General features: G+C 36.1%; 5 protein-coding genes across 5 annotated transcripts in view; 3 read left to right on the forward strand and 2 right to left on the reverse strand.

The window, feature by feature from the left end:
• Positions 1-3,756: 3,756 nt before the first annotated feature.
• On the reverse strand, positions 3,757-4,362 carry LOC104891167 (uncharacterized). Its single transcript, XM_010676825.1, has one exon. The coding sequence runs from the start codon at positions 4,360-4,362 to the stop codon at positions 3,757-3,759; it is 606 nt and encodes a 201-aa protein (XP_010675127.1).
• Positions 4,363-22,080: 17,718 nt separating this feature from the next.
• LOC104891166 (uncharacterized) lies at positions 22,081-32,489 on the forward strand. Its single transcript, XM_019248749.1, has 3 exons — positions 22,081-22,315; positions 30,435-32,296; positions 32,481-32,489. Exons 1-3 carry the CDS (start codon positions 22,081-22,083, stop codon positions 32,487-32,489), a joined length of 2,106 nt encoding a protein of 701 aa, XP_019104294.1.
• Positions 32,490-32,611: 122 nt separating this feature from the next.
• LOC109134694 (uncharacterized) lies at positions 32,612-34,414 on the forward strand. The gene is made up of 2 exons (XM_019248748.1): positions 32,612-32,711; positions 33,132-34,414. Exons 1-2 carry the CDS (start codon positions 32,612-32,614, stop codon positions 34,412-34,414), a joined length of 1,383 nt encoding a protein of 460 aa, XP_019104293.1.
• Positions 34,415-34,933: 519 nt separating this feature from the next.
• On the reverse strand, positions 34,934-38,653 carry LOC104891135 (divinyl chlorophyllide a 8-vinyl-reductase, chloroplastic). The gene has a single exon (XM_010676785.4). The coding sequence runs from the start codon at positions 38,372-38,374 to the stop codon at positions 37,112-37,114; it is 1,263 nt and encodes a 420-aa protein (XP_010675087.1). The 5' UTR covers positions 38,375-38,653; the 3' UTR covers positions 34,934-37,111.
• Positions 38,654-70,326: 31,673 nt separating this feature from the next.
• The window catches only part of LOC104891134 (phytosulfokines), a 2,027-nt gene continuing 264 nt past the window's right edge, over positions 70,327-72,089 (forward strand). The window contains exon 1 of the mRNA XM_010676784.3: positions 70,327-70,485. Within this exon, the coding sequence (XP_010675086.1) occupies positions 70,387-70,485 (99 nt within the window). The 5' untranslated portion in view covers positions 70,327-70,386. The remainder of the gene's footprint in view (positions 70,486-72,089) is intronic.

Here is a 72,089-nt window from a genome sequence, read left to right on the forward strand (position 1 = left end):
AAACCTTGTCATTATATTATGCCAGATGAACTTCTTAACCTGGCTAGCCTTTTTCTGATCTGTCGGCTCGGCCTCTATCCATTTTGTGAAATAATCAATGCCCACTATTAAGAATCTCCTCCCTCCAGTTGCTTTTGTAAACGGCCCTAAGATGTCCATTCCCCACTGTGCAAACGGGTTGGGACATAATATGGGCTGCAAGTCGGTAGCTGGTCTGTTAATGATAGGAGCGTATCTTTGGCATTTATCACATTTCTTAACATAGCTTTGAGCATCCGTTAACATAGTTGGCCAATAAAATCCAGCCCGCAAAGCCTTCAATGCTAGAGCCTTTCCGCCAATATGATTTCCGCATAAGCCCTCGTGTATTTCTTCTAGAATTTTCTTTGATTCCCATGCTGTAGCGCATTTTAGCAGAGGTAGACTGAATGACTTCTTATACAACTCATCCTGGTATATGATGTACCAGTTTGCCTGCCGTCTCAGTTTCTTTGCTGACGAGGGGTTGTTTGGAAGTACTCCTGTCAGGTTGTACGCCACCAGCTCACTAAACCATTCTCCCTGCTGGTTAACGCTGTTAACGGTCACTATCTGCTCTGAGATACTTTTTTCAATCTGCATGTCCACTGTGAGTATTCTTTCTACGCTAAATGAATTGGAGCTGGCAAGTTTGGAGAGGGCATCTGCTTTCGCGTTCTCTGCTCGCGGAATTGCTTGCACTTCGAAATGTTGAAACTGGGCTATCAGCTCTTTAGCTTTCTCCACATACTTCATCATGTTTGCCCCTCTTACTTCGAAATCCCCTTTTATCTGGCCGCTAACCAGCTGAGAATCTGTCTTCAGGAGCACGTGTTTTGCACCAGCCGCCAAACACATTCTCATCCTTGCAATCACGGCCTCGTATTCGGCTTCATTATTTGATGCCGGAAACGTGAACTTGATAGCGTACTGGAAACTGTTTCCTTCTGGACTTGTCATGACTATTCCGGCTCCTGATCCGCTATCAGCGGCAGATCCGTCTACCTCCAATAGCCAATTCTCCCTGGGTTCTACTTCCTCTTCTTCATACGAGGCCTCCACCACAAAATCCGCCAGGGCTTAAGCTTTGATGGCGGTTCTAGGCCTGTATTGTATGTCATATTCAGATAATTCCACTGCCCATTTCAACAAACGACCCGAGCTGTCCATCTTCTGAAGAGCTTTCTCTAGTGGTTGGTTTGTGAGCACTTGAATGGGATGACAATCAAAGTATGGTATGAGCTTTCTTGCTGCTATTATCACTGCCAAGGCCATTTTCTCCACCAGCTGATAGCGGCTTTCTGGTCCGTTGAGAATGTGACTGATGAAGTATATGGGCTGTTGCCTTTTCTCCTTTTCTACCAACAACACGGCCACAACCGTTTTCGGCGATGCTGAGACATATAGCTGCAGTACATCTCATGTTTCAGGCCAGGTGATAGTCGGCAGCTTTTTCAAATGCTCCTTCACGGCCGCGAAGGCCTTACTCTGCTCCTCCCCCCATTCAAACCTTTTGTTGCCCCTCAACAGGGTGAAGAAGGGCAAAGCCTTATCCGCTGATTTAGATATGAACCGAGTAAGGGCTGCCATTCTTCCAGTCAATCTCTGAATGTCTTTCACACCCTTGGGCTCAGGTAAATTCACAATTGCCTGAACCTTTTCCGGATTTGCATCTATTCCCCTTTTACTCACCAGGAAGCCTAGAAACTTGCCTGCCTTGACCCCAAATACACATTTCTTAGGGTTGAGCTTCATCTGGTACTTCCTTAGCGTCTTGAATGTTTCCGCCAAATCTTCTAGATGCTCGCGGTCAGTCCTACTCTTGAGAGTCGTCAACATAAGCCTCTATGTTCCTTCCCCTTTGATCCGCGAACACTTTGTCCACAAGCTTCTGGTATGTGGCTCCAGCATTACGAAGCCCAAACGGCATCGCCTTGTAATTATAAACCCCACAATCTGTTATAAAGGCCGTTTTCTTTCTGTCTGCCTCGAGAAGGCTTATCTAATGATAGCCTGAGAACGCGTCCATGAAACTCAGCAGAGCATGGCCGCTAGTAGAGTCTACCAGCTGGTCTATTCTAGGCAGAGGATAACAATCTTTCGGGTATGCCCTATTGAGGTCCGTGAAGTCCACGCACATCCTCCATTGACCGCTAGCCTTTTTTTACCATAACTACGTTGGCCAGCCACTCTGGGTAGTCACATGGCTCAATGAAGTCAGCTGCCAGTAGCTTGTCAACTTCTTCTTTCACGGCCCTGTTCTTCTCAGCTGAGAAATTCCTATTCTTCTGCTTTATTGGGCGCACAGTGCTATCAACGTTTAGGCGGTGGACCATCACTGCTGGGTCTATGCCTGGCATTTCATCTGCTGAGAACGCGAATATGTCCGCGTTCTCTATTAAGAGAGCAACCAGATTAATCCTGATTTCTGGGTCCATGTCGGTCCCCACTGCTACTGCTCTTGCCGGATCGTCAGCCAGCATCTCCTGCTGAGTTTCTCCATCCGGTTGAGGCCTTGGCGTATCTTCAGGCCTAGCCTCCAACTCTTCCATAGATACTTCCATCGCTTCTTCCTTATCGTGCATCTCTTCATTTACTAAGGCTCTCCTCTGAGCTCGCCTTTGTTTCCTGGTTGGCGGATTCATTTCTTCTACTGGCATTCTTTTCGCTGGTTGCTTAAGCGTTGTTAAGTAACACGATTTCGCTGCTTCCTGATTCCCTCTTAACTTCGCTGTCGCTCCCTCATTAGTGACATACATCATTGTGAAGTGGTATGTAGAGACGATTCCTTGGACGTCATGAATTAGCGGACGCCCGATGATGGCGTTGTAAGCGCCTGGAACATCAACTACCAGAAATTCTGCCATGACATCCCGGGCCTCGGCCTTATACCCGATCCTCACTAGGAGGCTCACCAAACCTTCTGGGGTCACGGACGCTCCCGTGAACCCTATTACCGGATACCTGACAAGCTTTAGATACTCCCTCCCTATCATCAATTTCTCAAATGTGGAAAGGTACAGAATGTTGGCGGAACTTCCTCCATCCACCAAAATCCTGTGAACCAAGCAATTCGACATTTTTAACGAGACCACCAGTGGGTCATCATGTGGGTACACCACATGCTCTGCATCCTCCACTGTGAAAGTCATGGCCGGCATGGCTGGCGGACGCCTCCATTTCATACTTTCATTAAAATTGACTTGGTGCCTGAACTCTTTTAGGCTGGCTTTAGCCCCATTCACACTTCCCCCGTGAATAGGTCCGCCACTGATTACGTGGATCTCACTGATCCTTGAGTGGACGTTTCGATTCACTGGCTTCACCAGATCCCCTTCCTTGGTCTGTGCCTTGTATTGACTGAAGTACCCTCTTCTTATCAGATCTTCCAAATTATCTTTCAGGTGCCGACAATCTTCGGTTAGATGGTCGTGGTCTCCATGGAAATCGCACCGTTTGCTCTTATCACGGTTCTTATGGAACATTGGCTTTGGACGTTGCCACTTGTCACTATCTTTGTTCATTAAAAAGATCTGACTTCTTGAGGTAGTGAGCTGAGTGTACGCGTCAAATCTATCCTTGCGTTCACTCCCTTCTCGACCGTTCCTCTCACGGTCTCTTCGATCGCGGTCATACCTCTCACTTTCCCTTTCTCGGTCACCTCCTCTTTTTACCATGTGTGATTCCTGCCTTTTGTCATCTCGGCCTCCGATCAGTCTCACGGCTCTTCTCCTTTTTCTATTTTTCCTCCTTCTTATCGGATTCACGGTTGCCTACAACTTTGTCAAACTCTTCCCCTCTGATATAATCATTGGCTTTGCCCAGGACGGGACCCAAAGTGCTGTAAGACTTTCGACCCAGGTAATTCCGAAATGGCGACCCCTCCTTGAGTCCAGTCATCAGAGCCAACACTGCTACATCCTGTTGTAGTAGCGGAATAGAGACTGCCTCAACATTAAAGCGGCCAATATAATCCCTTAAACTCTCATTAACCCCTTGCTTGACAGAGAGTAATTCTCCCGTAGTACTCTCGCGGCGTCTGTTACTAACAAAATGAGTGCTGAATGTGGACGACAGCTGGGAGAAGCTAGAAATGCTATCAGGTTTGAGACTCTTGAACCACGTCTGGGCTATGCCCGTCAAGGTAGAAGGGAAGACCTTACACCAGATGGCGTCCACGTCGGTGTAAAGGAACATGTGGCCTTCGTAGGCTGCCACATGATCATCCGGGTCTGAAGTGCCGTCATACTTGGAGGTCGGCATTTTGATCCTTGTCATCGGGTGATTCAGTATATCCATAGTGAAAGGGGAAAGCTTAGGCTTAATGAGTAGATGACCCCCCATCGAATAGTTACTAGCGCTTGAGGCACTGTACTCACGACGGGAGCCACCTTGGGCCTCTTCCTCCGAATGGTATAGTTCTTCAGTTTCCAATATCTCCTCCTCATAGTCTGACGATCAATCCTCTTCTCTAACTCCCGTCCACTGGGGTTCAAGGATCGCATCTTACGAAATGGGGTGCCGTCAGCGTTCCTACCGGCCACGGCCAGTGGTCGCTTACGGGCCCCGCCAGTTGGCTGATTGGGTGTACTCTGTTGGGGATTGCCAGTTAACATTTGGATTAAGGACGCTACAGTTTGTAGCTATTAAGGAGAGAATTGACTCAATTGAGCCAAGTTGAGGGGCACATTACTGTTCGGAGTTTGCCCTTTAGGGGTCTAGTAGTTGAATTGTGGGTTTCCTATCGCTCCAGTGATGACTGGCTGCGATGATGTCTGACCGGCATCTTTGTCCTTGAGACCTTGATTAGCATTGTTCACGTCACCCATGACTGCTTCCTTGGAAGGTTGGGAGGACCCCTCCTTCTAGCGCCAAATTGTTTCGGTGTAGAAACAGCTAGCGTCTTTTATAAGGCCGCTGAGTTATGAGAGGTCACGTCCTTGCTGGAAAGCTGCACAAGACGCAAACGTAAGATGCCCTCGGGGTGGTTATGAGGAAACCCCCTCCGACGCTCAAGTCAGTAATTAGGCCCACTGAGATCTAGAGAGAGAAACTAAAAAGAGAGAGATAAGCTAAGGATAAGCTTAGTTTTGCAAGAGCCATGGTAGAGGTGGGAATTAAGCAAAGCCTTCTAGAGAATGTGACATATGGCAATGAACATAGCGTAAGTGTAGTGAAAAAAATTGAGTATGAATGGAGATCGATTTTGTGCAATAAATGTAATGGGTATGATCATGACAGTGGAGATTGTAGGAAGACTGTGGGGAGGAAAATGTGGGTTCAAAAACAACAACTAGACAAGAAAGGATTTGTCATTATAACTGGAAAGCAGAAAAAAATAGTGATAGACAATAATACGATTACTACACATAACACATTCCTGGCACTACAGAGTGAAGAAAAACAAAGTGATCAGATGGAGGCAGTTTCTGCTGCTCAAGGTGAAAAGGAAGTGAGGGTGGTAATGGTGGGTGATACGGATGATGGTATGGCAACTAGGGTATTAGGTGAGGTGTTTTATTGCTGCTCACAATATTAAGATGTTCTGCCTCTTGGAAACAAGGGTTAAAACCCCTAATATTGGTAATGTCTATCTGAATGTGTGCCCTAGGTGGTGATTTTCTCATAATAACAATTGCCACAGCAATGGGAGGATCATGATTGGGTGGTGCCCAAACTCTTTTACAATGAATATTATGAAAGTACATAGTCAGTTCATACATTGTCAAGTACAACCTAGGAGTGGTGAGATCTGGAATTATACTTTGTCTATGGATTCAATGATGGTAATGATAGTGAAGAGTTATGGAGTAACTTGAAATTGATTGCCACTGGTGTCTGTAGTCCTTGGCTTTTGATGGGTGATTTCAATGCTTTGAGTAACATGGATGACATAATAGGTGCTACAGTAAGACATGGGGAGATTGCTCCTATGTTGGAATGCTTAAATCATTGTAAACTGTATGATGTGAAGACATCAAGGAGACATTTTACTTGGAATAACAAGCAAGAAGGTAACAGAAGGGTGTTCTCAAGGATTGATAGGGCTCTGGCAAATGCAGAATGGATTGATAAATATGACATGGCAGAAGTTGTATGTCTTCCAGAGGGTACATTTGATCACACTCCTCTGCTGCTCTATATATATCCTGATATAGGGCTGAAAAGACCATTTAAGTCCACAATATGTGGTGTTCTCATCCTACACTGTTGAGCACTGTGATGGCTGAATGGACAAAGGAAGTAAGGGGGTGTCCCATCTATGTAGTGTCTATGAAATTGAAAATGGTGAACCAAGCCTTAAAAGAGTTAAATAAGCATGGTTTTGGGGAGGTGGAAGCTGCTGTAATTACAGCAAAGGAGGAGCTGTCTAGAATCAGGAAGATATGCATGGGAATGTGAGTAACATAGTTTTGCTGGCTAGAGAAAAAGTGGCATAGGAAAACTACAGAAAGGCTGTTCAGAATCACCTGTCATTCCTTAGGCATAAATCAAAGCTATTATGGCATAGAGATGGTGATGAGAACACCAAAGTGTTCTACCAGGCACTTAAAGCGAGAAGACAACATAATAGAATTCATTCGATTCACACAGAGGATGGAATATGGGTCAATGAAAAACCTCTTGTGGAAAAAGCTTTCTTGGATTTTTACCATAAGCTATTTGCTTTTAAAAGGCAAAAACAGACTGTCCTACCTCGCCTACTTAGAAGAGGGAGGACCCTAAAAGATGAGAAAGCACAAAGTTTATCTAAAGTTGTTACTAGAGAGGATGTCAAGAGAACCATCTTCAGTATTCCAGATGACAAGGCTCCAGGAGCAGATGGGTTCAATATCAAATTTTACAAGCACTGCTAGGAAATTATAGGGGATGATATCACAAGGGTTTTCCTTGATTTCTTTCGAACAGGGAAACTCTTGAAAGTAATTGATGTGACAACCTTAACTCTAGTGCCAAAGGTTAATTGCCCTGAAAATGTGTCTGATTTCAGACCAATAGCATGCTGCTCTATTTTGTATAAATGCATTACAAAATTGTTGAGTGAAAGGCTAAACCAAGTGTTACCTGACATTATATCACCTAGCCAAGGTGCTTTTGTCTCAGGGAGAAGCATCCTTAATAATGTGATGATATGCTAGGATTTGGTTTGAAACTATAAAAGGAAAGGTAATGCAGCAAGCTGCCTAATGAAGCTTGATCTAAGGAAAGCTTATGATGATACTCTGAGCTGGGAGTTCCTTGAACAGATGCTGCTTGGTATTGGATGTCCTCAGAAGTTCGTGGATTTAGTGATGATCTGTGTAACAACCCCAAAATTTTCTCTTCTTCTCAATGATTCAATCATTGGATTTTTTAGTTCAAAGGGAGGGCTAAGACAGGGAGATCCGATGTCTCCCCTGTTATTTGCTTTGAGCATGGATTACTTGGAAAGGGTGTTATGTTACATTGGTGAATTAGAAGGGTTCAAATTTCATGCTAGGTGCAAGGAACTGAGATTGATGCATTTATGCTTTGCAGATGATTTACTTTTGTTTTGCATGGGTATTTTAGATCAATCTACATCATGCTTCAGAGGTTCAAAATGTTCTTAAATGCTACAGATTTGGAGGTTAACAACAGTAAATCTGAATTGTATTACTCTGGGTTGGCTGAGTACGAAATCACTAGAGTAACTGAAGTTAGTGGTTTTAATATTGGGTCATTGCCTTTCAGATACTTGGGTGTACCTATATCCGCTAGAAAACTCAAGAAGAAGGACTATCAGGCCTTGGTAAACAAGATGGTGAAGAGAGTGAGAATTTGGTGGTCAAGGCATATTTCCTTTGCTGCTAGGTGCCAGTTGATTAACAGTGTGCTTATGAGCATACATGTTTACTAGGGACAGATATTCATTCTGCCTAGTGTGTGATTGATGACATCAATACTATTTTCGGATGTTATCTATGGACTGGCACATATAATTATTCTAAATCTGGAGTTGTAGCTTGGGAGCATGTGTGTAAGTCTAGAAAGGCTGGTGGGCTGGGTTTCAGAGACTTAGAATGCTGAAATATGGCTGCTATTAGTAAACTAGCCTGGCATATTGCTAATGACAAAGAGAATTTATGGGTCAAATGGGTTAATAGTGTGTATATAAAGGAGGTTAACTGAAGTGAGTATGTAGCTCCAACACATGCTAGCTGGATCTAGAAAGTTATGTGCAAAGCAAAAAATGCTACTAATAATGAAAAACTGCAACACAACTAGTGGCTTGAAGATAATCATTTCAGTATTAAAGAGCAATATAAGAAGAATAAAAATGAAAGAAGAACTCAGGCACATTGGGTTCAACCTGTGTGGAACAGATATTATGTTCCAAAGCACAAATTCATCCTACGGATGGCTGTTCAAAATAGGCTGAAAACCAGATGCAGGCTCTTAGAGATTGGGTTGAGTAATGATGATAGTTGCTATTTATGTATGCAAAGGCCTGAAAATATTCAGCATCTCTTCTTTGAGTGTGATTTTAGCAAAAATTATATGCAGAAGATAATGATGTGGCTTGGAATCAGATGGGGTGGTGAAAATCTGAGCCAATCTTGTCGATGGATAAGAAGTAGGCTTGCTGGCAACCAGTTTAAAAAGCAGGTCGGATTAATTGCCATTGCAGCTGTTGTTTACAAGATATGGAATTGAATATGAATCAAGCTGTTTGGGATCATACAGTGAATACTATAAGTCAACTGTCAAAGAGATTAAATACATAGTGAAAAATAGAATTGTACAGCTTTTGAAATCAAAGGTGAAAGAAAGTGATAGGAGGTGGATTGAAAACTTGTAATTATTGGGGATTGTCCAGTTTCAGTTTTGGGGCTTGCTGTATATTGAGCTTCCTTTAGGTGTATGTGTTTTGGTTTTATGCAATTACTTAATTACCAAAAAAGAAAATTTACTTTTAACAATAAAGATTTATTTTTAAAATGGTTAAAGTCTTCCACTGCAAGTTATTTTGTTAGTTAGTAGTTGATTGCCAAAAATCGTCACGTGGCAATGATACTCCTAAATTAGTCAAATATTGTTTATTAGATTATTTATTTAAAAGTTAGTAATTTTAGGGTGTTACAAAGTGGTATCAGTTTTTCAGGTCTTGAAAATATAAGGTTGAACATTAAATTGATGGGTAGACATAAATGAACATATAGAGTTTCACATTTGCATTATAAACTGTTGTTGTCAAGTTTATTGCTTTCTTTCATTACGATTTGTATAGATTCATCATGCTAGTGCCACAGCTAGTGCCACAAAAAAGGTATTTTTTAATTGGAAAGATTAAGGGTGTAGATGTGTTGGAGTGACAAGCTCCGTCTAAGATTAGAAGGCTATCTCCGATGTTGTGGGTAACTTCCTTACCTCTATAAGTACATTAGCTATTCTATATCCCGAAACCAAGTACACTTAAAATTTTTGAAATTAATATTTTTAAACCACGTTGGTGCATTTAGTATAAATCTTGGACCATATTTAGTTATCCTATATTAGTATATATTGTTCATAATGATGTTATTCTTGTAAAATGAATTCTTCTTGCTTTTATATGATGGTAGCATATGGTAATTGAAGGTAAAGAAAAAGGTTGATGTTATTTCCTACGTATGGGATAAGCAAGGAAGTCATATTGCTTTAACTAGCAAATAGTAGTATTTTGTGTATTATATTTCTTTTAATGAATAATTTTGTTACAAATTATTGACCACATGAGGGACATGTATTACTCCAAAAAAATTCTTTTGGAAGGAAAAACAGTCCTCAAATTTATAGATGATATTGTTGAGGCTAGTGATATTAATGCATTTGACTGGGAGTCACGGGTCAGTGAAAACCCCTACTAAGTTCTGTTAACCTTAATTCACCTTCCTTAGTCACCCAAATACCAAACCCTATATGATAAATATGCCAGTGTAGTCTTACCAAATGGGGGATGGAATAGGGATAATCATGAGTCCTAAGGAGTATGATTAGCCACTATTCATCCTTTTGGCACTCAATTAACTAGAGTATATAGAGATAAATGGGGCCCAAATGAATGGGGATGCCATTGGGATTGACCTACCTAGCCTTGTATACACAATTTCTTCACTTGATAGCATGAGATATGAAGGTTCATCTGAGCCTCATAGCCCAGAATATACCCCTCGGGAATACCCAGGCCAATATGATTATATGGCCATTAACGAGTTGGAGAATATTACTGAGGCGGGCAACCTAGAGCTTGAAGTCTCCAGTAATAACAATATGATTATGTAATTTTTTTTTGGCCATCAAACGGCCTAGTTGTCTTAAGAATATTTTGATACACTCAAATGTTCTAGTAGTTACTATGCATAAGGCCCAATAATTCGATATTACATATGAAGTATATGATTGCTATGTTTTGAACTAGTTATGCTACATATTTATTGAACAGTTTGGTAGTTACACAACTAGTATATGAATGTTAGTTGAGATTTTACACAAACACACTTACTTCTAGCAGAATGGCAGAAAGAAGGAGAATGAGTATGAGTTCTATGGTTAGAAGACTAGCAAGGATAATTGAAAACATCACTCAAGTGATAGCTAATCAAGAAACCAAGCAGAGTGAAGCCGATAGCTTTGGTGAGGTCTTTAAGAGGGTAGCAGCAATCAAACCTCCGATTAATCATGGGAAAGATTACTCAGCTAGCTTAGAAAATTGGATCCAAGAATTTGATAAGCTTTTTGGTGCCATAGTGTGCCCTGGAAACCTTAGAGTTAATAATGTTGTTTATTATTTGAGAGATAAGGCAGACCTATGGTGGAAACAAAGAGAAGATGATCTCTTAGATGATCCGGACTTTGGGTGGAACGAATTTAAAAGATGCCTTGAGGACTATGTTTTATCCTTCGTACTTAAGGAAGCAAAAGGCTATGGAGTTCACCAATTTGAGAATGGGGACTACATCCGTTAATGAATATTATAGCAAATTTGTGGAGTTAATGAGGTTCACACTGACATTGAAAGCCCAATGGTTTAAGCAAGGATTAACCTCAACTCTACAAAGTATACTGGGAGGTGTGACTTTTAAGACACTTGATAAAATTTATGGTAGAGCTGCTAAATTATATGGGATTAAAGGAGGAGAGATTGAAGGGAATTCCTATGTAGAAAAGTGGAAGTAAAACGGAAATCAGAGTCAACAAAGTGGATATAAGAAACCTAGTATGTACTTAGAATGGGGGATCCAATACTTGGGCTCCTTAGCCCTAACTGCCGTTCCGTCATCATAAGTGACCTCGTAATCCTCCGTATTAAAATAATCGAAAGCCGCTAACTCTTCTTCAGTTAGCGGCACCAATGGCAGATGCTCCATATGAGGACGGGGTTTGGTAAAATGGCAGCGCACAGGGTAATCCTCGGGCACTTGCAACCAAAAGAAGGCATCCTGCCAACCCTTTAAACTTGACATCATAGGCTGGACGGTCATCTTCTTGTCAGCCGTCATTAATGACCACTAGCCTGACTGCCTAGCAGATCCATTTTTCTTCAACCAATGGATGTGGCTGAATAAGTTAACTGTTTGGGGGAAATCTAAAAAGCGTACAACCCAAATGTACGCAATGATGTTCCTGACCGGTAAAGGTGACAGCTGCGCCAAGCACACATTGAACGGATTCATGATCTCGGCCAAAAAAGAGTCCAAGGGTAAGTAGAGGCACCAGTTCGATGCTGGTAAATGGCCTCACTAGCATCTTTGTGAACCATGACGGTAATAATTGAGTCACTGTCGTCACCTAAATCAATAGTAGGAGGGTTAGGAGCCGCAAACCCCTACAAGCGTTCGTAAAAATCGGCCGACACCCTAACTCCGGCATCCGCCAGGCTATCCAACCAGGCATGCTCTCTAAGAGGGGCGACATCAAGGCCGAGAACGGCGTCGGCCGGCACTAGTAGAATAATTGCTATTTGTTGCGGTAGTATTGCTGCGGTTTTACCCATACGCAATAATATATCACGTAAAAAGAAAATGAAAAATTGAAAATAACCATATTGCTACGGTTTCGGCCAAAAACCGCAGCAATATAGTTTTAAGGGAAAGTTTTTTTACTAGTTGAACAAACATATTGCTGCGGTTTTTTGAGAAAATCGCAACAATATAAGCTTTTTTTAAGTATAAAACAAGTTTGTGGCTCAATTAGGGTTTAGTTCCCCCTTCTCTCCTCATAAGCCGTCCTCTCATCTCTCTCCTCACTATTCCCTTATTTCTCTTGTACGCACTCACTGGGGTTCTCTCTCCTCACTAACCTCTCTCTCTCCTCTTCGCACTACGCACTCTCCTCTCCGCACTTCGCTCTCCTCTTCGGTGCTGGTGGCTCTCCTTTGGTCGTGGTTCACCTTCTTCGTCGCTCGTCGGCCTTCGATGCTTGGCGGCCTTCGTCGCTCGCCAGCCTTCAACGCTCCCCAGCCTTCGTTGCTCGTGAATCGCACACCCCATGACGTTTCTGCTTCCACCGCCGCACAAGCTATTCGTTGCTCGCCGGCCTTCGTCGAGTGGTGCTGAAAACTCGGCTGTCGCTCGTCGCTCGTGGTCTACAAATCTCGGCCGTAGCTCGTCGCTTGTGGTCTACATATCTCGGCCATCGCTCCACCACTAAACTGCAAATGGCGAAGCCTCAGCGACAGGCGAAGCAGATTGTTTTAGTTGTTTTTTTTTCTTAAATTTAATTCTTCGATTTTAGTTTTTTTTTTTAAGATTTGATTTTCTGATTTTCTTCTTGTATTGTTATAATTTTTTTAGATTTAGTTTTTCGATTTAGATACTGTTATAATTTTCATTTCGATTTTTTTGATTTATTGTTAGTTTCATTTGTTGTGATGAATGTGTTGTTATCTTTCTCTTAAAAGATCTGATGCTCATTTGTTATGTGAATTTGGTGGATAGTGCATGGGTTATTTGCCTGGTTCTAATTTTTTAAATTTAATACCAAAAAAAAAAAAATTACCTGTACCTTGACATATTGCTGCGGTTTCTAGGCCAAAACCGCAGCAATATACTTAAGTAAACAATAAAAAAAGGAATATTGCTGCGGTTTCTAGGCCAAAACCGTAGCAATATATTCTCTTATAAACTGATAACACATAATTATATTGATGCGGTTTAGCCTAAAAACCGCAGCAATATATCTGACATATATTGCTGCGGTTTAAAACCGCAGCAATATAATTAATACCTATTGTTGCGCCCTTAATTGTTGCGCGTCCCAAACCCCAGCAATAGGGCACTTTTTAACCGCAGCAAATAGCATTTATTCTACTAGTGCGGTGGATGCCTAAGGGAACGTCTAGCAAGAAGTTGGTGCCTAAGTTCCCTAAGCGTTTGTTTGTCACCACTCTAGCTAGCGGTCAGATATATCTCATTGTCAAGTTATGCTCCTCAATAGTGGAGGGGTCGTTAAGAAATTTTAACCTTAATTCTTTTTATCTCACGGCCATAAGGGGTATGTCCGATAACAACCTAGTCCTCCCCCACAAGACTTGAACCGGAAGCGGATTTGCTATCGGCCAAAGGGGAAGCAGGATCGTTATCAGCCACAGGGGAAGAAGATCACTCTCGGTCATAAATACCTCACTAAGAGCATTCTGGCTATCACATATAGGTCCGACATGATTGAAACGCGAAAAAAACTTTAGGAAACGAGGAAATAAATTGAGGGAATACCTGGAAAAGAGGAACCGCCGGAAAAGAGAAGACGGAGCGAAAATCGCCGAAAAAGGTGAACAAAGTCCTCAAATGATAGAACCTCACCAAAAAATCGCAGCTTGAAACCAGAAAACCACCGGAAAAGTCCAAAAGTGCGTCGGAAAACACGAAACCTTAAGAACAGAGAAAACCAGAAAATGTTCGTCAAGAAATACAGAAATTTTCAGTGCTCCGGAACCGGGAAGTAAAAACTCGAAGATTGAGAAACTTTTCGAGGAAAGTTGAGCACGGGAAAGATAATTTCTCAAGCAATGCAAGTAATGGTTATGGAGGAATTTTGTCAGAAAGATGAAGGAGAGCGGGAATGTTTTGAGCGTGTCAGAGCGAAATGAAACCCTAATAAAGTAATGGGCGGGATTTTAGGAAAGGTAATCATTAACTTTTCAAAATGCTTCAACTCCCTACAGTGGCACGTGGCACCCCATAAATTACTCTCATCGAAAACTCAGACACGACAAAAGTAGCTCGTGCATACTGGCAACATCCTTAGCGGTCCAAGACCCCAAATGATGCTGGGGGGCTAGTTGTATTGGTATAACTCAAGTACGTTAGCGGACCAACATGTCCGCGAACCATAATGAGGAAGCGAACGAGCAAGTGTCACCCATAGCTCTAACAAGTCAGTTCACCTTCACGATCCGAAAATGTTGGTGGTCGCCTAATGAGACATAATGAGGGGAATCTTCCCCACATGTCAAGTGCGTCACAACCATACATGTGGTGAAGGATTGTGCACCCTGTCAGAGGAATAGTACATCTATAAATACCCTACTAGTACTATTCTGCAGGGACATTCTCTCTCATACTAAAAATAGCTTATCTCTCTCTCTAAGCTTTCTCTCTCTACAATCCTGATCGGACATTAGCTGACTTGAGTGTCGGAGGGGGTTTCCTCACAACCACCCCGAAGGTAGCTCACGTTTGTTCTTTTGCAGATCACCATTCCCGGATAACCCCCATTATTGCCGGACACCTCTTGGGTCTGCCACCGTTTCACAATCGAAATAATTTAGGGACTGCTAAAACTAGTTAGGGTTACTATGCAACATTTAGGTGGTTGCTGGACTAGTTTTATAATAGGGGAAATGCTACTTATTAAGTAAAACTAGTTATTAAGCCCGGGCTATGCCCCGGGTAAGAAAAATGTTCATTTATTAATATTGTACTTTGATATGATAACACAAATAAAACTTGGTCTAGTGGTTAAAACTTTAGTACATGAACTTGAGGTCATGGGATCAAAACCTATCCTATGCAATTTCTATTTTTTTTTTTATTGTACATGGATTACATGAACTAAATCTCCCTAGAGAGAGCGCCACGTGGCACCGTTCCTCGTTTCCGCACGCCTTTTAATATATTAGTATAGATGTTTTACTTAGGTGTCAATATCAGAAAGATCAAATGCACTATGCACATTCTTTATAGTTCTAGATATAAAGTCACAAAGATCAGTGTGATGCTTACTTAACGTAAATTATATTCATTATCCAGTTCAATTGAAACTTGGAATAACTAAATAAGTGTAAAATTCTACCCACTGGCCACTAATAATCCTATCCAGTTTCCTAACCACGCAATTCACAAATCATCAAAGTTGTTAATTATGACAAATTGACTATTTTTTCCCCTCTTTTCGTTAGATTTTGAAGATTATAATTGGAGAATCACATATTTTCAGTTGATTTGAGAGATTTGTAAGAGATTTTAGGGAGAAAAATTCAGGAAAATATGAATATATAAAGAATTGATATTTTGTCATTTGAGGAACTGAATTTTTGAGGGTGGTTACTGGGCACTGGGTTGATGTAAAAGTTTTGGGAGTGTGATGTGGGTAGAGCAATGATATTCCCATATCCGGTATGGGCCAATATCATGACATTTATGTAATTTTTATGACAAAAGTAATATTAAAAAATTATAATTTTTTTGTTTTTCATACTTTTTTTTTGGGGGCTTGTTATTTGAAATCTTATATCATATCTTAACAATATCTTATCATATCAGTTAGCTATTAAATCATATCAGGGCTACATATCAAGTAAATGGTATGGGAAAAATTGCCCCATTATCGAATATGGGAGTATACTTTCTCGATGTGGGTAGTGGGTAGAATTTTTAGAGGAAGATGTGGAGAGGGAGGTGTGTATTTGTGTTTTGTTCTTCACTTATTCATGTCAGCATGCTGCGTGTTCATTGTTCAACTTTTTTTAAAAGGGCGAAAATTTTAAAAAAAATTGGGCCCAGGGTCGGGACTGCATGACATACCTACGTCTTGATGCACGGACACTCTCTACAGATCAACGTGTCGCGTTTCCGACACTTTAAACGTTTCCGACACTTCAGGACACTTTCAGACACTCTGAATTTTCTTTTGAAGATAAATAGTGAATTGAAACGAGACCGGCGAAGTTTTTTGTTACTAGAAGAAATGCTTTCCCTCTCAACCTTACTTTTTCCTTTCAATATCTCTAAATCTCTCAAAATATAGCCTAATCTACTATCAAAACCGCAAAATATTGTGTTCTCTAACGTTTTAAACGTTTCCGACACTTCAGGACACTTTTAGACACTCTAAATTTTCTTTTGAAGATAAATAGTGAATTGAAACGAGACCGACGAAGTTTTTTGTTTCTAGAAGAAATGTTTTCCCTCTCAACCTTACGTTTTCCTTTCAACATCTCTAAATCTCTCAAAATATAGCTTAATCTACTATCAAAACCACAAAATATTGTATTCTCTAACGTTTCCCCCGCGTTTTTTCACTTTTAGAATTTGCGTTTCCCCGTGTCTACATGTCCCCGTGTCCGTGTCAGTGTCCCGTGTCCGTGCAACTCTAATTGCTCGTGTCCAGAGGCGGCTAAGGCCATGTGCGGGATGAGCAACTGCACAGGCCCCCGAAGTATAAGGGGCCCAATTTTATTAGTTGTCCGCCCAAAAAAAATCTAAATCTAATTACAAATATAAAAAGATTAATTTCTATTTGGTATTTTTCTTCTTCTCCTATTCTCCAAAAAGCCCCATTTATAATTCTTCCATCTTTCTTTTCACCAAAAAATTTAATCTTTATAATTTATTTTAGCACAGGGCCCCTAATTTTATGAGACGGCCCTGTTCATGTCAATCCCGAAGTCCGATGCGTCAGTCATCACGTCTTCAGAGTATTCTACATCTGTCCCTCCCCAACCTTGTGCGTCCATTAATGCATAGCACAACCTATGATAATTCATGCTAAAGATGGAATCTATAAATTGAAAAATATTTTAAGTCCTAGTACAGTTGTGCGTGATCCCGATCCCACTTGTTTTTCACAAGCAAATAAAGATCCCAAATGGTGTGACACCGTGGCAGATTTATTTATTGCCTAAATTGCTAATCATACAATGGAATTGGTACCATCTGATGCTAGAAGGAATTTGGTTGGATCTAGGTGGACTTATAAGATGAAATATAAATATGATGGTTCAGTTGAATGGTGTAAGGCTTGTTTGGTTGCATAAGGATTTAAAGAGCAAGCTGGAGTGTATTTTTCTGGGACATTTTGCCCTGTTAGTTGATCAAACACTGTCTGATTGTCTTATCTCTTGTTATATATTTCGAATTCGTTATTCTTCAATTAGACGAAAAAATGCATTTCTTCATGGTTATTTGATTGATGAAGTTTATATGAACAACCTATTCGTTTAATTCATCATGAGTTTCCAAATCATGTTTATCGCCTCAAGAAAGCTCTCTATTGTCTCAAACAATCAAACCCCCCCCCCCCCAAATGTTGGTTTCACCATTTTAGTAATTTTTGTTACAATAGGGCTTCTTCTTATGTCAATGTGATAACTTCATGTTCATTTTTCGCTATGGTTTATTGTTTATCTTCTTCTATATGTTGATGATATTATTGTCACTGGCAATTCTCCTCCACCATCTCAAAATTAATTTATATCTTGCATCTCAATTTGGTATGAAAAAGTTTGGGGGATCTTCACTACTTTCCAGGGGTCTAGGTAGTGCAAGCTCTTGGGGTCTACTTTTGTCTCAGCATAAGTATGTGTTTGATCTCATTTGTAATTTTTTTTTGCGCGCTGCTTGATCTATTCGCACTCCTCTCCCCTCTCGTACCACTTTATTTCACCGGTGGTAAATTGCTCGTAGATCTGACAGAGTATTTGGAGTATCGTAGAGGCTTTACAATACTTGATTATGACATGACCTAATATTACTTACGTTGTACATTTAGTATTTTAATTTATGCATGCTTCTCACATGTCTCACTTGTTGGTTGTTAAGTTTGTCAAGTAGCCAAAAAAATTATAAAAAATATTTTTTGCAAAAAGTGGTATAAAAATGTATGTTTTGACAAAGTATCCTAATTTATTTTTTAGAAGAAACTATTATTGATTAGTGCAAGGAAAATCGTAAAAGAAACAAGAGTGGAATAACTGGCCATATCTGAATTAAGTCCTTCCTATCAATTAGAGCAATAAATACGTAAATGCAAATATGCAATAACAAGTAATCACAATAACAGACTAAAAGTTTGACAGATTCAGCCTTAACAAGCTGACCAATCTCTATTACAGAAAGTTCAATGACACCATGTCACCATGATAAGTCAACATTTGAGAAACGTAACCAACAATAACTGGTTTACGCGGTCTTTTCTTTCCCTCTATAAATACACATAGCAAAGCTACATAATTAGAGCGTAAATCATACCCATTTTAGAAGTTAAATCAAACCAGAGATCTATATATTCTGTGTAAGATTAGATAGCCAAAGTTGCCAACTACACAAACTAACGTAATGGAACCTCTTACCATCTTCATCATTGTTGCATGTGCTATGTTCGGATCCGCAATAACCTTTGCAATCATTCGACGGTGTAGTTATAGCCTGCCTAATACCTCCAACGGTGTCGAATCTCACCCCTCGCCGTGGTTCACGCACAACCACCACAATCATGCCCACCACCACAACCACGCCCACGATCACGCTATGGCTCACGCAAGTGACGCAACGCACACCAGTGCTGCACATGTGTCTCATTGTTAAACGATATAGTACTTCTATGACTTGGTCTTCTTGACTTAGTCTTTTTTGGCTTAATAATTAACTAGTCAATACTTTTCTCAGTTTGAAGCTCCTGTAAATTCTATAGCTAATCTCTTCCACCTATTGCTCCATTTTCTGTATACGGTTTGTAAAGTTATTGTTTAGGAAAATTTGTCAAAAAAAACCTTTTTAAATGTTCAATTTTACGAAAAAAATAACCTTTTAAAACATTCTTTGCAAAAAAAATCACAAACTTAATTTTTTTTGCAAGATAAAACATATGGTCATTTTTCGGTGTGGTTTTTGAGATGCATAGAGGCGGTGTTGCAGTTACTGGAAATAGAGAGTTAAAGAAATATAGAATGGCTCAATGCTGGAATTGAGAAAAAACACACCAAAAAATGGGAATAGGTTTCTTCTTGTAAAGAAAAATTAAGTTTGTTGTTTTCTTTTGCAAAAAATGCTTTATAAGGTTTTAATTCGCAAAATTGAACCTTTAAAAGGTTTTTTTGACAATTTTTTATTACATTCATTTGGATATAATTATGTTGTTGTACTGCTAATTTCTAATTTTCTTTCTGCTTTTTTACTCTGCAATGCATGCACAACGTTAAATCATGATTCATGATATATGATGAGCTCAATTTACTTTATTTGAGATATTTCATTTCATACACTTGATTATCACCGGTTCTTAAACAACTACTCCCATATCATCCTCCTCTTCTTCGAAAACAACTATCCTTAACTTTCACAAGTTTTTAAATAAATATGATTCCAAAATCCATTTAAGGAGATGAGGGTCAAAGAGCATCATGGTGAAGATTAAGATTGAAGATTTATATACATCATATAATTTGTACATATTGTTGTAAGAATAGTTTCTTTGTAAATAGTTATTACATCACTCAATTAATGAAAAATATGAAGATATTTATGCATATTTTTCATAAATAATTCCACAATTCTTTTTGAATAAAATGAGTAACCAATGCCACAAATATTGCATGTTGGGCCCAATATATCACTATATATAAATTAAATGACTCAATCTCAATTAAGAGGAAAAAATGAAAATCTAACTAAGTTAAACTGTATGATGATCCATCTTACATTTTCTAAATTGTTCTCCATAATCTTCAAATGGATCAACATATAATTTGACATAATTAGAAAGGTAATTATGATCTCCTAATTGATTTTCGGTTGTTTTACGTGTCTCACTTTAAATGGTCAAATTCCGATTAGCCAAACATAATCTCCAAATTCCATCTCAAATTGATCATCTTGCTAAAAAAACTTAATAATCTTCAATTAAGATTTTTTCTCATCCATCTAAAAACCTTCAATTAGGAAGCAAATCTCTTTTTTTAAGACCTCTTTTAGAAAATCCTAAGTTTAATCACTAATCAAGATGATTATTCCAATTCGATTCAATCACTAATTAAGGTGAGTACTTTTATCATATTTAATCGCTAATTAAGGAGATTATCTCAAATCTTAATTAATCACTAATTATGGTGATTATCTTAACCTTTCATCATATTTAATTACTAGTTAGGATGAGTATCTAGATTAATCACTAATTAGGGTGATTATCTTGATCAATCACTAATTAGGATGATTATCTTAACCTTTCATCATATTTAATCACTAAATAGGGTGATTATTTTGAACCTTGGTTAAGCACTAACTAAGGTGATTACCTTAACCTTTCATCGTATTTGATCACTAATTAGGGTGATTATCTTTCTTTCATTTTTAAGTACTAATTAAGGTGATTATCTTTCCTTCTTTATTAATCACTAATTAGAGCGATTATCTTAGACCTTGGTTAATCATTAATTAGGGTGATTATTTTAAATTTTGATTAATCACTAATTTGGGTGATTATTTCAATCTTTCATCATATTTAATCACCAATTAGGGTGATTATCTTGATTAATCACTAATTAGGATGATTATCCTTATTAAACACTAATTAGGGTGATTATCTTAACCTTTCATCATATTTAATCATTAATTAAGGTGATTAGCTTAAACCTTTATTAATCACTAGCTATGGTGATTATCTTAACCTTTCATCGTATTTAATCACTAATTAGGGTGATTATCTTAAAACTTGATTACTCACTATTTAGGGTTATTATCTTAACCTTTCATCATATTAATCACTAATTAAGGTGATTATTTTAAATCTTGACTAATCACTAATAAGAGTCATTATCTTAATCCCATTTCTATCACTAATTGGAGTGATTACCTCATTTCTAACTAATTTGTCTAATTCTAAAGGTGAATTATTCATAATCTATTTTCCTTTCTTTCCTTTTTATATCTAATGGTAATTGGCCAATTAGGGTGAGACATAAGATCGAACTACGATAGTTTTAATCCATGAGTAGAATCTTACAATGATTGGTACGTATGTAGTGCAACTTTGGTGCTCAAACCTACGATGTACAAATAAATATATTGGTCCTAAATAAAAAAAAAAGGTTTATGTGTATATGTCCTAATTATGTGATTCTCTTTCTTTTTCATAGTCATGATTACTTTAAAATGGAAAATAACGCATTTACTAAGAGCTCGTTCTTTCGAATGGAAGAGGAGACGAGTTAGATACGTTAGCACCTATTAACTAAACCACGAACCCTATCTCATGGTAAGAAGACCAATTTATCAAAAAGGTCTTATCCATAGAAAATTATCATCGTTTTAAATGATATTTTTCTTGAAATTGATTTTCAAATGATTTATTAAATAAATATGTCCCTATTCAAATATTAATAAGGTGACGATTTCAAAGTTTTCTAAAACTCATATTTCAATCAGAAACTATTATGGGATTCAAACCGTTAATTAAGACAATCAAAAATCGAATACCACACATAGTAAGCACATTATGCCACTGAAACTAACTACAAAATGACATAGATATAATCGAACTAGTGACCTATTGCAAGATCAAAAATAAACCGCACGCTAAAACAACCACTTGGCCAAGCTTTCAATATTTACTTTTAATAAGCTACCTGCTTTTTTATATTCTAAAGCTTTTTAATTTATTTGGGCTCCTTAAAGGTTTGGACCTGGGTGGTTACCCTTTCCGCCACGCCTCAAAGTTGGGCCTCTAAGGCTGCAAATGAGCAAAATTAGAACTCCAAATTAGCGAATGAGCAAAAATATAAAAGCCTTAGGATATTATTTTTCAATAATTATTGTTACAAGCAAAAGCAAATTCAACCCCGAATAAATGAAGAATGATGTCCGTATTCTAGCTGCTAGTGGTAAGTGGTCGTCAATCAGTCGATGGCCTGAAAGGAAAGGAAGGCAGAGAGAGTCTTTATTGCAGGATGTAATGCTTGGAGACGGAAATATCGGTATCCAATCGAAAATGAAGAGCAGAGACGTTTTCCTTGCATTGGAAGGAAAGGACCAATTCCACAATGGCAGTGGCCAGGAATGCTGGAGATTCTTAGAAGAATCAGGTCAAATTTTTCCATAACCATTGTCAACTGATATTTTTTATGTTGAAAATTTTAATGAACACAATACTATGTTGCGTACGTAATTTCATTTAACACGTATTAGAAGTTAAAACTTCTCTCTTGTTTCAAGTTACTACTTCCTTCATTTCTAAATAAGTGCAATATTTCTCAATTTAGAAAATGTTTCAAGTTGCACGAGTTGTTGTTTATTTTATTTTTTATTTTTATTGCAAATTTTCGTTAAATTGCTGATTTTGTATTGTTGTAAAATGAGATTTTCCAACACTATAGTATTTATATATACTTCCTCTATTCTTTTTCCATTACAACAATTATCACTTTTGGTAGTTTCATCTATTGGAGTCATTTCACTTTTGGGAAAAAAAGACAACTATAGTTGATAACGTTGTCCTTACTTATATCTGGCAAAATAGACTCGTATCTATTGACCCTACCTAAACACCCAACACGAGACTCGTTTTCCACCCGAAATATAACTTAAACCCAAAAAAAGCCGACCCGAAGTAAAATAGACCCGAACATGATTCGAACTTGAATCTACTCGATCTGAAACTCACCCGATAACGATGACCCGACCTGAAAAGTTGTCATATTAGTTACTTTTTAAAGAAATTTAAGGAAAAAATTGTCATGAAATACTATATGTACGATTTAGCCACTATATATTAATTAGTCTAATATGTGTTCTATTTATTTGCGAGATTGAAAACGCGATTTAACCCGAGCCGATATGACCTGAAATCTCTTACACTTGAGATGGACTTGTACCGTAACGGACACGACTCGAACGTAACCCGAGCACAAAGTTGACCCGATTATGACTCGATCCATTGTGACTCGACCCGTGTGGCTCGTTTTCCACCTCTACCTTTACTTAATGTTAATAAAAACCCATCATTGATTACTTAAATTAGCTCATAAAGTTGCATTTACTTTATTGAGGATTTACTTATCATCTACTCTAGTTATTTCCTCTATGTTAAACTACCCATTTTATTAATTTCTTATAAATCATGCACAAACACATTGTTGTGGTAGTAAAATACAGGAAAATATTTTTCATTATTATACTTTAATTTATAGATTTGTTATCATGATTATAAATTATTTTTTTAATGTTCAATTGAATATTATAGCTAAGTCTTATTAAATAGTATCTCAATAATTGGTATGACTAACAGTACGTAACATAGTTTTAACATGTTAAAATTAAGATTATATCTAATTGAGTTAAACTTTTAGGACTATTTTCTTCTTATAAGTCAAAATACTTGCAACCTAAACATTAAACAACATTTTATTCTTATAAATCATGCACAAACACATTGTTGTGGTAGTAAAATACAGGAAAATATTTGTCATTATACTTTAATTTATAGATTTGTTATTGTGACTATAATTTTTATTATTTTTAATGTTCAATTGAATATTATTGCTAAGTCTTATTAAATAGTATCTCCATAATTGGTATGACTAACAATACGTAACATAGTTTTAACATGTTAAAATTTGGATTATTTTTTGATTGAGTTAGACTTTTAGGATTATTTTCTTCTTATAAGTCACAATACTTGCAACCTAAACATTAAACAACATTTTATTTTTATTTCTATACTTTATACTTTTTATTTTCTTTTAACTTTTCACCAACCCCTTCCAACAGCACCACCCATGTTTAAACCAGCCACTGGCCTATAGCCACCTACACACCTGACACCACTTCCACCACCGAATAATTTTTCTAATGGGGCTGGGCGGCTAGCTGTATGCAGCCTTCACTCTCCCTGTTTTCTCAATCTCTTATACTCTTACAAAAGCAAAGGTGGTGTACCACGACTAGATTGATGAAGCGCTGAAGAAGAGAACATCCACCTGTAGATTCAGAAGGATAAAAAAAGTAAGAATTTTTTGAGGTGAAGGACCAATTAAAATAGGGTTTTTGTGAGAAACATCACACTAAGGACCTGTTCTCCTCAGCTTATTTTCAGTTCAATTCAATTCAATTCAGCATAGTTCAGTTCAGTTTAGCTCCATTCTTTTATAATTATTTTGTTAAATATTATTATTATGTTGGTCTAATTTAATTTACTAATTATTCTTATTATTATTTATTTTTATATCATTATTATTAAGTATTATTATTATTATTTCTACATATTATTGTGTTTATTATAGCTTTACTCATTATTATTACTATTATTATGAGGAATATGGTTTAGGTCAAAAGCACAAATAAACCCACGTTTTTCAACCCATAAACTAATCAAATCGCGTCAAAACAGTTTATGATGCAATTTTGCGCTGTCTGATCCAATCATTATTTTTATAAGTAAATATTATTATATTATTAAATCTAATTATTAAAATAATAATATTAATTTACTTATTAGATATTATTGTTATTATATAATCATCATGAAGTATTAATATATTAATACAAATAATATAAAATAATTATTATTAATTATCATTATTATCATTAATTATTATTATTATTAATTTACGATTATTAATATTATTTATTTACAACTATCATTTAAAAATATCCAAAATACTACTATTATTATTCATTATTAATTATTCATTATTATTATTTATCATTATAATTATTATTTAATATTAATATTATTATTGTTTACATATTATTTATATATTTATTACATTCAATTTAATTCAATTCAGTTTAATTCAATTCAATAAAATTCAGTTCAGTTTAGTTTGGTTTAGTTTAGTTCAATTCAGTTCAGTTCAGATCATATCATATCAGTTCAGTTCAGTTCGACTGTTTTATGCCGAAGAGAACATGCCCCTAAATTTTATTTTCAAGGAAGGACCAATTAAAATAATTATGTTTGCAACTTAACACCACATTACGATTTCTGGCCAATTAAATTGCCAACATTCTAACGGTTATAATATATTTCCCTCCAAAATCTCGATTTTTTTTTGTTTTTCCTCCTCCCCCACACCTACGCCCTACCCACCAGAACCCCCTAGTCCCGTACTCCGAAATCCTCTCATTCTCCTTTTCACTCCTTTTCCTAACTTCATCCTTCTTCTTCACCTCGCTATCCCAAATACTACAACCCCTTTTGTGCTGGTTGCCCCCTCTCTCTCCTCGTGGGTCCTTGCTCTCGTGCTTCAACTATCATAGGGATTTCGGGAGGAGGATTCCGAGTGGGGTTTCCGGTGGGTAGGGCGTAGGGCATAGGGTGAGGGAGGAGGATTCCGGTGGGATTTTCGGTGGTTAGGGCATAGGGCGTAGGAGTGGGGGAGAAGGATTCCGGTGGGGATTCCGGTGGGTAGGGCAAAGGGGTGGGGGACGAGGATTTCGATGGGTAGGGCGTAGGTGTAGGGGAGGAGGACACACAAAAAAATCGATATTTTGGACTGAAAAATAAGTCAACATCGAAAAGTTGACAATTTGACCGGAAAATCGTATTGTTGTGTTAAGTAGCCAACGAAAGTATTTTATTTGATCCTTCCCTCCAAAAGACTTTTAAGTTGTATTTTCCCATAAAAGCCATATTTTAATTGGTCCTTCTCCACACAAAAAAAACCCAAAAAATAACCTCATCTTCATTTATGGTGTGGTCTATATTTTCTCTCTCTTCAATTTAATTTTTATTTTCTCTATCTTGGCTCGCTTCTTTATCTTCCTCTTCCTCTTCTCCAAACATACTATTTCATCTTCCTCAACCATCATTGAAAGATAGAAGTTCAGAGGTCCGAGTTTCAAACTCGATTTTCAGATATCAAACGGAGGTCCTAAAAATTGGATTGATCGGAGATGGAGGTCCTTGATTGACAAACAGGTCAGAGTCAGAGTTTTGTTATTTGCTGGGTGGGGTTTAGTGGTCTGGAGGGGGAGGAGGGAGGCATGAGAAAGTGGAAATTATTTTAGTTTTCTTTAAAATGTAAAAATCATAATTAAAATTTAAAGGTAAGGAACTTTTTTTTTTTAAAAAAAAAAAAAGCAAACCAATAATAGGATAACACCGCTTCAAAAAAATAATAATAAGATAACACATAACACATAACATATGACCTACTAAAGAGGTCCCAAACAAGTTAAACTCAATAGAAAAAGATGACCATACAAGCTTAACTCAATCAGGATTAATCCAAAAGTTTACTTATTCTGGAAAGATCATGAAAATGTTGGCTTATCGTATGCAATTTTGCCTATGCTATTTGTATAGTTATTTTTATATGTATTTAAAATAAAGAATAAATAATATGTTATTATTCATTTAAATAAATATATTTGCATAAGTTGTAAAACTATATTGTATAAGGAACTTATTTCGAAACATATTTCGAGCACTCTCCGATGGTAAAAAAAATTATAATATTGCGAATTATTTAGCAAAAGTTATATTCAATTTACATAGTTGAATAATTAGGTTGTTTCACTCATTAAAAACACCTTATATGTATTTATATCTATGTTGAACGCTATTTTTAAAAAATAAATAAATAAAGAATGACATATCATGCTTAGATATAGTATTATAAGATTGTGTTTTTAAAGTCATACTCTAATTTTTTTATCATGCAAAACACTAATATATGTATATGTAACTTTATCGCTATAGATTTTAGTTTTTGTTGTAATAACAAAGTTTTCTTAATAAATAGTGTTGCAATACTAAATTGCTTTTGGTTCAGTTGAGTAAGACTATGTTGGTGCTTGGATCCTATAGAGTTTTAAATAACTATACAATGTAAAGTTTTAGCAATATCAACTATTGAATAAAAAATCAATGGCTCATATTACCTTTCCAAAATCCCTTTTATTTTCTTATTGAAATCCACTCGATTATTTCCCCCTTTCTACCAATATGAGCCATTGATTTTAAAATGTATGTTTCATATACAACTCTATCCTATAGAGGATCCGGACTTGTAAGGATGTGGTTTTTGAAAGATAATATGTTTAGTCCTGTAATTTGGACCTATTATAAAATGCTATAGTCACTCGTAAGGAGGAGAGAGAAAAGCATGGAGGGGAGAAGAGAGAAAGCCTGGAACTTCATATAGTAATTAATGGAGGATGGTGGGAGGAAGAGAGAAAATCGAGGAGAAAGAGAGAAAAAACTAACAACGTTATAATTCTGTTAGCAGTAAGAGTATTTCGAGCACAAAGTCCAAGTTCATGGGTATTTGAGAAATTCTCCAAATATGAGAGCAATTTGAGAATCACGTCAAACCTTAGGGGTACTTGAAGAAATTTTTCATATTTCTTATCATACATTACTTTAGGATAAAGTTGAAAAATATATAAATGGATCTTGTTTTAAAGTACTTCTTAAATACTTTCCAATGTTACCAAAACTATAATTTTTCGAAGTATATATTAAAAGGTATAACTAATTTACTATAAGTCTTTCACTGTAGACGAAACTTTATTTATGATCTTATCCTAAACTCTGCATATCTATTTTTAATTTATTAATTTAAAACTTTATTTATTTTACAAAAAATTATGACATGTCAATTAATAAACGCGACAATTGGATTCCAATGATGTTGCCAAATGTCACAACCTTGTGAACTGGCTTTTGGACTATTCTAATTAGAGTAGGTTACTTTAATACGTTACTATAACTAATATTTATTCTATACATTACTTTAATGTAGAGTTGAAAAATGTTATAAATGGATTTGTTTTAAAATACTTCTTAAATACTTTTCAATGGTACCAAAATTATAATTTTTCGAAATATATATTAAAAGCTATAATTAATTTACTATACTAAAGTCTTTCATTATAGAAGAAACTCTATTTGTTCTTATCCTAAACTCTATATATCTATTTTTATTAATTTATAATCTCGTACAATGAGGACGACAAATGTCGTGACCTCGTGAGCAGACTTTTGGACTTTGCTTTATATATTAGATACTAGTATTGGGAGTCGGACAAATGCCCATTCTCTTCGTGTAGAAGATGTAGACTTTTGAAAATTTCATGTACCCATTTTGAACGTATTTTTATCCGACATACAACAACAAAAGTTATAATGTAATGACTTTGAATATTTTAATTCTATATGAGTAGTTTTTGTAGAAAAGCCCTAGTTCTTATTGAATTTCTAATTTTAATTTCAGTTTGTTACTTTAATACATTAGTATAGGTAATTCTTCCTCCGTTCTTTTTACTTGCAACACTTTCCTAAAAAGGAAATAATTAATTACTTGCAACACTTTCCTAAAAGGGAAATAATTAATTACTTACAACACTTTCTACTTTGCTTTTCCTTTCTCTCTATCTCCCTCCAATCACATGAGGCCCTCTCTTTTTTTCCTCTCTACCTCTCTCCTACCCAAATTTTGCATTGGAGTTGATGAAAAAAAAGTGTTGCAAGTAAAAAAAAAACGGAGAAAGTATTCATTTTTATACATTACTTTAATATAAACTTTTAATATAAAGTATTTTTTAAACACTATAGTCGTACAACAATTATAATTTTCCGAACTATATATTAAAAGTTATAACCGATTTTCTATAATTAAGTTTTTCATTGTGAACCCAACTCTTTTATGCTTATCATAAACTCAATACATGCATTTTTATTTTAGTAACTCTATTTAATTATATTTTCAAGAATGACATGGCAGTTAATAAGTGCGACAAACGTCGTCCAATGAGGACATCAATTGTCGCAACCTCGTGAGCTGACTTTTGGACTTTGCTTTATATATTAGTTATATAATAGTATCGGGACCCGGACAAATGCCCAATCTTTTCGTGGAGAAGATGTAAACTTTTAAAATATTCAAATACCATGTTTGAACGTATTTTTGTCCGATATAGAAGAACAAAAGTTATAATGTAATAACTTTGAATATTCTAACTCTAACCTGAATAGATTTTGTAGAAAAATCCTAGTTCTAATTGAATTTCTAACTAAAATTGTCGTTTGTTACTTTAGTACGTTAGTATAGTTAACATTTCTTTTTATACATTACTTTAATATATAATTTTAAATGTAGTATAAGTAGGCTTTATATTGAAGTACTTTTTAAAATATTTCAAGTGGTACAACAATTATAATTTTCCAAACTATATATTAAAAGGTATAATCAATTTACTATACTCAGGTTTTTCATTGTAAAACCAACTATATTTCTTCTTATTCTAAACTTAATACATGTATTTTTTGACTTTGTAACTCTACTTATTTTTTTGAAAATGACAAGGCAGGTGCGACAAATGGCATCTAATGAGGACGCCAAATGTCACGTCCTCGGGTAAATGCACGTTCTATTCGTGGAAAAGATGTAGATTTTTGAAATTTTTTATACCATGAATAACTTGAATAGGTTTGATAGGGAAGTCCTAATTCTAACTAAATCCCTAATTCTAGTTGCAGTAGGTTACTTTGATACGTTAGTATAGTAAATATTTTCTTTTCTATGTTACTTTAATATAAAATTTCATAATATAAATAGGTACCACATTAAACAAATAAAAGTTCAAAGATAAAAACTGAAAAGAAAAAAAAAACTAGAGGTACAACATAGAAAAAAAGGAAACAAAAGGGTACGTTGTAGAAAAGCCCCAAATCATTTTTTGCTGAATGTCAAGAAGCTAAATGAAGTTCCAATAAATAATATTAGGTATTTGCTATGAATGGCCTATACAAGAAGATATGTCAACAAGTTTTGATGTTGCATACCATACAAATCACTTATTCACTTAGACTATGCTCTCTTCGACTTATTATACATTGTTTAATCAAATCAGACCAAATTAGATCTTCATAACAATATGAACAACAAATCAAACTAGGCCAGGAACAGGAAACTGTCAGACCATATCAGACTAGATTTTTATTGATGCAAGTTCCAGAAATGCTTCAAGGGCAAGAACAAACTCAAGTATGGATTAAGTGGAAGTGAAGATGTCAGCTCAAGCTCTGAAGATTATGGTGTTGGTGTGGGTGTGGTGGCTGGCCCTAAACAGCCCCCAAAGGCAATATGAAAGCAGGAGCCTGGAATTGTCGGGGGCCTAAATCTACTAACTCCCCGACTATTCCTTTCATCAAATGGCTAGTCAGTAGTCAAGCTTTGAATTTTCTTTTTCTTTCAGAAACTAAGAGTAAGGTTGTTGATCTAGATAGTAAGCTGTGTAAGTTAGGTTTTAAAGGGTGGGTAGGGCAGGACTCAAATGACCTCTCGGGGGGTCTAATTTTGTGTTGGGACTGTTCTATTGAAGTGTCAGTGTTGTTTGTATCTGATAACTATGTATGTTGTGAAGTGAAAGATGAATGTAATGTAGCTTTTTATGTGGTGTGTGTCTATGGGGAGCCTGTTGTTGAGAAAGGGGCTCTGGTGTGGAATACCATTAGAGCCTTCCTTTGGTCCCACCTTGGGAAACACCTTCTCTTGGGGGATTTTAACCAACTTGAATCCAGTGACCAAAAACTAGGAGGGAACTTGCTCATCAAAGGGGCACAAGCCTTCCTAGATTGGAAAGAGAATTGTAACTTAGTAAACATTCCATGCCATGGGGTTCAATTCACATGGACCAATAATCGACAGGAAGACAAAGTCATCTTCGAAAGATTGGATAGGGCATACTGTAATGACAGTTGGAGGACTGAATTTCTGGATGCATTAACAATAAACTTTCCTATTTTCATTTCGGACCATGGACCAATTATAGTGGACTGCCACCCTTCCTTCACAAAGAAGAAAAGAGCTTATAAAATAGAAGCATGGTGCCTTGAGTTTGAGACCATTGATAAGATTGTCAATGTAGCCTGGCAATCAAAAGTGCCAGGATCAGGACTTTTTAAAATACAACGAAAACTTCAAAGGATAGCGAAAGAGTGTAGGCACTGGTGTTTGAACTACAAGGATAAATATGGAATCCAATGGGATAAGATGAATCAGGATCTCTCGATGGATCAGGCTGAGCTTCAGAACCAAAACAATTGCACAAGTGAAAGTAACAAGAGTAAAAAGATTAGAATATCGACGGATATAAAGCTGGAGTATTGGAAGCAAAGGGCACGTACTAAGTGGGATCACCTTGGTGATCAACCATCTAGCTTCTTCTTTAAAAGCATGAAAACGAGAAAGGGCGGAAATGATATAAGAGCTTTCAAAGATTCAATGGGCGTTTGGACTGCGGATGAAATTAAGATAAAGGAAGAATTTGCTTCGTTCTTTGAACATCTTTTCAACCCGGAACCCCATTTGGAGGATATGGCAACTAGTAGGGATTGGCTAGAAGGAATGCCTCGACTATCTAGTGATCAGGTAGCACATCTTGAAGAGCCATTTACCTCAGAAGAAATTAAACTCGCGCTGTTTAGTATGAAGCCGCTGAAGTCCCCTGGGCCGGATGGTTTTCCGCCTATTTTCTATCAAAAAAAGTGGGAAATAATTGGAGAGGATGTGTGTCAAGCCACCAAGAACTTTCTAGATGGTGGGCATATGCTTCGAGAGACAAATAAGACATTCATTGCCTTAATTCCGAAAGTGAGTCGACCAGAAAATGTTGGCCAATTCAGGCCTATTAGTCTGTGCAATACATCATACAAGATTATATCTAAATGCCTTGTCAGAAGAATTCAACCTCTCATGAACTCTCTCATAGGTCAATTCCAAAATGCTTTTGTTCCGGGAAGATCGATAAATGACAATTGTATCATAGCCCACGAAATGCTCTTTAAGGTGAAGAAGGCAAAGAAGGATGCAAAATACAGCATGATCCTATATCTTGATCTAAACAAGGCATATGATAGAGTAAGGTGGGATTTCATTAGAGAAGTCCTCAATGCAATAGGGTTCCCCTCAAAATGGACTCACATCATTATGGAATGCATTTCTTCGGTGTCTTACTCAGTACTGGTGAATGGAGAGGCAACAAGGTCCTTCTCACCAAAGGCGGGTTTAAGACAAGGTGATCCTCTGTCACCCTATCTTTTCATTCTGTGTATGGAGGTATTGTCCAGGAAAATTACACAACAACAGAATCAGGGTTTGATTAAGGGGCTTAAAGTGCATAGAAGAGCTCCGGAGATCTCTTACCTTCTCTTCGCAGATGATGCCCTTTTCTTCTTAAAGGGAACGCTTGAGAATGCTTGGAATGTGCAAAAAATTCTGAGCTCCTTTTGCACTATGTCAGGGGAAATGATTAACAATCAGAAGTCTTATACTGTGTTTAGTAGGAATACCCCAAAGAAATTTATAAGACTACTTAATAAGGGGTTGAAAGTGGAGAGTAAAGACAAACTGGGGAAATATCTTGGATGTCCAATGGACGTGACGGGGCATTCCCTCCAGACATTCCAAGATCTCCCACAAAAAATTTCAAACACCATCACGGCATGGAGCTTCTCTTCCTTGAATCAAGCAGGTAAGCTTATTCTCATTAATAGTATCCTTATGGCGTTTGCTTCTCACATAATCTCTGTTTACTTATTTCCTAAGAAAACTCTAGTGAGTGCCACCTCAATACTTCTAAAATACTGGTGGAAGACTAGTAAGGACAAAAAGCCAATATACTGGAAAAAGCGTAGCCTCCTCGAAAAGCACAAACTTGCGGGAGGGCTAGGTATGCGAAATCTTCTTGCAATAAACAAAGCCACTCTTTTTAGACAAGCATGGCGATTACACCATAGCCCTCATCTACTGGCAAGTCAAATTTTTCGAGCAAAATACTCGGAGAATTGGTTCTCGAAGAGCTTGGCAGGTAAAATTCCGGGTTCGTGTTCTTGGGGAGGAAGAAGCATAATGAAAAGTGTTCAGTATTTGGTTGAGGGAGTGGGAACTCTAGTTGGGAATGGTAGGAACACGAAGATAATTGGGCCTAAATGGGTAGATGGTGGTGAAATTTCTTTTGAGGATCAAGCAATCCCGTCTCAGTCCCCCAAGCTAGAATGGATAAGCGACTTAAATTATAATAATACAACTTGGAATGAAGAAGTGCTTATCCGATGGTTCGGACAACAAAAGGCTAAGTGTATTCAAGCAATTCATATCCCGTCTTTTGACTGTGATGATGAATACATCTGGCTTCACTCCAAATATGGGATTTATACTCAAAAATCAGGTTACTGGGAGATAATGAGTAGAAATGGGAATAATTATGTCCCCACATTATTCTGGAAGCAAAATCTCTGGCCGAAATGGAAAATCTTCTATTGGAAGCTAGCTAATGGTGCATTAGCCACCAGAGTAAACCTTAGGAAAAAGAAAATCCTAAGTGAGGCTCCCTGTGCGTTCTGCGGGCAGGAGGAAGAGTCGGATACTCACCTATTTAAAGATTGCGAGATATCAAGAAGAATTTGGGCATCGTCAGAGCTAGGTCTCATAAACTTAGATAAATGTAAGGATTCGATTGCTATTTGGACTAGAAATTGGATTTGGTACTTCATGCAGAATGACACGCCAGAAAAGGACCATGTGCAGGAGTTTGTGGGAATTCTGTGGAGTATATGGATTAGCAGGAATAATGCCATCTTTAGGTCAAAAAACAATTTGGATCCAAAGGTAGTGTTTACCATCCTTAATGAATGGAAGAAAAGGAATAAGGATACGCAAGAAATGAGTATTAAGGAAGCAGGGCAGAAAATAAGCTTGTGTATACAAAGAAAACAAGACACTCTAATATGGAGCTACAACTGGACGGTGCAGGTAACATGGTACACACTACTAATAGATGGAGCTTGGAAGGGCATAAGCACAAGGAATAGGCACCCAGGGATAGCAGCATATGGTTGGGTTCTGAAGAAGGGAAGGGAGGAAGTGGCTAAAGGTGGGCACATTATAAATGCCAGTTCAGCAGATCAAGCAGAGGCTTTAGCACTATTGAATAGCCTGAAAGAGATGCTTACAAGAAATATCTTAGGATTAGAAGTCTGGACGGATTCCAAAGTACTAGTAGAAGGTCTCAGAGAGGAAAATAAAATGTTACCCTCTACAAAAAATATTTCACTAGACATCAAAAGTCTAGGTAAAAGCTTCAATTTCATTAAGGTTTGTAAGGTTGACAGAAACAAAATAGCTCAAGCCCACTCTATTGCTACTACAGCAAGAAAAGTAGGCACTAGGTTGTAATTTGTTGTTTTATTTATATTGCTGCCAAAAAAAAAAAAAAAACATTGGTCCTACCCTTGCTAAAGTCTTGAATACTTTCAGTCAGAGCAATATTATTTAAAACAAGGCGAGATGATGTTAACAACTCTAAGGGAATCATAATTCACAGACGATTAATAAGCTTCATTGATTCTAATACTACCTGACCAAAGTGAAGCAAGTTGTTGACTTGTTGTACAGATGGTATGTCACACTCCCATATGGCATCACACAATGACCTGCATTAAGAGCTTGTACTAGGAGGTTCTTAGCCCCAGCCATAGAACTGCACTGCAATATTTTTCTAATCCCAAGCCAGAGAAACCATGCCCATTTATCAAACCCTGTTGAACCACAATCAGAAATTCAGACTGCTCCCATAGCCAGAGTCCACTAGCATCATAAAAGGAGATATGGAGGCTTCCTTCACATTCCCATAATCTTGTGCATCTAAGTTTCCGATGTACGCCTGTACTGAACTGGATATTTGGGACAGTAAAATCAAAGAAGATGAAGATGATTTGATTGATAAAAATGGAAATAACAGAAAATAAAGATAGATTATCAAGTTTTCGAGTGACTTGACACACTCCCAAAGCTAACCACTAAAATAAACTCTCCGATATTTTCTTGATATCCTTTCCTATCACTAATCCTTCTATATTTATAGAGCTAACTTACTTACTTACTCCCCAAGCCAACCTAATTATATTGTACTACCTATATTACCCCTCCCCTTAAACCAATCTATTACAACGCCTTTTGGCAAGGGAAATTTATAACTACACAGCTTTACATTAGAATCTATTAGCTTGTTGCCATACCATGGCCCTTGTCTGTCAAAAAAAAACATAGAAATAATCTCTGGCCTTTATAGAGGGCAACACAGTTTTGAACATACCAGCTTCTGAGTAGAGTGCGTTGACGAAGGTTTGGGCTTAGGGTAATCACTAATCAGTAGAAGATCGCCTACCACTTTCTGAACTAAAACCCTGAACCTAGAGGAGAATCGCACAACTGTAAAGCCACAAGCAGTTCCTGGCACGGAATGAAGTTGGATGATGACACCCTTTGTGTCGAAATGGTTTCTTGTGCTTATACCCCATTACATCACAATCGGTGACTTGGGCACAATGAAGACTTCCTTATGTGCCCGATTATGTGCCTCAAAAGTACCATGGCCAAACAAAGTGAGGCCCCATGGAAGTAAGAGAAATGCCCTCGACCAGTTAAACCTCAGGGGCAGATTGGGTGTAAGGCTCCCACGTCGAATGATAATTTACTTGATACTCCCCTATCATAATTCATAACCACTACTAATAATATCTTGGCTGTTGTTCCCAGATAGTACGTAAATGGCATGCTTAGTTCTTAAGCAAATATATGTCAAATAACTCTTTCCTTCCCCCACTTCTATAACATGTCGAGTGATGACAATCAAACCACGTAGAGGAAACAATACACTTTTCTTCATCAAAAAGGCTGCAATTGACTTCCATTCCTTGCACACGGCTTGACAAATGACAAGAGACTTGATAGGCAATCTTCATAGAATCTCATGCCAAATATTTTCTGATACACTACTTCTTATACACGCTCTTACGCATTCGTTTTTCCAGTATTGCTTACCACAATCATCCTTGAATCGTCCACAAAGGTATCTCCATGCTTGTCAATATTTACAAACAAATTAAATTGAGGAACTATTGTAATGCATAGCTAACAAAAAAAAAATCAGACTTTGGCAACAGAATCTACATCTATATCTATCTGTAAAACAAATTGGGAAAAAAAAATCGAAAAGGGAATGAGTTATAGCCACCCCTTACTAAAAGCACTCAATAAATCATGCAAATAAGCTCCTAAGATTTTAGTGATGACAAAGAGAGTTAATTACCTCTTACATGAATGAGCAGATAAGATTGGGAATGAAGAGCACTGCAAAGCCCAAAGATTGACCACGGCGAACGAGCCATCTAGCATGATGTCGTGACTGGGTAGACGGAAACTGTCAGAACCGGGGAGAGGATAGAGAAGCAATATCATCCCCAGGGCTAAGGAAAAAATATCAAAGGAGAGTAATTCTATTGGATGGTGTTCAGACGGCATTAGTTTAGGAACTGGGTGAGTGCACATTGGGAACTGCTGCTTAGTGCTCCCATTTAAGCCACATAAAAACGGGCAAACGGCCCAGATAGCAACTGCATTTCCCCATGTACTGGTATTTGGCAAAGTTCTGAGTATCACACGCTGTGTAATGACTTTTTTGGAGTATCTTAAAGAATTTGCTCAGATCGTCAGCTATGTCAGTAGAGAAACAATTGACATTAAAGTAACACAAACTAGATAAACTTTAAAATGACAATAGACCTAAGACATGACAGTGAGTTTTATACATTGAATTCAGGAAATGGAGAATAGGGATCAATTCTAACTTGTAATGCTGTAAAAGGTATTCAATGTATTCTTATTGATAGATTCCCATGTTGAATCAAAAAAAATGTCAAGGCATCACCTCAATCATCAAGTAACATTTTATGAACCAAAGTGGAAGAGACTTAAGTATGATAAGATCTTTCAATACAAAAATGTCTCGCTCTTTTTCAGAAGAGCAAAGGCATATAATTATACATAAGGACAGGATGTACATTCATACTGTAAGAAAGCATCAAGACACAACTAGAATATCGTCTGCTCGCCCAATTCTTGACCGACCATACCTTCTGTAAGCACTCGCTGAAAGAACTCATCCAGAGTATCTCTTCCATAGCTTGGAGTTTGCTCAGCACTGTAATCTCCAGTTTCAGGATCCAAAACCAGCATACTCTCGGCAGCATAATATCGCCCAATTTTCCCAAACTCCGCAGCATCCTCCAAAGAAGGGAATATCTTAGCTAAGAAATCAAGAACACCAATAGCAAAATCCATGATTTCAATGGGAACTTTGATAAACTTTGGCTCCTTCCCCACAAGTTTAAACAACATTTCCCCCTGCTCCAGCGGCGTTAGTGCTTTCCCTGGCCCTCCAATTGGCAAAATCTGATTAATCTTATCCTCATCTAAGACAGAATCCACAATAAACCTAGCTAAATCAGGCTCACTAATTGGTTTACAAGCACACAATTTTCCATCCCCAAACATCACATAGGGCTTCCCATCTTTCACAAGCTCAACTTGTCCTCCCAAACTCTTGAAAAACGCCGTAGGCCTCACAATACTGTAGGTAAACCCCTCATCTTTCTCAGCTTCCTGGATCAACTCGGCCTCGAATTTCAATTTGGCACGCTGAAATTCCAAAAGAGGCTTTTGCACACATATTGCAGAAAGCAACACAAAGTGTACAGCTCCAAATTTCCTTCCAGCAAGAAGACTATTCTTAGTTGCCTCATAATCAATCAACCAAGAATCTTTGACACCCCCACTTCGACTTGCAAGACATGAAACCACAACATCAATGGAATCAACCCCGAAATTCTCCAAATTTCTTGCTAAATCATCAAAATTAGTAACATCAGAAAAGCAAACATTAGCTCCATTTAACTGAGTAAGAGTCTCATCTTTCCCAAACTTACCCTTAATCCCACTTTTCTCTCTTGCAACAGCTATCACATTGAAACCCCTTTTTACCAACTCATTAACAACAAATTTTCCAATGTACCCAGTTGAACCAGTAATCAATACATTAATATCCTTTGGATTTTTACTTCTAAAAGATTGTTCTTTGGGATTTTCAGTAGTTGTAGTGCTATTAATTGCAGCAGTAATTGGATACAACAGATTATTCTTGCTATATTTCTGGGATTTTGACAATTGAAAGTGAAATGGAAGAGCATAAGGAAATGGGTTCACCTGAAATTGGGTGAAATTTTCTGGCTTTCCTCTGAAATTTCGCGATTTTGGTAGGATGAAAGTGTAACGACCTGAAGTTATGGAAATTGACATCCTCTACTAGAATGCTGTGTTGTGGTGCTGTCAATGGTGAGAAAGTGTGGGTGTAGAGGAGAGAGAAAATTCCGAGAATGATGGGGATTGGGTGAGAGAGAGTGACAGAATGAGTCTGGAAATTGGAGAGACGTCAGGATTTTTGGTGCCAAGAGTTCAGATGGCCAGAAAGAAATGCTGCATTCCCAGCCATAGAAATGGAATGCTTCAGTTCGTATTCGTAGATTATGAGTGGGATATCAGAGTGACGTTTTATTGATTTTAGAAGAAACTTAGCGTGACGAGGCCAGACGATTTGCGAGCTATTCGTCTTTTTTTAATTGTTTTTTTTTTGAGGGGATTTTTTTAATTGTTAACATAGACTATCAACGTATCTAGTAATGGTAGCTAGCTTTTAAGTTTTAGTTGTGAGAATAGTGGTTAGTTGTGGTGGTAGCTATTAGTGGTTGGTGTATATTTGTTAGTTATTATCGGTTCAGGTAACATATTGATGTTTGGTAAAAGAAGCGGTTAAAGTAACTGTTTACAAATAACTCGTTATACACTCAAATAAAACTTTAATATATAATTTATACACCACTAAATGCTATCCCAAAAACTACAAATTGTAGTTTTTGACAAACACTAATAAAACACTACTTACACAACTAAAAGCTACTTGTACCATTACCTAACAAACACGAAAAATGATAACCGCTATTGGATATATATTTACAAAACATATATCCAGGGCAATTAGGCAAATAAAGGAAAGATTAAAGTACAAAAGTACAAAAAATAAGGCTTGTTGAAAGAAGGGGAGGGGAGCAAAAAGCTGAACAACTACTCTTCTCCTTGGGAGTTGGGTTTTTGGGACATGTAATTGTACTTGAGTATTAAAAAAATTAAACAAAAATTTGTAAGTTTGGAGTAGAAAATTTATCCTCTGTTCAAAGAAGGAAGAAAACAAAAAGATAAATGTCTGAATGTGAAAACCGAATTGGAGGGAAAGTGTAAAATATTGGCGAGAAGGTGGTGACTTGGTTGCTAATTTGGTATTATCATAGTAAAACCTACTATTATCTAGGGTTGTTCACAAAAAAAATCGAAACAGAAAAATCGTATCGAAAAGCAGTTTGAATGGGTGGTTACCGTAACGATAAAAAAGGTTTCAATGGTACGGTTACCGAAATGATAAAATTTCTGTAAAACAGTACGGTTATGGTTATGATTTTTGAGTGAGCAGTTAACCGAAATATTATTTTCAAACAATTACATTAATTCTAATATTTGTTCCTTAGTTATAACAATTAGGGAAAGTACGTAATTACTTGGAAACTCTAGTACTAATATAAACACTATAATTAGGAAATGAAGTGAATTATTAGTGTAAGTTATATTTCTCAATGGATATATTATCCACTTTATAATACATTTTATATTGAGTATATAGATAATATTAAAAGATATGCACAAAAAAATTGAAAATATATAGTACATTAAATAAAGAATAATTGTATGAATTAAGTAATGGTTAACCGAAAAACCGTACCGAAAAAACGGTTAATCGTTTAAGCGGTAACCGGTCTAAACGGTTACAGTTGCGGTTCGCAAAAAAAGAATGATCCGAAACTTAAGGTTACCGAACCAAAACTTCTCATTTGAAATCTCCACTTATGTTGCTTTATTTTTTGTTCTTTTGACAATTAATAAAAATAAAAATGCATTTTTCACAAAATAATTATAACAGTACCATCTTTATTTTAGATGGATTAGGATTTGTAAAAAACTTGTATGGTGGTCCATACTAAATTAGTGCGGACTCAATATTTGTACATGTTATTTATTGAAAAAAATGATTACTTTGTTAAAAATAAAATTATAAAAAGGAGTAGGTATAAATTGTAGATGGTGATCGTGTTAGAAAAAAGGTTATAAAGTGAAATTTTCATCATAACAAACTAATCTAAGAAATAACAAATTATCACTATGTTAGATAATAATAAATTAATGTACCTTAAGATTTTAAAATGTTACTATATGGAAAAAAAATCATTATATCATAAAAATAATTTTGGTCCACATCAATATTAACGTGGACCAGGTCCACGCATGCAAGACTAACTCTTAGGATTTTTCCTTCAGATAATAGTCTCATAATCTTTCCTTGTACTTTAAAAAGAACTACAATCTTTTACTTTATGTTTAACTTAATTCTACTCCTAGTCTTCGAAAATTTTAAAGGGAAAGTTAGTTTGGTGGCATATAATAAACTTTGTAGCTACACATTACTGTTGTCAATGACACTTGTCGTTTGGTGGCATATATATATTTTACCATCAAATTTGCAGCTACAAAACCACTATTTATGTATGCAAAAGGGCTATCTCTGTAAACAAAAAGTTTATATAGTCAATTATTCACCGTGTTTCAGTTGTACATACCACTGTTGGCACTTCACTAGTAGGGTGTACAATTGGAATCTTGTTAAGAAATTACTATACAGACATATTGTCTTCCTGTATATAAATTTTGCTAACATGGATAGTGGTTTTGTAGCTGCTAACATGCAACTGAAAAATATATAATTAATATAGAAAGCCACGTGTGATGGCATATATATTATGTACTTGCAATTTCATAGCTACAAAATCACTATCCACATATGTAAGTATTCTGTATCGTATTATGTTTATCGTATTATAAAGGTGAGTAACAACTATTTGAGTGGTAACAATATACATCGTCAATGATGACTTATCCGTACAAGGTTAGCATCGACTAATCATCAACTTATTTGATGAGGTTGACATCGACTTATCCGTATAAGGTTATCCATATATATATATATATATATATATATATATATATATATATATATATATATATACACACACACACATTCAAATGAGCTCAACTAAAAGCTCGGCTTGTGCTTGAACTCGATTAATGTAAATGAGCTCGATTAATTATCTCTTATGATTAACATTTTAACAAAAAAAAAAACATTTTATATGGTTGCCTATACACAACTTTTACCACTAATATATCTAATAGTGCTGCTTTGATTTCATAAAACACTAGTAGGAAATCAATTAATAACATTTATATCTTTCATTGTTATTAGTAACGAAAACATGTTATCTCTAGTTATTTAAAGATGAATTGCAAAACATTATAATTATGATGATTATCAATTTTAACCTTATTTGATCGTGATTATAAATTTTTTTCGATAATAACATAATCAACTAATAGTAATATGACTAATAAAATAATAGATTAAAATGCAAATATAATACTATATAATCATAGTGGTACTATAATTAAATTTTTTAATAGTAACATAATCAACTAATAATAATATGACTAATAAAATAATAGATAATAATGCAAATATAATGCTATATGATCATAGTGGTACTTTAATTAAATTTTTTAATAATAACATAATCATCTAATAGTAATACGAATAATAAAATAATAGACAATATTACAAATATAATACTATATAATAAACATAGTGGTACTTTAATACATATTTTAATTTTAATTTATTGATCATTGACTATTTGGATCATATTGGAACTTATTGGACCTGATTGAAACTTATTGTCCTGATTGGACCTGATTGAAACTTATCTGAACTGAACTGAAATGATATACTTGAAACTTAGTTCATTAAGGTGAAAAGAACGCGCCCTAAGTTGAATCAGCTTCAATCATGTAATAAAACGGACTACACATGCAAACATAAATGTTATTTGTGAAGTCAATCGATGTGTCCAATTGTACACAACATTATTGTCTTTGACACTTGTACTTGGTTGGTATACATATTCTTCACTAGCAAAAGTTGAACTACAAAACCACTATCCACGTAATAAAAAGAATTATACATGTAAACATAAAGTTTGGTTGTCAAATCTGTGGGATACTCATAGGGGGTTGGTATTTATATTTGTTATTAGCAAAGTTGAAGCTAAAAATTACTATCCACGTAATAAAAAGAACTATACATGTACACATAAAGTCTGTGTGTCAAATGCGTGGGACACTTGTAGAGGGTTTGTACATATATTCTTTATTAGCAAACTTGAAGCTACAAAACCACTATCCCCATTATAAAAAGAACTATATATGTAAACATAAAGTATGTTTGTCAAATCCCTCGATGTGTATACACCACTATTGTCTGTATAACTGCATAAATATTTTAATATCTTAATAGTATAAACATATTATATTATAATAGTGTTATGTAAAACAAAACCACTATCTGTGTACGCAGTGGTATTATTTATGTAACTAATATTCAATGTAGTAACAATTATTTGAATAGTAAGAACAATAATAATCGTGAACTCGTACATATCCAAATAATATTTAAATGCAACGATTAATTCTCATATGATTATCCTTACAGCCAATCATAATAGACTATGAAGGTTACTATAACGACCTATCATAATGAATACTTATCTTACGAAGATTACATGTCCCAACATAACTCATACATACAATTACAGACATGGTTACCCGAAACTAAACTATTCTTCATAAATGACCTAAAACAATAACATCTTATTATTAAGATTGTGACTTGTTTAACACGATGAAATTAGTTTTGATTATAATAATAATAATAATAATAATTTACCAACAAGCCTTATTTTTTGTACTTTTGTACTTTGGTGTTTCCTTTACTTACCTAATTGCCCTGGGTATATGTTTTGCAAACATATATCCAATAGTGGTTTATCATTTCTCAACAAACACTACTATTTTTCTTAATTAGTATCTTGACTGAGTCAAAACACTAAAATCTACTTAAAAAACTTATGCCCAAGACGCCCTATGGTACTATTTATATGTATACTTTGACTCACTTAGAAACTATCTATGTAAGAAAAAATATAGTCCAGTCTTATTTGATTCGTTTAGATGTGTACTCCCTCCATTTCTTTTTAATCTACACACTTTCCTTTTTAGGCTGTTTTTTTTTAATCTACACACTATTACTTTTTCTATTTTGGGTAACATATCACATCTACTTTCTTGCCCATGTCATTCACTTTTTAATATTTTAATCCACTTTTTTCGTTTCTCTCTCTATCTTTTTAGTTTCTCTCTCATACTTTTGTAGTTCCTCCTTGGTTCTCCCCCAAAGTAAAGTGAGTATATTAAAAAGAAACGGGGGAGTACTTTCCAAATATATGATTTTTATAATTTTTTCTTATAAATAGTTAAAGATACTAATGTTAAAAGTCGTATCTCGTAAATTTTAAAAAGGCAACTGTAACAACTAAAAAATGCATGGTGTACATAATATCAATTTATCAATTGGTTAGAACTCCATTCAAGATTTCAAGTGAGTCCAACCCCTAGGAGCATTATTGAAATCTAGGGCTTCTCTCATGAAGTTTGAGCGTCATATTTAATTTCTAAAATCACAAAAACAAATTGTTAAAAATTGCCTTACAAAAACATGTTTTTGTAAAAAATAATTGTATAAAAACAAGTTGTAGAAAACCATATCTTAAAACATAAATGTTGTTGATAAGCTGCGTTTGACCGGATTTTGGCGGTTGACCATCTTTTGAGACTTTGACCTTTTTCTTTTTGTGCTTTCATTTCTCTTTCATTTTTATCGAAATTTGCCAAACAATCACATTATAATACTCCCTTTGTAATTTTTTTAGTTTGCTTCTTAGTTGGAATCTTGACAAATTTCACAATTCAAGGAAAATTTCTATATTTTTTTCAATACATACGGAAAAATTTAATCATTTGAAGTCCTGTTTGATTCGTATCAATGAATAGTTTATTAATATTAAAATCGTTATAATTTTATTAATATGTAATGAAGAATATATAAGGTCAAAGAATAGTATTGGCAAACGTGTATAGTCGAAACAGACAAACTAAAGAAAATTCAGATGGAGTACTATTATATCGAAAGAGAACGGCGTTTTCGGTGAAAGTGGACGAAAAAGGAAGGAAAAAACATAATAAGAGAAAAGGTCAATGACAGAAAAACCAATCAACATCCGGAATACGGTATGGTCAAATATCGCTTCTTACAACAATTTTGATCTAAAAGGTAGTTTTTTACAACTTTTTTTACAAAATAGTTTTTCATATAAAAATGTTTTTATAAGATATGTTTTCCAAAAAATATTACATAAGCACTATTTTCATAAAACATGAATATTTCAGTGTTTTCTCGTTAAATCGAAGGCTAATAATGATTTCATATAAGTTAAATTTGAAGTTTATAAATTTAATAATTATAAATAAGCTAGAAATATAATACACAACTATGATAATAAGTTAAAAGTTGTTAAATACAAGATTGATAAATTCAAATTAGTTACGTTTAGTGTTAAATTTTCATGAAATTCCCTCGCGTTTTAATAATTCGCCTTATGCACTTAATGTTTACTAGTACAATGTAACGCTCCGAAAATACAAAACTGTAATTAGCAGCGGAATCATAACTTAAGCCTGTGGATTAGGACCCACTATTAATATAATAGACTAAAATTATCTCTTAAACATACATATGCACAACTTAAAGAAACAATTACCCTTAATACAGAGTGTTCTAAATATCCCAAATATATGTAGAATCACTTCAACATAATCCAGAATATCACCCTTGCAACTGCTTTGCCATACCTAAAACAGAAAGCAAAACGTCATGAGCCGAGGCTCAGTAACATACTACTCTAAGTCTCTAACAGCGTAATTCATTTCAACTCATTTTATTTGAAATCAGGGAGGAGAGAATATTGCAAGCAATCATTAAAACGAAAGGCAGCCACAACAAAGGTGACACTTACGTTGCCCATAGCATTAATCCGAAAGGCGGTCACAACAAAAGGTGACACTTGCGGTGCCCATATATATATAAGGCGGTCACAACAAAGGTGACACTTGCGGTTCCCATATCGGAAAGGCGGTTACAACAAAGGTGACACTTGAGGTTCCCATAAAATACTGCCAAGAACCGTCTTTCACTTTCATTTATAATGTCTCATCATTTTTACAATTACGTCATAAAACACCTCTTAAGCATCATGAAAACCAATTTATCATCATTAACATTTTTTAGCAAAACATTTCATATCCTGCAATCCATAAACACGTTTCATCAAAATATTATGTAAAAGCCTCGTCAAACGTAGTTGGAAGGGGAGTGCGGGTGTTAGCATTAGACATTACCTCGAGTCGTAATTATTGTACTTGATAGCCGGGGGAGGCTTGTAATATCCCTTTTCCTTTCTAATCTATTCAAGAATTAAATGAAGGACGACTTATTAATATTTTATTCTAGATTTAAACTCTACGAACCATGCATTTCCATCATGTGTCCATTATAGGAAGTACTTCAATATGACTTACTAGAGAGTTTCTTTATATTAATAGCTATAGAACCTCATTATCACCATTTACTACTTAAACTATAATTCTTGACTTTACTAATTTGGTTAAAGAGGACTGTTTTAATATTATAGATGGCACGTTTAATATGAGTTCTAAGTCCAACTTATGTAAAGTTATTTAGTAACGACCACTACTTATAAGATTCATGAAAACTCATGTTTAATGACTTGAAGGTGTAATTGTGGAACTATCTTATTATACAAATCTTTTAGTATCAAAACTATTGTCTACCATTCGGGTACCTAATTAAGTACTTAAATACTACTTTCAACTATTTAGCTAAGATATGAGATTCATTTAATTAAAGCTAGAAAGTGGAATTCATATGTTAATAAGTGAAAACAAGTACCTTTCATTTACATTACCAAAATTTATAAAAGAGCTTAATAAAGTTAAGTTATATATATTTCTCATTCGCTTCCTATGGTAATAATCTAGGTGTACTTAAGTAATATATATAAGTTATAACTAGGTAGCATGAAATGAGTCAATATATATAATCCAATTAATCAAAAGCACCCTTCATTTAATTAAAGTGTAACAATAATGGTTATGTCATAATCTATTTTAGACCATAATTAGGTTGTACGATTATTTCATGAAGTAGAGGAAGCTTTATAACATTAAGTTTAATTTAATTAACTAAGTTCAGTAACTTGGTTTATTAATCATACTAAGTCTCTATATGTAAATTAGCCTTGCAAGATTAGGAGTAAAATTATACATAAATAAGTTTACTACAATTGGAGATTATAAGCTCAACTAGTTTATGTTAATTAGCCCAACGTACCAATGGGTCATGTTAACTAATCATTAAGTCCAAACTATAATAACTTAAACTTTTCAAAACAAATAAATTGGAGGAAAAGGTATGTAGCATACCTAATTGGGTGAAGCAGACGGACAACGGCACAACGCAGGGGGGGAGGTCGTCAGCGCTAGCCAGGGAGGGGAGTCGTGCTGGTGTTAGGGGGAGGCAGTAGCCCAGGTGGGGTCAAGGAGGAGAGATAAGCAGCGAGATAGGGGAGGGAGAAGAGGAGCAGCGAGAAGGTGACGGAGAGGAGGAGAGATTGTTGCCGGCGCGACAATGCTTGGCAGGCTCGCAGAGAGGTCAGCCGATAGGTGGTGGTCGGAGGGTGGTCGAAAAAACAGGAGGGTAGTGTTTGAGATTGTATTTCTGATTTTTGGATGGATATGAATAGTGAACTTAGCTTGCTATATATAGTAATCTTAGAAACAAAACTCAATTAAAATAATAAAGGCTTAATGGTGAAGTATACTTGGGAAGTAAGGAGTTCTAGAATGCCTTGGGAAACAAGGAGGGAAGGCTTCAGGAAGAAGAGGAAGTGGACGGAAATGGTGATTTCTATTTTTAGAAAATACTTTGTATTTACTAAAATTAACAACCTTTCCTACTAACTTACCTTATTTTATTAAACACTTGGTTTTGAGAATCATGCGGGGGCCCAATGGTTGGAGCTCCCACCCCCACCTCATGGTCAAGAGTTCGACTCTCATCAACCCCATATTTGGGATGTTTGTGTGGATATTTGCTTATGGATATAAATCCCAGTTTTCAGTCTCTAAAAGTTTCTTATGGGTTGATCCCCTTCTTACCCCATATCTCATTAGGGGTAGAGCCTACTTGGCCCAGTAAATTACCGAATAAAAAAAATGAAAAATACAAAATAAAACACTTGGTTTTATTTTATTTCAAATATATTAGAGAAGTGAAATTAATTAATTAATTTTAAACAATTTTTTTAAAGCTAATTATTAATGTTAATCAAGCTTAAATTTTCGTGATATTTCATACAGGATACATGATTTATGTCGTTTCTGGGACCCTCATTTGCACCGGTTCTGGGTTCGACACTACCTGACTCATATTCAATAAATATGTTATGCGTCGAATTCTGCTTCGACGCAATTTATTTACCATTTTTGCGTCTGATGTAGGCAAGGACCCGAAGTAAATTGTGTTATGGGGACACATGGGTTGTCAATACACAAGCTTTATTCTGACATAAAAGAAAGCCCATTTGCGCCAGTTAATGGTCAATGACCGACGTAAATGTTTCTCTCAAAATAAATAAAAAAGCGGGGAGTATCCCACTGTAGGCTTATTTTTATGTCGCCTACAAGGGATGAACGCATATTAGATTTGACTATCCCACTGTAAAGGTTTTATTGAAAATTATTTTGAAAGAAGTCGCCAACAATTCTTTTTAGGAAGAATCATAAACCTAATTGGATATGGCAAAACCGTAGGGACAAATTAGGGACTTATCCAATGTCGATTTCCTGGTCATGACTCCATAGATGGTCAAAATGAACCAAAGATTGAGTTCTGGGGTAAAGGTACAATACAATCAGGAACCATATTGCCCATTTCTCTTTTCTATTATATATTTTTTGTGCCCTAACGTTTTCCTAGGCCGCCCTTTTGAGTTTTCAACCTAGCGGGCTTGGACATACCTTGAATAAGGAGTTAAGGTTGATGAATGTTGAAAGGCTTTAAGTTTGATGAAGATTTAATTGGATAGGCTAAGGTAGGATCATACATTTGAATTATATAGGCTAAGGTTTTGATAGGTTGAAGGATCTGAATGAAGGGGTAAAACTTGTGTGCAAGCCCCCTAGCTTGACTTTTTATTTGCCTTTGGCTCTTTTTTTTTGGCATTTTTTTCTTTGCATTTTTTTCATTTTTTTTTGTTTTTGCCTGACATTGATCTTTTTTTTATTTTTTTTATGTGGTAAGGTTTGCACACAAGTTTTCTTTTTTATGGTTTAGGGTATTGGAAGGTTTTGAAGGATGTTTGTGGATCTTTCATTAATGGATGGTTATTTTGCTAATGGAGATGATGGTTTAAAGGATTTCTGTTTTTCCTTGGTTGTATGAGGATGGCTTATGAAAGGTAATGGAAGGAAGAGGGTAATAACTCCGATCCAAAGTATGTCCATTATTTATTTATTATTATTTATTCAGATCTCCTTTTATTTTTTTAGTCAAGTTCATTAGGTGATTTAAGTTCCATCATTGAATTAGAAGCATAGATAGAACGATGGAAGGCCAATGAAAATGAAAAGAAAAATAAAATGAAATGAAAATGAAAAGGCTATAATAGATGAAGTCTTATTGTGACATAGACTCGATAGGAAAGGATAGAAATGGCTTAGGGTGAGGACTCCGTGACTCATCCGAGGAAACCAGAAATAAAATGTAACAACCCGATCTTCCGAGCTGCTAATAAATACACTCAATAACCACGAACTAAAATTTAACTCTTAATAAAATAAAATCGCAGCGGAAAATATCCTTAATTACACCAATATCTTAACTAAATTCCCAATATTATATACAATGAAATTATCAATAACTAATCTCGAATCAACTATCTAAAATACAAACACAATCCATAGTCTATGACGACCTCATAATCTCATTCCACTTCCAATTCCGAGTTCATAACACCCAACCTGCAAATTAGGAAAGAAATACAAAACAAACAAAATTTCAAAATGAGTGGAAAACTCGTAACCTTTACTTCAATTTGTTATAAACATTTTATTTCCAATCATTACCTTTCATTACAATGTTGGCGTAGCTTATTCTCTTAAACAAATCAGTGGGAGGTACAAGATTTGAACAAACGTCACCTCTAAAGTTCGTATAATTGAGCACAACAATATAATACTACCCCCAAGGTTCTTATGGAGCGTAGCCGATCATTACAGGTCAAAAGAGTAACCATCCTCCACCCATACCTTGCCCACTATCTATTTTCAGTTCATAAACTAAGCGACCAAAACAATTGCGTAATCATATTGTCGAATAATATTTTTGGAATCAAGTCATAACATCATATTCATAACTATGTCATGAACAGATTCGAGTGAACCTCACTTGTAAGTTTTAAGAAATGATTTCAAAATAGAGACGAGAAATGAGAAACGGGAATATAAAAGGGAAGAATGGGAAATAAAAATGAGACATGAGCAATGAAGTTGAAAGTGGAAATGAGAATGGAAAATGATTAGAAAGGGGTATGATTATGGTTATGATGGCGACATGGGCCTAACTATATGCATATGCAGATGTGAACTGGCCTAGACTAGACTATGCAAGCAAAATGGACTAAATGAATGAGCTTTTATGCTAGTTTCACTAGACTTGATGGATTGCCTTTATGGACATATGGTGATTGGCTTCGCCAGACTCGATGATTTTGGGCCATTATGGACTTAGGGTAGACTAGTTTCGCTAGACTCAAAAATTTGGACTGCTATAGATGTAAGATGGGAGTAGCTAAGCTAAACTCGGAGGGTGCCTTTATGGTATTGGAGATGACTAGCTTCGCTAAGTCAAGGTGCCGTTATGGACTTAAAGGGTGTCGTTATGGTCTTAAGGGTGACTAGCTTTGCTGAGTCAAGGTGCCGTTATGGACTTAAAAATGGTGCCATTATGGTTTTATAGGGTGTCGTTATGGTCTTAAGGGTGACTATCTTAGCTAAGTCAAGGGGTGCCATTATGGTCTTAAGTGTGACTAGTTTAGCTAAGTCAAGGGGTGCCGTTATGGTCTTATAGGGTGTCGTTATGGACTCAAAGGGTGTCGTTATAGTCTTAAGGGTGACTAGCTTAGCTAAGTCAAGGGGTGTCATTATGGTCTAAGGGGATGCTAGCTTCGCTAGGCTTAATGGTTTGGACTTTCGTCCTATGTGGGTTTGGAATTAGAGTGGATGAACTTTGGGAATGAGTTGGGCCTTATATGGACCTAATTCTGGACATAGTCCTATATTAGTTTGAATTAGACTGCTGGGAGATGTACATGGGTTTGACATTGAATTGGAATAGACTTGGACTGGACTTGACATAGACTAGGGTTCACCTAGATTTGACTTGAATTAGACTTATCTGGCCTAGATGGACTCTAATGCTTGCGGGCCTAATATGAATGCATGGACTCAAATTATATGGACCTAATATGAATGCAAACTGGACTCTAATGTATATGGGTCTAGATTGAATGCAAGTGATTTCTAATGCATATGGGCCTAAAGTGAATGTAAGATGGATTGGATTTGGATGATTAGATTGGATGAAGGTGTTTGAACTGGATTTAGAATTTTTGAAATTCGTTTTTCAAAGGAACCCCCTATTTTTATCTTTTGCTAGGAAAAGATAATGGATATATTTTTGGAAATGTCGTGTATGATGATGTTTCGTAAATGCTTTTTTTAAATAGAGTAGAATAGAAAAAGAGTGTAGGATTATTTTTGAAAAAGTAAGTTTTTGAAGTTGACTGAATATGATAAGGTAAGATTGATAGGGAACATTAGTTGATCAGCAAGGATGAAGTGGGAAGAGGTAGACATGCATGACGATAACTCTAACTCTACAATGACCACTTTAGATGCACTTTTTAGGAGAGACTCGATCTTACATGAAAAGGTTGAATGTTTTTGGAATAGGTGGGACTTCTAAATCACCATATTTTTTTCCCGCAAATGCAAACATACAAACATAGGACTAAATGTAGGACGGTGCATTACGACCACCAAATCAGCGAAAAGAGTGTGACGCACAAACTAGGTGTCACGCGGCATTGCTGCGTGCTGCGCACAACCATGCGTCTGGCGCGGGAGTGGTCTACATCACTACTCCCCAAAATGGTGACGTATTGGCCAATTGACGATTTTTTTATTGTTTGTTAGACGCGATCTTAGGAACCACGCATAATAATGAAAATTTCACAATATAATAGCAGGCAAAAATTGCAATCACGCAAGCAAATGTCATATAACATAGATTCAAAGTTCCAACCTAAATTCCAGTTCTATGTTTGAAACTATTGATCAGGTTTAGGTTCAGTCTGAAAAGGATCCATGACTAAGAGATTGATCCCATGCTTTCTACCCTTGCTTAAAGAGGTGGCCACGTGTAAGACGCACTCCACTCTTAAAGAGGAAGCTTTTTGGAAGGACAAAACACAAAACCCACGGGGTGACCTCACACATAGAACATGTACTAATAAGGAAAGGTAGATTGTCCTTATGGTGGCTGATCAAAAGCCATGCACATGCAGAACTGTCTATTATTCAAAGGCATAAAAATAAGAATGAATCGTATTTTTCAAATTTCATCCACTCATCATTTTTTTTAAAAAAAATCCTCCCCAGTGAATTCGCCAAATTGTAGGTGTGTTTTTATTTTGGCTACGCGGGATGAGCGCATATTAGATTTACTACCCCAATGCAAAGATTTTATTGAAAATCGTTTTGAAAAAAGTCACCAACATTTCTTTTTAGGAAGAATCATAAATCTAATTGGATATGGGAAAAACGTAGGGACAAATTAGGGACTTATCCAATGTAGCCTTCTCCATCATAACTCCATAGACGGTCAAAATGAACCAAAGTTTGAGTTCGAGGGTGAAGGTACAATACAGTCAGGAACCATATTACCCATTGCTGACCTCTACTAAATATCGAGTCATTACAGATTTTATGTCAACGAATAATCATATTATGTTTTAAACACCCTAAAACGATTTAGTCTAAGTTGGTTCAAGAAACACATAAAAAGATTAACTTTTAGCGACATGTTATTATGCAATCAATATTATAGGGAACCTAGCAGGTTGTCCAAATTATTATGATTAATGTTAGAAAAGTTCTTTAGATCATAATTAGTAAATATAACATGTGAGTGATAAAAGTATCAAAGCATGAACATTCATATAATATGGATAGAAGGATCAGGCAAGCATATGATATACAAAGGCAAGAATACTAATATGTATATAAAATAAGGAAAATTTGTCAGAAACCACCTTTTATAATCACTTTTTTGTGAGAAACCACCTTTTAAAAAAATTTGGTTAATTAGCCACCTTTTTTCTTTTTTTGTTGGAAGCCACCACTTGCCGGAATCCGGCGTTGACCTTGATTTTCCGGCGTTGACCATCAGATTTTCGCCATTTTTTTCCAGATTTTTCGCCATTTCTTCCACCTAAAATGTCGGAGGATGCGAGGGAGGTGATGGGCTTAAGGCTGGGAGGGTGGGGATGGTCGTGGGGGGTGTTTGCCGGCGGGTTGCGAGGGAGGAGGGGGGTTGCCGGGGATGCGAGGGGGGAGGGGGGAGAAAGATAAAGGGGGGAAAATGGCAAAAATCTAATGGTCAACGCCGGAAAATCAAGGTCAACGCCGGATTCCGGCAAGTGGTGGCTTCCAACAACAAAAAGAACAAAAAAGGTGGCTAATTAACCAAATTTTTTTAAAAGGTGGTTTCTCACAAAAAAGTGATTATTAAAGGTGGTTTCTAACAAATTTTCCATAAAATAAAGTATAGAAAAGAGGTTAGAATAAATACAGTAGAATGATTTTATATTCAAGATCTACATCCGAAAACAAAATTGTTAGCAACTTCAATATAAAAATAGAGAATTTATTTAAAGGCCCTCAAGATTATACCGTGGCTAGGGTCTGCGAGATTGACAACCTTCAAGACGAGCTATCGTGAAGCCTGAAAATATGAATGTCTGAATATATGTAGATCGAATATATGTATATTCAAGATATACATCAGGAAAGAAAACTGTTAACAACTTCAATATAAAAATAGAGAATTTATTTAAGGACCCTCAGGATTATACCGTGGCTTGGGTCTGCGAGATTGACAACCTTTAAGACGAGCTATCGTGAAGCCTGAAAATATGAATGTCTGAATATATGTAGATTGATTGTATATTTTGTGTTTGAAATAAAGTATGAATTTTATTTGTAGGTAGAAGAGAGGTTCGTAAAGTAATCGTCGAGTTCGAAGTGTGTTAATGTGAAAAATCCGTCCTGTCTGTATGAAAATCAGGCCTATTTAAAGGGAAAAGAGATATGTGCCTCACGCGCCAAGCTGCGTTTGACGCATGATGACGTGTCAGCGCATGAGACGGCATGCCTAGTAAAAAGCGTACACGTGGTATGCGTTTTGATTCTCGCGCAAAGAATTGCGCTTGACGAAGAGTAGTGCGCCAGACACATGGCACAGTACGTGGCACAGTGTGTGGCACAGGGCCACGTGTCAGGACCGCACCTGGCGCAGGCCGTGTGCCAGCTTGTATAGAACACGTTTCAAAAGATTTTCCTTATCCTTTAATTTTGAAAATCTAATTTTACGGGATAAAATCTGTTTTCAATTATAAAAAAATATCTTTTGAAAATATTTATCTATTAAAATAAATCAATTAATTATTGTTAAAAACTTAATTGGGCTTTTCAAAGGATTGAGCTCAAAATACAAACAAGTATCATGAATAATTGATTGGGCTTTAAAATAGGACTTTAGCACTTTTCGAAAAGGTTTTGAATAGCTTTTCAGATTGCTCCACCCTTGTGTCGGACCGACTAAGACCACAATATGTTTCATCATCAGATTCTCAAATGGGGAGACACAATTTTGTATCTACACCCACCATATGCCACTTTGAAATTAATCAAATTCAGGTAAAAACAAGAACTACTTCCTATCTCAAAGTACAAAAAAAAAAGGAATTCACTAGCACATAGCAAACGCCGATTGGGAAAGTATCCCAAAACATTAAACTTCAAAGTAAAAAATTACATAACATAGAAGAAGATGATAATATCCCAGCATACACAAAATTGAACCAAAAAATTCAAATCGTCACTACCCAGAATCACAACTATACAACTGGTTTGTCTTCTCCAACTAGTTTGCATATCTCCTTGAATAAACCTTCGGTGGTGAATCCCTCTACATATCCCAAATCAACATAAAACAATTCAATATAAATTAGGAAAAATGGATTAGAATACCCCCAACTTTGGGCGGTCCGCTTTTAATACCCCCAACTTTGGATTATTTTTAAATACCCCCAACTTTGGGGGTGGTCCGCCAAAAATACTCCTTTTACCTGCTTTCACCGGAAGAACTGGTAAATTCTTGCACGTGCTTTACTTGTGATCCATTTTTGCATCGTTAATTCACAACCTTCTCATCTCTCTCCTCATCTCTTTCTTCGTTCTTCAATGGCTTCCAAAGTTCCAACACCACTACTTGGGGAATCATCATTTCTGAAGGAGAATAAAAAAACACAGTTTCAACATGATAAATTTGCTACTCATTACTGCTTTGTTGAGAGCGGGAATCATCAGAAATAAAAAGGGTATCTTCAGATTCAAGTTGGGTTTTCTCTTTCTTCAATTTCTCCTCTTCATACTTCTTCAATCTTTCATCCCATTTCGCCTAAAATTCAAATGACCCAGATAAAATTAATAGAAATTTAACAAAATAAATCTCACCCAAAAAAGATTATTGAACAAAAAAGAGAAAAATGAAAGAAAAATATGAACCATGTAAAAAATTTCAGTACGATAGATGACGTAAAACCCTAAAATACCCCAGCAATGGGGCCGGTGATAATACGAATATAACCCCATCTTTGCGAAGGAAGTGTGCTATTTTTTTTCGAGTTTTGTTTGGTTTTGCTGCGGAAATTAGCAATGGTGCGTTGCTGGCAGCGAGTGAGTGAGGACGATGGTGGAGTTGGTGTTGCTCGGTGGTTGCGAAGTTGAAAATCTGGTGATGATGGCTGAAGGTGCACAAGGCTGCGTGGTGAACTGGTGATGGTGGAGGTGAGAAGGTGAGGTTAAAATTGGTGGGAGGAGGGTTGGGTGTGGGAAGGGTACGGTGGTAGGGGCTACTGGGGGTAAGGGTGGGGTGTGGGAAGGGTGGTAGGGGGCTGCCGGGGGTAAGGAATGGGGTGTGGGAAGGGCGGTAGTGGCCAGTGGGAAGGTGGCAGTGGGTGGTAGTGGGGGTGAGGGAAGGGTGGGAGTAGAAATTGAAAATAAAAATAAAAGAGATAAAAAATAAAAAAAATTACCTTGCTAACAGGTTACAAGTCATCTGGGTGTATTTTTGGTGGACCACCCCCAAAGTTGGGGGTATTGAAAAATAATTCAGAGTTGGGGGTATTAAAAGCGGACCCCCCAAAGTTGGGGGTATTCTGATCCATTTTTCCTATAAATTAAACCCATAACACCAATCATTGATAACAAACGCAAATCACATTTCAAGCTTATTGTTAGCGTTAAGGTTCAAAATATATAAAAAAATAGATCTCATAATATCAACATCATTTGTTGCAGAATGTGTATACTTTCGACAAAAAAAATAGAGGTAGAAAATTTTCATGTTAGTTGAGTTGAGAAATTGAAAGTGGCCTATTGCTGCGGTTTTTCACTAGTATAATAAAAAATAGAGGTAGAAAATTTTCACTAGTATAATAAATGCTTATTGCTACGGTAAAAAAGTGGCCTATTGCTGCGGTTTTAGGCGCGCATGAATTAAGGGGGCAGCAATAGGTAATAATAAAATTGCTGCGGTTTAAAACCGCAACAATATCTACAAATATTGCTGTGGTTTTTAGGCCAAACCGCAGCAATAATATTTGTAGATATTATCTATTTAACAAAGAGTATTGCTGCGGTTTTGGGCCAAAACCGCATCAATATGTCAAACTATTGTTGCGGTTTTGGCTCAAAACCGCAACAATAGGTCCTGGTAACGAAAAAAAAATATTTTTTTTTGCATTTTGCAGTCACATTTGAAAGATTAAAATCAGGCAACAAACCCATTCACTATCCACCAATTCGCAAATGAACTTAAAATAAAATGACATATGAATCTCTAATGTATAAAATAAAAAAGCTAGTTACATAAATAATACAAAAAAATTAGAAAGTAAAATAAAAAACAAGAATTACAACTAAATAACTAATTACAGAAAAAATAATGAAAACAAAAAATATATGAAAAAAACAAGAAACTTAAAAAAAAATCCTAAAATAAAACTGAAATTAAGAAACTGAAAGATCGCCCAAGAACTCGAAGAAACTCGCGACCTACTGCGGTGACCGGCGCCAAGAACACCAGCGAGTGTTGACGAGACGAAGAGCCACGAGTGTTGCGAGGACGAACAGGAAATCCACGAAGAACGAACCAGGTTTCGACGAAGAATGAACCAGGTTTCGACGAAGAACGAACCAGATTTCGACGAACGAAGGATGAACGGCTGACGAAAGAACGAACGAAAGATGAACGACCTAAAACTAGACGGTGTTTCTCGTTTCGCCATGGTCGATGGAGCCATTTCAGTCGAAACCCACCAGATCTGGACCGCGAAGATGGTGTTTCTCGTTTCGTCATGGTCGACGACTAGAGGAGGGAGGGTGAACGACGAGAAGAGGGAGGCTGAAGGTTCGAATGAGGAGGGGAGGGAGGGTGAACGACGAGAGGAGGGACGGTGAATGACGATGACGACAGGAGGGAGGGTGAAGGGTGGAAGGTGAAGGGTGAGAGGAAGGAGGGTGAGAACTGAGAGGTGAGAAGTCGGCTGTGTGAGAGAAGTAGTGAGGAAATAACAAAACCCTAGTTATTAGTGAGGAGTGCGACACAGTTTTATATTTTTTTAAAAATATTTTAAATGATATTGTTGCGGTTTTTCCAAGAACCGCAACAATATATTAAAATATTATTTTTTTAATATATTGCTGCGGTTCTTCACGAAAACCGCAGCAATAGGTTTAGTCAAAAAGTCAACTTTTTAAATTTTTTTTCTATTGATACCATATTGTTGCGGTTTTTGGCCGAAACCGCAGCAATATCTTTATTTTTTATTTTATCTTGTCTTTTTACGTGATATATTGCTGCGTATGGGTAAAACCGCAGCAATACCATCGCAGCAATAAGCAATTATTCTACTAGTGTGTTAGTCTAGTAGAAACACTAGATCAACTACAAGACGGGGGGTGAATTGTAGTTGGGGAGATCTTCAATCTTTTTGCGGCATTAAAACAAACTGCAAATAAGAAAGAGACAACTACATAAACTTTGAAAGAGACAAGTACACGAGATTTTTACAAGCAAAACTTCCTAGGCCCAATAGGAAGAAAAACCTTGACCACGAGTGATTTTGACTCAACTTCTCTTTAATATACTAGGCCAAAAGACTCTCTTTTGTACAACCTAATATTGGACCTTCTCTGTTCCTCTAGGAACTTGTTCCCAGTCACCTTGTTCCTCCTGAATACGTGACTATCTCATTTGACTTCGCTGGAAGTCTTCTCTTTCTCTCTTCACTTTCTCTTTCTCTTTTCTCTCAAATGATTACAGACTTTTATTTCTCTCAACCCAAACTCAAATACAATGATTGAAATGAATGAATAGTGGGAAACCAAATACACTTTCTTAGAAATATATTACATGAAAATCTGAAAGTCTATCTATTAAATTCGATAATCACAGCTATATGTAGATAATTTGTTGCTCCACGATTATCTCCATTAGTACATTGTGGGAGCTTGAATGTAGCTACCCACCATCCACTCTATAGTCGTTAACATTCTTTTAACTGCTTCCACTTCTTCAGCCATGATCGCGCGCACCAAGGTAGGAGGTTTGTTGTGCTTCATAGAATATAGGAACCACTCAGCGTTCCTTCTTTGTAGCGCTGGGAGTTGGATATTTCTCCAGTTCAAATTGCATTGCATGTTGCAACAAATTTTCCTGCGCATATATTACTAACTCCACTAACATTATGGATTCTAAATTTTCTCAAATTAAAGTTCCATAATATAATCATGCAAAGAGCCGTTAAAACACACAATTAGACTAAATAACTTAATTTTGATTAAACTCATAATCAATTCTCCATATAAGATAATAAACCTAAAATATACTATTTAAATAAAAGCAAATAATTAAATCTAACAAAAGCAACTAAACAAGATAAACTAAAATAAACTAAGGTAAATATTTGTCATCATCAAAATAGTGAATACAACAATATTCCCCCGTTTTTATGATGGCAAATAATATTGGTTTTTTTTTTTCCATTTTTATCATAAAGAAATAAAAATAATGAAGAGATAATAAAACAACTGAGCACAACCTAAGTAACTAAACTCAACTATAACTGGGAACAGGGACTAGGAAAGATCAGAAAGGCTATAGGAACTAAGAGAGAAAAAAATTAAATGCATACCAGTAACATCTATTCCCCCTTTTGTCATTATCAAAACTAAGTTTATGGACCTACAACACTAGAGCGTCAACAGTCTAGGCAGCAAGCAAGTAGCTCAAATAGATATCTCATAATATTAGCCATCCTAGCACACCAAAAGTACGAAAGATAGAAAGAAACAAGATGGACAACATGCAATGAGAAAAATGCACAACACAAGAGTAAAAAGAAGATAGTAGATATGAAAGTACTTCATGTGTCTCAGGAGGACACAGGAAGAGAAAAAAAATTGTTCAAACAACATCACAACCCAAAAAAAACTTGTCGAGAGAATCAGAGTTTAAAGAAAGAAATTAGGTCTTGGGGCGCTTGAAGAGAGTGGTGACCACAGAGTCGATCTTGGAGACTACACCATCAACTTTGTTCCTGATCCCAGTATCAGCCTGCTTGATAGCTGTCAGGCCCTGCTGCTGCTGAGAGTCCAAGTTGGATACAGTAGCTTCAATGATGCTGATCCTAGAATGCAGTAGAGTCAGAGATTCTTGAATACCCCTTAGCATCCCATGAAGCCCAATAGTTGAAAGCAGAGGGAAATCAACAGCCGTAGAAGGAACTGGATCTGAGTCCAAATGAATCAGGACAACATCGATCACCTTGATCATGATCCTTGAGAGACTTAGACCCAGCAAGTCTCTGGCTCTTCCTAACAGAACCGGCAGGAACTCCTTCCTCAACCAATTTTCTCTTAGAACCCATCTCTACTTTAACAGGTGTCTCCTGCCTTTCAAAATCCAGTTTACCATTAAGCACCCTTAAACTGAGTCTAGACAAAGTGTCTTTGGTCAAGTAACTTTCAGGTTCCAGGTTAAAGGAGGGACTGGCAGGGAGTTTGACTTTGCTGTGTTTGAATATGGTGGTGAGGAGATTACCATACCCAATTTTGGTATTGTGAGAGATGCAGTATGAAAGATGAGATATCATTAATGAGGGAAAATTAATCTTGATGTTTTTGGGTAGGCAATACATAATGGAGAGGTCCATTAGATTTGCCTGGGTTCTTTTGGAGGATCTGGGTAATACAAAAGGCCACACAAACTGGAATAAAAGTTTATAAAAATGGGAAAGTTCTTTTCGATCAAGAGACAGGGCAGTGGGGTTTCCATTAAAGAAGGTGAGAATTTTTGCATTTGAGGTTCCATTAACATTTAATTTTGCCCGACCCTTGATATATTCTTTGTACCCTTCAGATGGTACTTCAAACCAGTCACTCAAATTTTTCTCAGTTAGGGTTACTACACTCCCATTGACAATATTGACCCAAACACCCTCAGTTATATTGAAACTAGAACAGATTTCACTCATTTCTTTTTCAAACAACCCTTCATCCAAACTAACTAATTTCATCCATTTTTGAAATTTTAGAATGTTCAGAATTTCCGTTCATTTTGATTTTTTTCACCATGCAAGATCAACACAAAACCCACAAGAAATTGAGAAGATCTGGTTTTCTTACCCCTCTTGGAAGGAATTTGAAGTTCTTTTTCTTGATCGCTCTCGACTTCGTTTTCTCCCTCCTCACGTTTTGGAGAGAGAGATTCATGAGCAGAGGATACGGCTTTTGAACCCGTTGAGTCTTCCTTGGATTGTGAAGATTCTTGATCACTAATGTCTGCCAGTGATGGAGTTTTCTCCACTGGAAATCACTCATGGTCACCAGAATTTTTGCTTTTGGAAGACATGTTGAGAAATTTTGGAGAAAGGTTGAAGAAGAGAGTTGTGAGAGTAGAGAGATGAAGTGAAGGTAATGACAGTGATTTGATGGGTTGGGTTTAAAAAGTAATGATGAAGCCGTGTGAAAGTGAATAAAAGGGTGTGAGGTTATTGAAGCGGTTTAATGGGTTTCGAGAGAATTTAATGAATTTTTCTTTTCAACTTAAATTAACTGAATATATATTTGGGCAATAATACATGTTGAATCATTGAATCATAGAATTTAAGAGAGATAATTGTAAAAGATAATTGATGAATTTCAGAGATACAAAAGAAGAAGAAAAAAAAATTAGAAAAGATATATAGAGAAAAAAAATTTACTCTTGCATGGGATAAAATTTTGTCCAAACTGTACATTCCACTTACGTATTAATTATGTGCATGGACACTAAGGGTAATATTCAAAGACAAATGTGAGTCCTTATACTTGACCCTAGGTGTATGAAATTTATTCATGAAAGTTGCAGGGCACACTTAGTAAGAAATGACTCTTAGGGAATTAATATCATTGGTACATTCAAACAATTCTAATCATACCTAGTTCCAAGCGAATCTTTTCAAACCTGTCCCTGGAGAGTGGTTTGGTCAAGATATCAGCTATTTGATTTTCAGTGGGACAAAAATCAACTTTGACTAATCCCTTTTCTACATTGTCTTTTAAGAAATGATGACGATTATGAATATGCTTGACCCTAGAGTGATGAATTGGATCCTTGGAAATGCATATTGCACTAGTATTATCACAGAATATAGGAACACACTTAAATTTGATGACAAAGTCGCGTACCTGTTGTTTGATCCATAATACCTGGGAACAACACGCGCTGCTGCTACATACTCGGCTCAGCTGTTGAAAGTGCAACAGTGTTTTGTTTCTTTGAGCTCCAAGAGACTAAGCTTGTTCCTAGGAACTGGGCAATTCCAGAAGTGCTTTTTTGATTTACCAAGTCTCCAGCATAGTCAGCATCAGAGTAGCTAACTAGATCAAAGATGTCACTTCGAGGATAGAATAAACAAAGATCATCACTTCCTTTCAAATACCTAAGGATTCTTTTGACTGCTGTCAAGTGGGATTCCTTAGGATTTGATTGGAATCTTGCACATAAACCAACACTAAAGGAAATATCAGGTCTACTTGCAGTTAAGTAAAGTAAGGATCCAATCATACCTCTATAAAGTTTCTGATCTATAGACTTACCGCTTGGATCCTCATCTAACCTTGTTCTTGTTTGGTTTTTGCTTGATCCAGCCCATATTTTTTCAGTAACTCCTTCACATATTTTTGCTGATGGATCATTGTTCCTCTTTCAGTTTGCTTGATTTGCATGCCAAGAAAGAAGTTTAATAATTCTCCCATCATGCTCATTTCAAATTCACTACTCATTAAATCAGCAAATTCCTTGCAAAGAGATTCGTTAGTGGCTCCAAAAATTATATCATCTACATAAATCTGAACTACTAGAATGTCTGTTCCTTTAGATCTAAGGAACAGGGTCCTATCAACTTTATCTCTTACAAACTCATGTAAAAGTAAGAATTTTGAGAGTCTTTCATACCAAGATCTAGGAGCTTGCTTCAGCCCATAAAGAGCTTTATCTAGCTTATAGACATGGTTTGGAAGATCAGGGTTTTCGAATCCAGGAGGTTGTTCCACATAGACGTCTTCTATTAAATACCCATTTAAAAAGGCACATTTGACGTCCATTTGGTACAACCTAAAACCCATGAACGCAGTAAAGGCAATCAAAATTCTTATTGCTTCTATTCTAGCTACAGGAGCAAAGGTTTCATCGAAATCAATACCTTCTTGTTGATTGTACCCTTTAGCTACGAGTCTGGCTTTGTTCCTTATGACTGTTCCATGCTCATCCAGCTTGTTCCTTAAGACCCATTTCAGCCCAATTACCTTTTGGTTCTTAGGCTTGGTCTCAAAATGCCAGACCTTGTTCCTCTTGAACTCATTCAGTTCCTCTTGCATGGCATTATCCAGTCAGACTCAGTAGGGCATCATTGTGATCTCGAGGTTCTGTCATGGACAAAAAGGCTTGGAAAGCACAGAAATTTTTAAGTTGGGATCTTGTCTGAGTTCCTTTCTCGATATCACTTACGATCAAGTCCAAAGGATGGGATTTCTGGTGTTTCCAGGGTCTTGGTTCAAATCTCCTTGTTTCTGCTCCTTCAGCTTGAGTTTCTTCAGTTGCTTCATTTTCTGGATGAATTTCTTCTGCTGTCTTCTTTCATCTACCTATTCCTCCTGAGGAACAGGATCAGGAACAATTATCTCTTTTTCAGGAATATGCTTCTTGTCAGTTCCTGCAGGTGTTAGTTCCTCATCAAAGTTGACAAACTCTTCAGGACGAGTCAATCCAATTTCAAAATCATTTTCATAGACTTGTTCTGCAGAGTTAGTTTCATCAAAAATAATATGGACACTTTCCTCAACACACATTGTTCTTTTGTTATAGACTCTATATGCTTTACTATTTAAAGCATATCCTATAAAAACTGCCTCATCACTTCTAGCATCAAATTTTCCTAAATTGTCTTTACCATTATTGTGTACAAAACATCTACATCCAAAGATTCTAAAGTATGAGATTTGGTTTTCTTCCTTTGAGAATCCGGTAGGGGGTCTTCCAGGTAATAGGTATCAGCATGGCCCTATTAATGATATAGGACGTCGTGTTTACTGCCCCAGCCCAAAAGTTCTTTGGAAGATGGCTGGCTATTACATTGTCTTGCCATGGTCTCCAGAGTACGATTCTTCCTCTCCACCATGCCATTTTGTTGTGGGGTCCTAGGAGCTGAGAAGTTGTGGTCTAGTCCTTCATTGCTGCAAAACTCATCAAACTTGGAGTTTTCAAACTCCTTACCATGATCCGAATGCAAATGTTTAATTTTAAAACCACTTATTCTTTTTTATTCTTTTAGCAAAGTTTACAAATTCATCAAACATTTCATCTTTGCTTTGAAGAAAAATAACCCAAGTGTATCTTGAAAAATCGCCAAACATAACAAGTACATATCTCTTACCAGGTCTGCTTTGGATACGAACAGGGCCACATAAGTCCATGTGAATCAATTCAAGAGGACTTTGGGTACTTACCATCTTCTTTGATTTGGACGAGTGTCTAACTTGTTTTCCTTTCGCACATGGTCCACAAACTTCATGGTTAGAGACTTTAATTGTTGGAAGACCAACAACTAAGTCCTTACCACTTAGCTTGTGGAGTAAGGTCATACTTGCATGACCACACCTTTTATGCCACAGGAGTGGTTGATCGTCGATAGCACTTAAAGGAACCAGATTTAGGTCAACAACATAAGTGTTTCCCTTCCTAGTTCCTTCCAGAATCTTAGTACTTGTTCCCGTATTACAAACTACACAACTCTCATAAGTAAACTTCACATAGTTCCCTTTGTCACAAAATTGAGAAATGCTAAGTAGATTGTGTTTTAAACCCTCGACCAAAATACATTTATCTATGGAATGTGACTTAGATTTTCCAACCTTACTTACAACTACAATATTACCTGTAAGATTGTCTCCAAATGTCACAGTTCCTCCATCATAGGCTGAAAGCGAGAGAAATTTATTTTTATCTCCAGTCATCTGCTTAGAACAACCGCTATCGAGGTACCACAGGTTGTTCCCCCCTCACTTTAGCCTGTATCCAAAATAATGAGTCAGTGGTAGGAACCCAATTTGACTTGGGTTCCTCTGTCGGGCTTGTGTTTCTCTTAATTTTCCACACTTGCTTAACTAAGCGAGTGTTCATTTCAATATGTTCTTCTTTGGAGGAACAGTCAGACACTAAGTGACCACTATTCCGACAAGAGCATACTCGGCTGCTTAGTAGATCAACATATTTTTTCATTTTATTTTTCTTCTTGTGATTGAAACCTAATCCATTCCTTCCTTCATTTTTATACTTTTGTATCCAACTTACTGGGTCTGGAAGTTTTGTTCTTGAAGATTCCAATTTCCATTTGTGTACCAGATTTTCATTTAAAATTTTATCATGTTCAAATTTCAATATTTCGAAATTGGATCTAGTACTTTTAGGGGAACTGGTTCCTTCAGGAACAAATAGTTTCAATTCTGCCATCTCCATATTCAAGAAATAGTTTTCATTTTTAACCTTTTCAAATGCTTCTTGAATACATTGGTTTTCATCAAAAACTTCAAAGAATTTTTCTTCAATATTTGTATTTAATGTTTTAAACCAATTTGAATGTTCTTTGGTGACTTCCAAGGAATTCTCCATATTCTCCTCTTTAATGCAGATTGCCTTGTAGTCATCCAAAGTTTCCAAAAGTAGTTTTATAAGTTGATTCTTTGAAAGTTCTTTTAGCTCTTGTTCAATCACATTAATGTGTACCTTATTGCTTGGCAAGTCTTCTTCATCATCTGTCTTCGTCATGAGACATAAATGAGTTGTTTCCTCTTCAGGTTGTTCCTGCTCCTCGTTAGAGTCCGATTCTCCCCAGGCAGCAACCATGACCCTTCTCATTTCTACTTTTGAGAAAGGCTTTTGTTGTTCCTTTCCTTTTTCCTTTACCTTGTCATTTTCCCAAAGTGGACATTCCTTTATAAAGTGGTCAGGATTTCCACACTTATGACAGATTAGCTTTGCGGGCTTTTTCGTGTTTTTCCCTTTGTAATTCTATTAAAGAATTTCTTGAATTTTTTCACGATCAATGCTGCTTCCTCATCATCAGTTTTTGACTCATCTTGTTTTTCAGATTTGAGAGCCAAAGCTTTAGGTCTACTAGGATCAACCTCATGAGTTCCTAGATGTAGCTCATGAGTCAACAAGGAACCTGCAAGTTGTTCAATTTTGAAAGTGGTGAAATCTTTTGTTTCTTGCAAGGTTGTGACTTTAAATTAGCCATCCACTTGTCATCCTGTGGGAGACTCTAAAGTACCTTTCGTACTTGTTCCTCTGGAGTAATAGCCTTCCCTAGGGAGTCAAGCTCATTGATAATGTTGGAGAACCTCGTGAGCATATCATGAACTGATTCCTTAGGCTTCATCTTCGATCTTTTGACTTCGCTTGTTCCTTCGTGCGTAACCTATAGAAGTTCCTACACTTGTTTGGCCGTCTTGCATCCCATGATTCTGTTGTGCTCATGGGGACCAAGACCATAGTGGAGAATCTTCTTGGCTAAGTTGTTCATCTTCATCTTATCGAAGTCATCTTTATCATATTTTAATTTGAGAGAGGTTTGAGAATGGTCTCGCCTTTTTCATTTTTCTCTGTGACTTCAAAGTCACCAATTTCCATCACTCTCCAGACTTGATAGTTTTCAGCCTTAATGAAGATTTCCATACGATTCTTCTAGTATGGATAGTGCTTGCCATTAAACATAGGTGGACGTTGAGTTGAGTAACCTTCATCCAATCTTTCTCCCGTAGTGTTCATGCTTACCAGGTACTAGCTCCTCAGTGGTAACTGATTTTGGAGGAACTGGGCTCTGATACCAATTGTTAGTCTAGTAGAAACACTAGATCAACTACAAGAGGGGAGGAGGGTGAATTGTAGTTGGGGAGATTTTCAATATTTTTGCGAAATTAAAACAAACTTGAAATGAGAAAGAGACAAGTACATGAACTTTGAAAGAGACAAGCACACGAGATTTTTACAAGCAAAACTTCCTAGGCCCAATAGGAAAAAAATCCTTGACCACGAGGGATTTTGACTTAAATTCTCTTTAATATACTAGGCCAAAAGACTCTCTTTTGTACAACCTAATATTGGAGCTTCTCTGTTCCTCTAGGAACTTGTTCCCCCTGAACACGTGACTATCTCACTTGACTTCGCTGGAAGTCTTCTCTTTCTCTCTTCTCTTTCTCTTTCTCTTTTCTCTCAAATGATTACATAATTTTGTTTCTCTCAACCCGAACTCAAATACAATGATTGAAACGAATGAAGAGTGGGAAACCGAATACACTTTCTTAGAAATATATTAATGAAAATCCGAAAGTCTATCTATTAAATTCGATAAATCACAGCTATATGTAGATATTTTGTTGCTCCACGATTATCTCCATTAGTACATTGTGGGAGCTTAAATGTAGCTACCCACCATCCACTCTGTAGCCGTTAACATTCTTTTAACTGCTTCCACTTCTTCAGCCATGATCGCGCGCACCTAGGTAGGAGGTTTGTTGTGCTTCCTAGAATCTAGGAACCACTCAGCGTTCCTTCTTTGTAGCGCTGGGAGTTGGATATTTCTTCAATTCAAATTGCGTTGCACGTTGTAACATATTTTTCTGCGCATAAATCACTAACTCCACTAACATTATGGATTCTAAATTTTCTCAAATTAAAGTTCCATAATACAATCATGCAAAGAGCCGTTAAAACACACAATTAGACTAAATAACTTAATTTTGATTAAACTCATAATCAATTCTCCATAAGTTATTTAATATGCTATTTGTGAGATAAGATAATAAACCTAAAATATACTATTCAAATAAAAGCAACTAAACAAGATAAATTAAAATAAACTAAGGTAAATATTTGTCATCATCAAAATAGTGAATACAACAAGAAGCAATAGATTAGGCGAAAATGCAGAGTTTAGAGATCTAAAACACTAATTGAAATAGGCATTGCATTCCAGCGAGAAAACTTTTGAAATTTCTCCAAATTTTTCGGCAAAATAAGAAAACTAATTAAGGATACGTTATGGTGTTCAAATCTCACAAATCAAATCAATCGGAAAAGGAGAAAGTTCGGAAGCAATAATATCTTCCTAATGAACTCAACAGTTTTTAGTTAGTAATAGATGTGTTTTTTGCATTGCCTTAGTGTTCATATGAGACATACTGTATTATTTTGGGTACATTTCTGTCTTTGGATAAAAGCTGCATTTTGAATGTACCATCTTTTGTAGTTGCTGCTTTTTGGATAATATTCAATTGGGATATTCATTACAAATAGTATGTTGTTCATTATAGAATTATATTGTCCATTATAAAGAATAATAACGACAACATATATGTTCACCACAATGAACATATAACTAATTTGAAGGAATATTTTGAATCATTCGAATGCACAAACTAACAATTTGAATTAGCAGTATGCTGAATAAACTGAAAAAAATGCATCAAATAAAACCATAGTCAATTTGAAAAAAATCATAAATATTATTTTGAAAATTTTATAAATGTTATGTATTTTGAATCTTGAAAGTCAGTGGTAATTTTGAGAAGTTCATAAACATGTTGAATTTTGCAATAATTCGAAAATGTTCATTTCAAAAGTGAAAACGTTCATTTAACAAATAAAATTTGTTTATTAGACTATATTTTTTTTAATGGAATCAACTAGATGCTCTTTTATTGTTTTTTAAACATTTGAAAATTTGAATATATAATTAATAAATGTTCATTGCAAAATTGGAAATATTCAATCAATAATAGTGTGTGTTTATTGTATTACAATGTTCATTGAAATAAAATAGATGTTCTTTCTTTTGTCTTGCCACACGGGATGAAAAAGTTGAGGAAAGAGATATTGAGTTGAGTCCCTCAAAACATAACAAAACAATAATGTTTTATACCTTGCACCTAGAGGAAGATACAACCATGTGTAGGAATATATAGATGCATATAACGTAATTCCAGGAAACAATTTCCTAACATCTATCATAGGATCGCAAACATAATCAAACACATAAATCATTCAATAGGGATTAAATATCAAACCTTTGTAGCGTGATTTTTTTGTTGAATGCAATTTTTGAAGATCTGAGAGCCCCAAGTGTTGCTCCTCTATTTAGTCTACGAGCAACAATTGAACACCAACGTTGGCCAGAACGAAAGAGAAGAAAATCTATTGCTTTTGACGGTATAGACGCCGGTTTAGAGGGAATAGTTTTAGGGTTTCACTTTCTCTCTCTTGTGAAAAGAAATTGATTAACGAATTGATTGCCTAAACCTTAATATTATATCGTATATATAACAGAAGAGTCATAGGCTAGTTAGGAGAGCTAATTCTCCTCCTATTCCCCTTTGGACCGGCCAATCCTAATCCTAAATGAATTTCGATTGTTTTGTCCAACTTGTGCTATAATGTGTGACCTCATAGGATTAATCTATTTTAGTTATAGGCCCAATTCATATTGTCCTATTAATCATATTTATTCTCTAGTAAGAAAATTTACTAAAATAATTAACTTTATTATCTTCATAATATAACTCCTATTAATATTAAGTAATTGCCGAGATATCTTAGGACATATTCATTCACAATGTGCACCTTCAAATTTGTGCATGAAAAGGGTAGTAGAACTTCAGCAAGTTATTTCTTTTGAGTATTAAAAGACGAGATTTATAAGCCATGTATATGCTAAAATGTTTGAAGTTGCAATATTTACATAGTGAAAGTATTGTGTCAGACCGTCTGACACAATACATTTGGTCGGACCAACCTAGAGAATATACACATCTGGAATAACGCATCTATGCTCTGAAACGAACTTATATCTAGAGAACCGTGGGATATAAATATAGATTATAGTAATGAATTGATCTTCCCTAGGTTAAAAACTCAAATACCTTCGTAACATTTCTTTGTACAGGAAACTACGAAAAAAACTACTTTTATTAATAAAATCATAGGATTTTCGAGATTGAAGGAGAGAGGGAGGGGTTGAAAATGGAGGAGGGGTTGCTATTGAAGAAGAAGGTAGGAAACGAAAGAGAGATAAAACTAGGATACAAAGAAATAGGAGAAGAATTTAAGAGGGTCGATCAGTTGGGTTGTAGGTCCAAAGCTGGCGGTACTATTATCACAGATTTGGTCGGAGCATAGATGCATTAATAAATTTCATTTCTTTTGTTTATTGTTTGAGTTGAATGTTTCCAGTTGGTTTTATTTTTCTTTCATTTAGTCGAATTTTTATTTTCAGTTGGTTCTATTTTTCTTTCATTTAGTCGAATTTTTCTTTTCAGTTTCTTTCAGTTCGTTGGTCTATTGTTTCAGTTGGTTGGTTTATCCTTTCATTTGATGTTGTTTTTCTTTTATTTAGACATTTCTACCTTTCATTTGGTATTTTTATTTTTGTTTTTCTTTAATTTTTTGATGTTTTCAGTTGACAAAAATTGAAACTAACTGAAAAAAAATTGGAACCAACTGAACAAAAAGTGAGACCAACTGAATTTTTTTTGAAACCAACTGAATTTTTTTTTGAAACCAACTGAAAATTGAAACCAACTGAAAGTCGTCCGACCAAAGATTATGGTCGGACGGTCTGACACAATAACTTCTCATCTACAAATAGGAAATTTCTGTTACCGGCTAAATTATGTTTCATTATTTTTATATTTATGAAAGGCTGAACTACCCTTACGAGTTAGGACAAGTGTTCTTTTATAAAGGCCTGATTCATTAAATATAATTTGGTGGTTAATAAGTGATCGATCATTATTTACAACCAATTTAATGGGTAATTACTATTTTTGAGTTTGCCATAATTTCTATTTTAATGGGAAATGCACATTTATTACAGGAATTTGTTATTTTTAATGTATAGCCTAAGGGCTATCCTTAAATTAATATTTGATAGGTTCTCATATTTAGATTTTCAATTTTCCCACATTAGTTCACACAAAAGTCGAAACCAATCATCAATCATGTGTCCCCTATATATAATAACTCTCCACATTTACTCTCTCTCCTGTCGTATATTCTTGCTTTTTCTCACGCACCAACTCTTCGTGTTTGCAACAAAACATAGTCGTACGGACCATATACAATGTCCAAATGCACGACTCTCCTTATAATAGCTCTGCTAGTTTGCTTTGCCAGTACGGTGACTTATGCAGCTCGTCCTATACCAGCCTTTCGTCACAAGGTATATGAGAGTTAAGATGTCTATTAGAGTATTAGTCTATTACCCTTCATTGTCGTCGTTTGGTCGAACATGAGAAATAATATATCTTTCTTATGGATATGTTTTGATATGCATTTTCATTTTTATAATGATATATACTTCATCCGTTCCATAATAAGTGAAACACTTCTCTAAAAAAGCTCTCACATAAAAGAGAGAAGTGTTTCACTTATTATGAAACGGAGGAAGTATTTTGTTTGATTGATGTAATGGTTTTGAGAGTTACGGGTTTTACAAAGCGAAATAAGGTGAATTTATTTGGCTAGCAAAAATTGGTAAGTTCTTAAGGAGATTTACTTAGCATTGCATGGAGTAAGTTCCTAAGGAGATTTACTTAGCATTGAATGCAGTAAGTTGCTTCCTAAATACTAAGCGATTATCTACACAATTTTTTTGCACTTCTGGCCTAATACATGAAATTCTACATGAAAAAATAAATGAGAGGATTGTTAAACATCGCCTTAAAATTACTTAAAATTGCCCAAAATTTATTTATATAGACAATTTTATCCTTTCCTTTTTTCCTCCACCCACCACCCCCACCACCACCACCTACTTTCCCACTGCCACTGCCACCTCCACCATCACTTACCTCCCGCAACATCATTCTCCACCGCCATCAACTCACGAGACGTCCACCACCTCCACCTCCACCTCCACCCCCACACTGAGATGGCAGTACCTGAAACAAAGGCAATGGAAGGTAAGTATTTGAGAACAAACCAATGTATTTAAGTATTTGATAGCTGCACCATGAACAATGCAATGTAAGAATTTGAGAGCAACGGAATGTAAGTATTTGAGAACAAACCAATGTATTTAAGATTTATGACCCACTCCTGCTGCTTGAAGTAATCCTACAGAAACAAAGGCTTTGATTTTTTTTTTTTAAAACGCAAACGTCCGGCCAGGACGTTCGCCCCATGGTTCGAACGTCCGGCCAGGACATTCTGGCCATGGGGTGAACGTCCTGGCCGGACGATCGCCCCATGGCCAGAACGTCCTGGCCGGACGTTCGAACCATGGGGCGAACGTCCTAGTCGGACGTTCGCGTTTAAAAAAAAAAATCGGTTTTCTTGAGCTTTGGCGTGGAGGTGGTGGTGGTTACGGGAAAGGTGACGCGCGACGAAGGAAGTGATGGTGGTTGTGTGCGACGAGGAAGTGGAGGTGAGGGTGGTGGAGTGAGGTGATGGGTGGTGGTACACATGGTGTTGAAGAAGGAGAGAGAAGGTTGATTTTAATGGAGGTGAGGTGGGTGGGTGGTGGTAGCAGTCAGAAGGAGGTGAGTGGTGGTGGTGTTGATTTAAGAATAAAAAAGAAAAAGGTTATGAATGTAATTTCAATTTTTTTTTGGGCGATTTTAAGTAATAATAGGGCGATGTATAGAAATTGAGTTTGATTTTCATATTCAACCCAAGATAATTATATTAGAAAATATGCTTCAAAGTTGTCTTAACTATCTTCCTTTATTTTACGAATAAATGTTAGTGATTTATTAATAGTTAAGTAAATTAGATTATGGAAGTCTAATACTTAGAATTTGTTAGGTGTAGTGCATGCATGTT

This window comes from Beta vulgaris, chromosome 4 (genome assembly GCF_026745355.1).
Source record: "Beta vulgaris subsp. vulgaris cultivar EL10 chromosome 4, EL10.2, whole genome shotgun sequence".
NCBI classification, from domain to species: Eukaryota; Viridiplantae; Streptophyta; class Magnoliopsida; order Caryophyllales; family Amaranthaceae; genus Beta; species Beta vulgaris.

What these genes read in the sequence shown, in the direction of transcription:
- LOC104891167 (XM_010676825.1), bottom strand. Translation starts at nt 4,362, where the DNA reads ATGGGGGGTCATCTACTCATTAAGCCTAAGCTTTCCCCTTTCACTATG.
- LOC104891166 (XM_019248749.1), top strand. Translation starts at nt 22,081, where the DNA reads ATGAAGAATGATGTCCGTATTCTAGCTGCTAGTGGTAAGTGGTCGTCA. An exon ending in GAGATTCTTAGAAGAATCAG is followed by an intron (nt 22,316 to 30,434) that starts GTCAAATTTTTC and finishes TTTTTCTTTCAG; the next exon opens with AAACTAAGAGTAAGGTTGTT.
- LOC109134694 (XM_019248748.1), top strand. Translation starts at nt 32,612, where the DNA reads ATGGACGTGACGGGGCATTCCCTCCAGACATTCCAAGATCTCCCACAA. An exon ending in CTCTTCCTTGAATCAAGCAG is followed by an intron (nt 32,712 to 33,131) that starts GTAAGCTTATTC and finishes TGGGAACTCTAG; the next exon opens with TTGGGAATGGTAGGAACACG.
- LOC104891135 (XM_010676785.4), bottom strand. Translation starts at nt 38,374, where the DNA reads ATGTCAATTTCCATAACTTCAGGTCGTTACACTTTCATCCTACCAAAA.